Source organism: Theobroma cacao, chromosome 5 (assembly GCF_053813885.1).
Source record: "Theobroma cacao isolate CCN51 chromosome 5, ASM5381388v1, whole genome shotgun sequence".
Lineage (NCBI taxonomy): Eukaryota > Viridiplantae > Streptophyta > Magnoliopsida > Malvales > Malvaceae > Theobroma > Theobroma cacao.
In genome coordinates this window covers 7,374,984-7,447,072 of record NC_142643.1, presented here as the reverse complement: position 1 = coordinate 7,447,072, position 72,089 = coordinate 7,374,984, and the positions used below count along the sequence as shown (strand labels likewise).

Genomic DNA, 72,089 nt, shown 5'->3' with positions numbered 1-72,089 from the left:
TATTGGCTTCATTATCCAAATTATCTTCAATCATCCTTTGTTCTATTATTCTATACTAATGTGACATCATTCTCCTCGGACCAATCTGTAGTTTGTACTTGAAACTGCAAGGTTTGAAACAAAGTTTTTCTTAAGTACTTTTTAACGTCATCACAAATTTGACTTCCATCTTACTGCTTTCTCTTTATAGCCACATAACTTAATGCTAACTTTCACAAAATCCATAACAAAAATCCTCTTGAGCATCTCTTTGGGAATATCTATCTTAGACTTATGTCTCACAGCATGTGATTACTTAACTTGTGACTTAACCTTTAGGCTCCTCAGTAAGTTTTAAAAATCTCACATTTTATACTTGTCGTGTAAGATTAGAAATTTCTTCTCAAGGATGTTTGTGCATTCCTAAAACATTTAATCTTTTATTTGCTCCTTAAAATCTCGAGCGTATCGTTCTAAAGACGTGCACTTATTCTTAAAGGTATATAAATACATACTCATCCATTCAATTGCCAACTCATTTTCATAGGTTCCTAGGGTGTTACACAATTGGCCTCATGTTGTTACTAACTCTTGTCGTTTAACTGAGTCAAGACAGAAATTGTAAATTCTCATAATGATATTCTATATGAACTTGTTTCCTATACCATCCTTATAATCCTTTATTCACACTTTCATCACTTGGTATCTTATCTCAATATAGCCATCTCAAAAATCTTTCAATTTTTTTCTTTTAATTGTATGCCTATGCACAAGGTGATAAAGAAGCTTTTCAATCTGTTCAAGTAGACATTCTCCAAAATATTTAAAACTCTTAAATAACAAAGCTCAATAGCCAATAACCAAAATTTAATTTGTAAGCTCATTATCATGTCACTCCCATCTTACTCATGTATCATAGGCGTGAGGTATTCAAAACATTACGGCGCTGGACAGTCAGTGCTGCGGCATTGTGATTATTAAAAATTTCCTCATCAAAGCTATTTGTTTGCATTCAAAGTTACTATATCAATCATTCTCAACCATTGGGTTTCCCTTCTAGGCATATATCATGAGTTCCATAAATATAGATACCTTCTCTTTACTTGTCATATGCACTAAGCCAAGTTAATACTTTCATCTCATGTCATCTTTTAACTTTCATCAACATTCATAGAATCCTACCTCAAAACATCCTTTCTATATGGTGTAATAAATTCATAACACATATAGCACCTCACACATAAGTTGCTTAAATTACAATCATCAACTTAATCACGTTATCCATTTCGATGTCATTTATAACCTTATTGCTTCCTCCTATAACTTTTCTCAATAATTATATTACCAATTTATCCTTGTCATACTAAAAGATTCCTATACATATCCAATTATTTAAACAGCTATTTTACATTCCGTTCGAGTCATACAAAATAGAAGCCACTCCTAACTCCTTTGTACAAATAACTACTATCTTCTTTACACTATCTCTAACTAGAGTTAAAGTAGTACAAAATCCTACGAAAATATTACATATCATTGGGATCATTATCTTAATCTGATCTTATTGGAAGATTCTACTCCAAATCTTTCTTAAGATCCTCTTTTGGGTTCTCCTCCGCTTGAGATTTTCTCCTTTGTTCCTCAATCCAGGCTTGTTGTATTTTCCTACATTCCTCATCACTTATCGGTGCAGCATTTCTTCAACAATCGAGAGGAAAATGTCGTACAACTATCACGCCCTTCCTAATACGAATATCTCCCCTTGCAATTGCCTTCCTCGTCCATTCGCTATGGTATTCTTCAGATTGTTTTAAAAGAAAATCTCTTTCAGTTTTCGGAGTATCAGAGCTACTCTCACTTTAGAAATTTTTGCTACTCTCAAAGCTTTCCTTATTACGAGACCATTCTGCTAAGTTCGAAGGAATTCTATTAATAGGAATTTGGGATGGACCACTTTCGGAATTACCTGGATCAAGAAGCCATTGACTTCTAGCAGTGGAATGGAATCTAATGATCCCTCACTAGCATTATAAGGGGTATCGGGACTACTGCCTCTTCTAGACATGGTGTGTATGTCACCAGTGCACCTCAAAACCTATACGTAACCAAATAGTAATTACTTAATCATTCATGCATCACAAGAATAGGTAGGTTTCTACATGTAGGTGCATGCCTTCTATTCAAACTAACTTAACTTAACTTGGGACCATACTACCACTGTAAATTTTAAAACAACTTTAAAACCAAAACTCTGATCTTTAAAACCAAAAGCTCTGATACCACTTAAATTGTCACAACCCGGAACTCTCCTCGAGCCCGTGACAACCGTCGCGGTGCCCCGATAGGTACTCATCTCTCAAAATGCTAACCAAAACCCCGCAAGGCTTAATATCAGTTTCTCATTTCCCCTTGTGAGTAACCGTTGCCAAATATTATGTTCCAAAGGATTTTGAGCTATTTCCAATTTAAAACAGATAAAATAAAAGTTTTCATCCCATAGGGGCATTTTGGTCATTTTCCACTAAAAATTTCGAAACTAGTTAAAAATGTAGTAAGCAAGTACCAATCGCATAATTTACAATCAGAAATAAGTTTAAGCATCTAAAACCTTTATTTAAAATGAAATTATAATTATTTGAATATAATGAGAAGATAAAACAAAATGTTCAATAAAATATTTTATTTTCTTATAAATAGTAATTTTAGAGTTATACGTAAATACTTTTTGTAACGTAAAAGCAAAATAAATTCATTCATACTATAACGCAATAAACTAGAGTATTTAAATTAATTTAAATTTACAATATCAAGTGGGCCCATAATAACTAGAATTAAAGAAATTGTGAACCTACAGTTTGGATGACGTAATCTAATGGAAATCCCCGATGGAACTAGCTATCTACAGCCTAGTCTGAGCCTAAAATGGGTCGAAATGAGGGTGGTGAGATTATAAAATCTCAATGAGTAAACAAACATCATTTAAATCAGCTAAAGCCGAGTCAAAGGAGACAATTAAAATATCCAATCATATTACGTATTTCACCATTTTGAAATTTCATCCCAACCCATGCAAATGGTTGTATTTCTTTTAATTTCTCCTTAAGGCTTATGACTTTCATAAACATTCGGCTCATGCCATCAAATAGTACTCGATGACACCTTGATCAAAGGCGTACACTCGAACCCGCCAAGGCGGTTCAAAATTCACATTTCGCATAAATCACATTTTTATTTCGTTTTGAAAACACAGCCGTTCCTTGACGTTAGCGGAGTTCATCATCACAAGGTGGATCGGCGTGACGTGAATTCTATCCATGCCTAAGGAGATACCCTACGCGCCTCTCCGACTGAGGTACATATATATATATATCCGGATTCTGTGCCCCTCTAATAGGCTGGTTCATAGAACCCGCCCACTACAGCAAGCTAAACCCACCATACAGAAAATTCAACAATAGCATGACATGGCAATTATTTTATTCTACAGCCTCTCAAGGCAAATCAATAATTCTTGCATTTCCAACACATTTAGCAATTAAACCATTCATGCCAATATTGCCATAAGCCAATCAGTTAAAACCTTAAATTTACAATACATCAAGTGGTCTCCAATTACTCTATTTTCGAAATCGTTATTTAATTTCAAGACAATTTATAAAATCATTTTGTCTAAACTCATTTTGTTTGTAAACATAAAGATTTGCCATTAAAGCTCATTTTCATAAAATTTCACCAAAACCAAATAAAACATACTTTAAATAATTAAAATGATGGTAAGGTTACTCACCTCACAATAACAGGATTTCTACATCGTTATTGATTCGTATACGCATACAATTATTTCTAATTACTAATCATATACTTTGTTCGACACGCTTCCACCATAACTTTCCTAGTAATAATTTAAATCCACTATATTAGTGCATCAATTCCACTTCTCTCTCTCTCATTCTATTATAAATCCACTCACCTAATTTACATCTTCATATATTTTTACTATAATTAATTGCATTTTTTACTCACGTAATTCTTTAGATTATTAACACCGGTAACTTATTTATGGTATTAAGTGCCTATTTCTACCTTTTAAACAACTTAAATTTACTTCATATGACCAACTAACCAATGTATAATTAAATAAAATAAGCTAGTCTCCATATAGTCCAATTTCATAATAAGTCATGGAGAAGAGTAAAGAATTTGACCCAAGTAAGCTAGGTTGGCTCAAGTCTCCACTTTCCTTTTCTTTTTAACATTTCTTCCTTTCGTGTTTTTGGACTCTTTTATGATTTCTCCTTAACTTATTTCTATTGGGCCATGCCCATTTTCCTTTCTTGTTGGATCATGCCCATTTTCCTTGTTACTTTCTTTTCTTTTCCTTTATTTTCTTTTCTTCCTTTCTTTCTTCCACCGTCCAGCAGCCCTTGTTGTCTTTCTTTTTCTTTCCTTCACATGCACAAACCGTCCCAATTTTTTCCTCTCTCTCCCTTTCACCACCGGCCACACTTTCTTCTCTGTCTTCTTCATTTAACTCATTCAATTTTATATATATATATATATATATATATATATATTATGCCTTCATGAATCTTCCACATTGTTCCACATGACCGGCCCCTTCAATAATTTTTTTTCTTCCTTCACCTTTTTGGTCCACATGGCCGGCCCCCTTCAATTAACCAAGTAAAGAGTCTTTGACTTTTTTATTGACCACATGGGCGGCTGCCCATTTTGGTCTTCTAATATATTTTTTTTATATACTATTATTACTTTACTATATGTTCATTTTATTTCTCTCATTAATTCCACTATATATCCTTTAATCTTTATATTTCAATTTCGATCATTTTTGATGCGTCTAAAAATTTTAATTTTCATCTAACTTCCTTTCTCGGTGCGTGTACCACCGAAATATAAAAATTGCACCTAAACGCGATATTACTACAATATTTAAATATTTACTTATCCACGTTGGTTCGACTTAACAAAACACGTGTATTTCACTTTTCACTTATTTCTACAAAAATTCACTTGTATTTCTTCTCCCCCACTTGGATCAACCATATGATCCTTCTTCATGACTAATTTTGACATCTGGTTAAATATTAATATTTAAATATTATTTTATTCTAAAAATTTTATCTTGTCTCCTTGGTACCTAAAATACCTTATTATGCCTCAATTGACTTCTGAATAGTCATTTTATCTCACGAATTCTCCTCTGATAAAATATTATTATTTTATTATTATTTTCTTGCGTGTGAAATGTTTAATCATAAACTATTCCTTTCATCTTTTATTACTTTTAAACATTTTAATTAACCTCAATTTGCATCCGATCAACTTTATTTATCGCCATATCAAAGTATGGGGTATTTCATTCACCTTGTAAGTTAATTTACTAGCCATATGTAGCCAGATTAGAGCCTAAATTTAATGAGTCTATTTTAATTTCAATTCACATAGGGATATAGTGTTTTGGTTAAAATAGATATTTTTATAAGATGAGTTGGGAGACCCTTATAAATAATTTAAGACTCTAGGTTAGCAATTCAACTCATTGAAATAAGTTAAGGAAGAGAAGTATGATTTAGATGAAGTGTGAGGGATATTGTAATCCTAGGCTTGTTTAATTTGATATTTTTCTCAAGTTATTATTTTTTTTATTTTTCTTGTTGGTTTAAATTTGAGTTAATTAGTTTTAGTTAATCAATTAATTTTGAGTGTTTGGATAAGATTAATTTGTTCTAATTTTAGTACTTAGTAAAATCTTAGATCAATTCCCTATGGGATCGATACTTTGCTTGCTTATATACTGTATATTCGATACGTATACTTACGTAGTAAAATTTTAACTAATAAGTTTTTGGTGCCATTGCCAGGGACTTGTTTCTAGAATTTTTATTAATACTAATACTAACCAATTTAGTTTTACTTCAAATTTTATTTTTCTTGTTTTAATATTAGATTTTGTTTGTTTGCAGGTATCTTTGGTCATTGTATGCAAAGAAGAAACAACTTGAATCTTGTTCCTTTTGATCCTAAGATAGAAAGAACTTTCAGAAGACGTCGAAGGGAAAATTTGCAAGTTACAACTTTAAATCAGACAATGGCTAAAGATAACAATAACAATGGCAATAATGCCATCAATCTAGTTCCTAAAGCAAATATAACACTGCGGGATTATGTTGTTCCTCTTTTGCAAGGTTTGCACCAAAGCATTAGGAGACTTTCCAATCAATGCTAATAATTTTGAAATTAAACCAGCTTACATTCAGATGATTCGGTCTTCAGTCCAGTTTGGTGGGTTACCTAGTGATGATCCTAATTCTCATTTAGTAAATTTTCTGGAGATTTGCGATACCTTTAAATACAATGGAGTAACTAATGATGCTATTAGATTGAGACTGTTTCCGTTTTCTTTGAGAGATAAAGCAAAGAGCTGGCTTAATTCACTTCCCAATGGGTCTATCACTACATGGGAGGAATTGGCTCAAAAGTTTCTACCAAAATTTTTTCCACCTACCAAGACTGCAAAGATAAGAATGATATCACCTCATTCACACAATTTGATGGTGAGTCCTTGTACGAAGTCTAGGAGAGGTTTAAAGAACTATTAAGAAGATGTCCACATCATGGGATTCCTGATTGGTTGCAAGTTCGGACATTCTACAATGGGCTAATTGGGTCAATAAAAACCACAATTGATGTTGCTGCTAGTGGGGCATTAATGAGTAAGAATCCTGCAAATTCATATAATTTGTTGGAAGAGATGGCTTCAAATAATTATCAATGGCCTTTAGAAAGGTCGAGATCGAGAAATGCTGTAGGAGCTTATGAAATTGATGCACTTGGCAACTTAACTGCTCAAGTAGTTGTACAAGTGGTTGCACTATCCAACAAGTTTGACGCACTAGGAGTTCATGCAATTCAAAAGTCATTAGTAGTTTGTGAGATGTGTGGAGATAGCCATTCATATGATCAATGTCCATACAATTAGTCATCAGTCCAATTTATAGGGAACTTCAATAGGTAGCAGAATAACCCATATTCTAATACATACAATTCTGGTTGGAGAACCCACCCCAACTTTTCATGGAACAACAATGCAGGGCCATCCAATCCAAACCCCAACATGGCTCCTGGTTTTCAACAACAAGCTAGACCATCAATTTCTGAAAAGAAATCCCAATTGGAAAAACTTCTCTTGCAATATATATCAAAGAATGATGCTATAATTCAAAGCTATGGAGCATCCTTGAGGAATCTTGAGATCCAAGTGGAACAACTTGCAAATTCCATCGACAGTAGACCCCAAGGTGCCTTACCAAGTGATACTGAACCCAACCCAAGAAGAAAGGGTAAGGAACATTGTATGGCAATCACTCTCCGCAATGGAAAAGAGGTACGTAAAGAGGTAAGTAATCAACCATTAAATCTTGAGATTTCAATTCAATTTAATGAGAAAGAAATTGAAAAAGATATTGAAAGAGATATTATGGTTGAAAAATCTGCTAAAAATTCAAAAGAAAAATCACCATCTGCTCCCACACTTCCACCACCTTTTCCTCAACGTTTTCAAAAGCAAAAACTTGATAAACAATTCTAGAGATTTCTTGAGGTATTTAAAAAATTGCACATTAATATTCCTTTCGCTGAAGCTTTAGAACAAATGCCAAGTTATCTTAAATTCTTGAAAGACATCCTAACTAAAAAAAGAAAATTGGAAGAGTTTGAGACAGTTACACTTACTGAAGTGTGCAGTGCTATAATCCAGAATAAGCTTCCACCACAGCTTAAAGATCTAGGCAGTTTTTTTATTCCTTGCACTATTTGTAGTTTTAAAATTTCTAAAGCTTTCTGTGATTTGGGTGCTAGTGTTTCAATAATGCCTTTATCTATTGCCAGAAAACTTGAATTTCAGAGATACAACCCATTACAGTTACCTAGCAATTAGCGGACAGAATAATCAGGCACCCAATTGGGACTATAGAGGATTTTTTGCTCAAAGTTGGGCATTTATACATTCCAGTGGACTTCATTATGCTCAAGCTTGAAGATGATGTTGAAATTCCTCTTATTTTGGGAAGACTATTCTTAGCCATAGCTGGAGCAATTATTGATGTGAAGAATGGCAAAATAACTTTCAAAGTTGGAGAGGAAGAAATGATATTTAATTTATTCAATGTAACTCAGTATCCCTATACAGATAGTTGCTATAAAGTTTATTCAGTCAATGAGGGTAAAGTTAAGCTTATTTCACCACCTTCAACAATGCAAGCGCCAACTCTTGAGACAAAACCACCACCACTTTCTAACTATTTTGATTTTGTGGTTAGACGCGAGTAGTACTTTCTGATTCACAACTCCATCTTTTGCCATGGAATCTTAGACCATATTTGGGGAACAAGTTTAAGGTGGTAAAGATTCATCTTTATGATGTTATCGTGATTTATAGTGAACTTACCGGAGCAGTCAAGGTCAATAAAGAATTCTCGAGCTGTATAAATTAGTGTAAAAGGGGGTACCATAGTCAAGCTAGTGACTATAAAGAAATGCTTCTTGGGAGGCAACCCAAGCACTCTAACTCATTTTTTTTTAATTTTTATTTAATTATTAAATTATTAACACTCTATTTTATTTTTACAAGTACATATAGAAAAACAAATAAAACTAAAAACAAAAAAAAATGAAATTTCCAAAAAAAAATTTTGGGGAGAGGGGTAAGCCTCGGCTCCACAAAGGGAAGGCCGTGGCCTAACGAAGCCCCGCAATGTGGGCCGTGACAGCCTCTAAGTGAGGCCACAGCCTCGTAGCAATTACCCACGAAGGCCATGGCGCCCACAAAGGTGAGGTCGCCGCTCCAGTTTTAGGCTACAAAAAAAAAAAAAAGACCACTACCCACCAGCCTCCATTAGGCTGCCAACATTGGAAAGCCCACTAACCAAACCCAATTCCTTTTTCTTATTTGGACTACCCATTAACCAACAAAAATATCGTTTTCTTTGTTTATTTTCTTTTCAGTTATTTTTACTTATCAGTTATTTTATTTCTCTACATTAATTAATTATTTTTTTTTGGTAGTAAAAAGAACAAAAAAATTTTCCTACAAGTGGCAATGAAGATGATAACACTAAGGAGGAGGATTAGAGCTCTTCAAAAATTCATCCAATCATTAGGGGAGTATTTTTTTTACCTTTCTTTTATTTTTTCTAACATTGAGGACAATGTTTAGTTTAAGTTAGGGGGTTGAATTTATTTTTCTGATGGTGAATATTTTATGGCAGTTTTAGATTTAATGTCACGACCCAGAACTCCCATCGGGCCCATGACAACCGTCGCGACGTCCCGATAAGCACTCATTACCTCGAATGCTGATTGAAACCCCGTAAGGCTTAGCATCAACTTTCGCATCTCCCCAGTGAGCAACAGTTATTAAATCTCGCATTTCAAGAAATCATAAGTCATTTTTAAATCAAAATAATAAAATATTATTTTCTAACTCATAGGGGCATTTTGGTCATTTTTCTTCAAAAATACCGAAACTCACCAAAAATATGGTGTAAAAGCTAAATATATTCATATATACTTTAAATCAAATAACTGAAGAATAAAATTACTTTTATAGTGACACGTGGGCCCCCAACTAACCAAGAAGGTGTAAGGCTACGAACCCTTACTTTCTATGATGCAACTCCGAGATTAATTCTCGTCTTAATCAACTATCAACAAACTGTCCTGAGCCTGAAAAATGGATAGGAAGAGGGGTGAGATTATGATTACATAATCCTAGTGAGAAAACAATTACCATCAAAAGCATCTAAAGCCGAGTAGATGGAGACAATATAAAAACGTTATACCTCAATAATGTTCATAACACAAATTTCGTTTCAATCTATACCAAACAATTTCTTTTCATCAAAATTTCCTAGCTTATGAATTTCTTAAACTTGGCCCCTGCCAGAATTATTCTCGCAGGTACCTTCGTCAAGGTATCCCACTGAGACCGCCAAGGTTGTTCAATGACCCATACCCATAAACATGTTTTCACATCTGACACACAACCGTTCCTTGGCGTTGGCTGAGTCTCACTCTCACGTGGTGGTTCGAACGTGAGGCGCACTCAAATCTTACCTCAGGAGATACTTTATCCAACATCTCCCCTAGGAGGTAGTTATATAATTGGGTTACGGTGCCCCTCTCATAGGCAGTCCACGGAAACCCCAACCACTGTAGTGACCGTTTAATATACCACCAGACCCATAAAATTTCCAGTAGCATAATATGGCAATTAAAATTAATCCAGTCTACCGAGACCAATCCAAAGCTGTTCACATATTTCATGCCAACCCGAAAAATTTAGCCATCATGCTACCATAGTGTCATAAGCCACAATTTCAATAACATATAAAATCATAAATTTAACACAGTCTCCATACACTCAATTTTCCCAAAACAATATTTGATTTCAAAACCAGTATAAATCTCAGTTTTATTAAAAAACATTTTAATTGGAAAACATAATATTTTATCATTTAAACTCACCATTCAATAAAAGCATCAAACAAGTATAATTACTCTAGATATTTAAGACGATAAATTGTCCACTCACAGTATTAGGAGTAGAAATACTCATATTTTCAATCCGCGGGTACAATCCTTTACCCGTATCCAATGGCTCACCACCTAGCCATCCATGACACATATTCCAATTAAATTGTGTCTAACAGTCATAAGCTATTTCAGGCTTGATATATATGCATGATATGATGTGCAAAATATCTAAATTTTGCCTAAACGCGATGTTAGCCTATTTCTATCTTTTACCCGATAAATAGATATATCGTCCGTTTAAACTCCAAATTAATTTTTTTCAGTTTCTATACCTTAATTCCACCCAAATTGACTTAATGTCCCTCAGTGTGGTGCAAATTATCAGTCTCGACAACAAATTACAAAAATACCCCTAGTGGGTTAAAATTCACATTTTTGCTCTAAAAATTCCCATTATTTTTCTAGGCTCATAATTCATCATTATTCATCATAATTCCTCAAATAAACATCAAGATCAGCAGCCAATATTCCCCTAGAAAATTCAGCATAATGGGTTTCAATGGGAGAAAATTATTTCTCTAGCTTATTTTTGCTATATTTCAATATAACCTAACTAAAATCACTTAATTCAATTAAAATCAACCAAAACTCAAGCTCAAAACTCATCCATGGAGGTTTGGCCAGTATGGGTGTCCATACCCACTTTCTAATTTTGTATGGAAATGAGAAAAAATGCATGGGTAGTGAAAATCACAAGGAAAATCAATGAAATTTACCTTTTTAATGCTTGATTTCTTGATTTCTCTTGATTTTCCCCAAATTTTTCAGCTAGGTTTCTTATTTCTTTTCCCCCTTTTTTCTCCTGGTTTGGACAGCTTGAAGAAGATGAGAATTCTGGAAATTTTGGCCTTTTTAAAGGCTAAAATAATATAATATTATTTTATTCATTTTTTTTGTTTTATTAATTTCTTAAATTCTAGCCGTCCATTTGTTTCCACATTTTCACCATACACTTGTCCCACATAACCATAGCTTAGATAAAATTCTCAGACTTATCCAAAGTCTTAGTGGAGTAATTTTTTGAAATTTACACTTTTACCCCCCTAAAAGTAAAAAATTACATTTTTATCCCAAAAACTGAAAAATTGCCCATAGACATATTTTTCATCCCTTATACTCATACCATTCTCCAATTTGTCAAATATGATCTAAATTCTCTCAAAATTTCAAAATTTGTCTGCGAGTGAAAAAATTACGATTTTGCCCCTACACTCCAGAAATCATCGAAATTAAACTTTTTCACTGCCAAACCCTCAAATTATACTCCAATACTCAAATCATACTCCAATAAGTTAAATGGGGCCAAAAAAATATTTTTTAAAAATTTCCATTTTATCCCCAGGTGGCAAATGACCATTTTACCTTTGGATAGTGAAAATTTTGGTTTGACTCCAAATTGATCCTCGAACTCCAAATCACCATTTTAAATCATTTCTGGACTGTGAAACTCTTAATTTCACATTAAAATTCCTATTTGAACTAGTTCGAGGCTTAATCGACTCAATGGTACCATTAGGGGCAATATCATCTTTTAACGATTCTTCGAACTTTCTAAATATGCAAACATTCTATTGAGCATGTAAATGACGTCGTAATTATTTTATAGAACAGGGTTTGACATTTAATTTTATTTGCATGCGTATTTATAAATAATTTAGGATTAGTTGGTAAATGAATTTATTTTTTAAAATTTTGGAATCTAAAAGTAAAGTTGTGTCAATTATTTTCAATGATTTCTTTATCCAATGATGATAATTAGTTGTCTTGAATTTTTAGCCTTTGGTGAATAAGGTTTTTGTTTGGATTCATGCTAATTTTTTTTTATTATGTATCATTGTTATGATGTGATTTCCACAAGTTTGAAATTTATATCTTTTACTCTGAATTATTGTGAATATCTAGAGAATGTTTATATTGAATTCTAGAATTTGCTTGATTTTCTCTCGAGGTGAAATCCTAGGCACTACTTAGTTAGGGAGATGATTTAGGCCATCTTTGGACTGTTTGAGCTTAAAAAGTCAACCTTGCTAAATTTTTATCCTTAGTATACCCTTTTGAGCTTAATTTCCCTTTTCTTTGTTTAACTACATAATATTGAGCTTAGCCTTAAAATACAATTTCCAATTTTGCAACCCTTACTCCTAAGCATGTATATTGTTTTAGGAAATATAAATTGAGCTAAATGTTGAAAAAGGTGGAAAGTTGATGTTGATGTGAAAAAAAAAGTTCAAAATATGAAAAATAACCCCACTACCTACAATACAAAGAAAATATGTTTGGGGGTGTGAAATTGTGAAAAAAAAAAAGTGTTGAATGAAAGAAAAGTTCAAATATAGAAGAAAAGATGTACTAAGAGAAGGATAATAGAGCTCTATATATATAGGTCCCAGAATAATTATGTGCTTAGGGTGATTTGAGCCACATTAATAACTTTTATCATAACATGACCCTAGCCATACATTACAAGCTTTATAAAGTACTATTGATCCCTATCTTTGTATTGATCTACATTAGTGGAAAAAAGGGATGAAAAGTAAAACTATGGAAATCTAGTACTAATTTGAAATTTGTGTTGGCATAAACTCATCCGGATATAATGATATTTTTAGTGAAAGATTACACACACACGGAAATCCATTTGAGAATATGCTTGCATTAGAATTGAAACATGAATTTAAATACTGTCTATATTTTTCCTTAGGTTAATGATTGATAGATATACTTTTGAGGAAATTATAAAGGAGAATCATTGAGTTGGTGCACTTTATCTTTATCTACTACTACTAGTAGTAGTAGTAGTAACTATATTTATTTTATTTTTCATTAACTGAATTTGATTTTTGTAAGTTAGGTTCTTTTCTATGTTTTGCTCGAGGACTAGCAAAATCTTAAGTTTAGGGGTATGATAACTTTATAATATAGAGTTATTTGGGCTTAATTTTGATAATAATTTGGCTAATTCTTGTAGAAATGCATGAAAATTAGTATATTTTATTTAATTATTTTAAATTAGTTATTTTAGGTGAGTCAATCTAATCTTAGTTAATTTTATACTTAATTTGGTGTTAATGTGGTTAAAATAGGTTATTATTGATTTAATTGTGGTTTTGTAGGTGTTTGATGAAAAAAGAATTTTAATAAAAGAAGGAGAGCAATTTCGAGGTGCAAACTTCCAATGCATATACTTTGGTATTTTGGCCATAACTTTCTTTACAGAACTCCAAATGAAGTGATTCTTAGACCATTGGAAAAATAAGAGAAAAATATACAACTTTTATGTTTACCATTTTACCCATTTCTGTTGGTCCTTATAATATGTGCTAGAAGGGTGGTGAATAGGACAATTTGGCTCTTTCAAAAATTGTCTCTAAGTATAGACAAAGGCAAGACAAATGAAGGAATAAAAATACGACAAAAGCACAGTAAAGAAGACACAGTAATTTAGAATGGTTCAGTCTAAGACCTACATCCACTACCTTGATTATCCAACCAAGGATTTTCCCAACAAATCCACTAAGATTCGGTGAAATTCACAAACTTTCATCAAGCTTTACAATGACTTTTCAAAGCTCAGCCAAAACCTTTTGCACTAGTTTTTCACAGGCTAAACTAAAACCCAAAGTAGTTTTCAAAGGCTCAACCACAACCTACAACAATCAAGCTATCCCAAGCTTGAACAACCCCTTAAGTGACTTCCTCACTCTAAAAATACAAGGAAAGTAGTAAATAAAAGTACCTATGATCACTGGTTGATCTGATTGGGACAAGATTGAGTGCAAAATACAAATGCAAAGAGTAGGCATTTAAGTGCAGACAAGTGCAGTGAAGATTTCCTGGTTTTTCAACTCTCTATAGCTCAAATCTCATTCAAGGCTTCTAAAAAACTTGTTTCTAATTGTTAGAAGACCCTTTTATACTTGAAGATGCAACTCTAATGGCAGTTTGATAGTTTATGGCCATTGGAAACAGTTGAGGATGAGTTCTAGCCGTTAATCTATCTTGTAGTGCTCTGGTTCGAATTGCAGACTGAGAGCTCTTAGTCGACTGACTTGGTTCACTAAGTTGATTTTATTTATGGTTTGCAGATATTGGCAAAGAGCACTTAGTCGACTGACTTGATCGACTAAGTTGGTTATATTTCTCAAACTCTTCAGCCCGTCATTTTTTCAATTTTGAATCTTGGTCAACCAACGTTCTTCCTTGTTTCACCAATAAGCTTCCTCCTTGTTAGACACTTGCTTCTTGTTATTTTTATCCTTCTTTTTCTTTTGATATACTCTTTGAAGAGTTAAATTAATTAATTTCATATATTAATTTCCTACACTCTCAAGTAAAGGTATTAGACACAAATAAATGGGAATGTTTTATTATCATAAAAAACTAATGGAGCCAACAATCTCTCCCTTTTTGATGATGACAAAACATTTCTTGATTAACAGCATAATGTCTTTTTAACTTTTTTTAGTTTTTTGTAGAAAATGAGGATTGCTCTCCCTAAGTATATGCTCCCCCTAAGTATATGCATATTTTTCTTTCTTTATTCCATCAAATTTTATTTTTGTCATATAGAAATGGCATTGTACATATTTGCAGCAATATGGAGTGATTTGCAGCAACTATTAGCAAATCATCATTAAACTTTTAGCAGTAAGTGTTGACAGATTTTCATAAATGTTCCAGCAGCTGTCAACAGTTTATTGATTTCAGATTTTGTCTACATCATTCATGTTTCAATTGATATACTATACACCCCATCTATGTCACAACTAAAATCCCGGGCCATGACCAACGCAAGGGCCCAATGGACATAGCCCAAGCAAGCTTATCTATATTATCACGCTCATTATTCCATCAAAGTTACTAAAGTCACATTTCATAATTTCGAACCAAAATAATGTTAACCATTTCCAACTCTTAAGGGCACACCAATCGAAATATATACATACATTATCTAAAACATGTATCTTAATAATTTACATCAGGTTTGTTTATACATGTCAAAAAAAAGACTCGATTTCCAGCGGAAAGACTCAGACGAATGTACAGCTACTGAAGGTCGAGACACCTACCAAGGGTTGAATATACGAAAACACCTCGGCCAAGTTGAAAGTGGTGAGTTTAAACCCAGTGAGTGAACAAGGAAGGGAACAAGCAAAAAATATGGAAGGTTTAAAGAAAATCATGATGCATTTATCTTTAAAACAATGCAATTTAGTTTAGCTCTTATCAAAACCCCTCATGTAAACCCCAAATGAGTAAATCACTTGATGAAAAGGGTCCATGCTTAACAAAGGATTTGAAGAGTGAAAACTTTAATAGCATTCGTGCAATTCAAGCCAAGTAAACGACGGGTCCTCACTACAGCGGAAAGGCATTCTTGCTGCAGCGAGATTTCGACCAGCATTACCCCTCCAAATCCGATAGTTTCTCACTGTAGCGAGAATGAATCTCGCTGCAGCGAGAAACAGAGCACCATGAAAAAGTTTCCTTCTTTTCAAGAGAAAGCCATCCTGCTAAAATGACAAAAAATCAACATGAAACGCATAATAATTCCCAAAGTTCAACATGCAAGATTCACATGTGCAACAACATATACCATACTCATGAACTTTCTATAATGCACATATCTATATATGTGTATATATATATATATATCCATCACCATACACACCTTCCCATCAACATCAGCTCATATGCACTCCCACTAGCACATGGCTGGGTCAGCATTTGCTTATGCGCACTCCTACTCGCACATAGCTGGGTCAGCATCGGCTTACGTGTACTCCCCCTCGCACATAACCGAGTTAGCATCGGCTTACGCACACTCTCCCTTGCACATAGTCGGGGTTAGCATCGGCTTATGCACACTCCTACTTGTACAAAGCCGAGTTAATATCATTATACAACATTATTCGTATACATATGTATATATATATATATATAAATATATATCAACACAGTATAGGAGCACATAAGTCCGTCCTATTACACATTTCACATTTTCACAACATCAAAATATTTTATCAAAGGCTTGTTCCCAAGGCACACGTTTTTAAAGACAAGTTGGAATAAATCATTCAATGTTTCATACCAATACAATTATGTCTCCCAAAACGATTGTGAAATGCAAGTTCACTCACCGAAATTTGTTGAATCTTTACTCGACTTCAACCTCCACCAATGATCTAAATGGAACTGTGGGGCCTCGTTGGGACCTATCATCACAACAACATCACAACAAACCTGATTTGCATAATTATATTTCTAAAAGCTATCCACTAAATCATGTTATGCTAGTTGTTTTTAACTAGCTTCCATCGACCATCAAGTGATTATATATTTTCACTATTCTAGTCACACTACAATGAAAAACCCACCTCAACTACAAAACACTCACCGATCTAGCCACTAGCCATTCTCAACAACTTAAAAAAAATCTACTCAATTTCACTACTCACCTTGGTAGCTTTCTAATTGAATTTCTTTCCCAAAAGCTTTCAAACTATCATGAAAATCTCACTTTCTCTCTCTAGAACGTCCAACTAGTGAGAGAGTGTAATAAGGAAAGGTTTTTTAGGGTTTTTATGGTGAGAAAGTAGAAGAATACAAAGAAGTTTGGGAAAGGGTACACAAAAACATGAAAAATCGGGGTTAACTCAAGGAAATATATGGAAATTCAAGGCAAGCTTCCATAGGGGGGGTGAGAGAACGTGGGAAATGAAGAAGAAGAAGCAGAAGTGCTAGAAATTTGAAGAACATCCTAGAAACTTAGATTTTTATGGCTTAAGTTTATCCATTTCTAGGAAAATTACCAAAATGCCCTTAACTATGTCATTTTGTTTTTCCATTGCCTTTATACAATCTTTTACTTCTTTGACACTAAGACAAGGTCCATAAGGGTCTAGAAAAGCTCGGGTTCATTAAAACTTAAAAATTTTAACTTGAGATGCAAAATGACCGTTTTATCCTTTTTGTTTCCTTCCATTTTAATTTAGTCCTCTCAACACTCATTTAACTCCAATTTCCTTCTATTACCTTCTTCTACACATGTACAAACAAAGTATGAAGTTTGTACTCCAACGCGATGTCCCCATAATATTTAAAATATTTATTTGCCCGCGCTATCTTTACTTTATAAAGACACGAAGCCCCATTAATGTCATTTTTCTCCAAAATTCTCTCATTCTTCTTCTCCCCCACTTAGATTGACCATATACTCATTCTTCATGAAAAATTGACACTGAATAAAATATTAATATTTTAATATTATTTTATTCCAAAAATTTCCTCTTGCCTCATCTTGTCTCCTTGGCACCCAAAATACCTTATTATACCTCAATTGACTTCTGAATCACTTTTTATCCTGTAAATTCTTCTTCGATAAAAATATTATTATTTTATTATTATTTTCTCGCATGCAGAATATTTTATCCCAAACTATTCCTTAGGCTTACTTGGACCTTAATAACATTAGAAAACTACTTTTAAGGGCTCACCAAGAGAAATGATGAACTTACCCTTAGTTCGTGTTATTGCATCTACTGCTAATTATGGGTCAATAGGGGTCAAGGTCTCACAATCTATATCTATTTACAAACATAAATCATTCATAATGCCATAACAAAAATCATTTATTAGCATCAATATCAGCATAGAATCAGCAGATTTTGTACATGATAGTAAAAATACCAAGATAACAAAATATCAGCAGACTTCAATTTGTAGCAATTAAACAACATAGACATTTTAGCATTCACTTTTCACACACAACTATATAAACAACATAATTAAACTTAAGTGTTCAAGTGCCACCATGGCACAAATAGTAGTTAATAAAAAAATATTTCGAAATTACCCTTGGACAGTTTTGCTTCCTATCTCCTATTTTTCTAAGTTCCTGCTTCTGATTCTGCTTTCTTTTCTTTCATAGATTCTTGGTTCCTCCACCCTAACATTTTTTAAAAAAAATTTATTCTCTAGTTCCTGCACCCATTTTACTCCCCCTTTTTGTCAGCATCAAAGAAAGGGGCTTATACTCATATGATGTGTTAGAGGGTGAGGATTCAGTGTCATAGAAAGGGTTTAAAGGAAAAGGAAAGGGCTCTTAGAGAGGTGATGACTGTCTAGGGGAAGGTTCTTGTGAGGACTTGTCTGAGACAAGGATTGGACTCTGAGGAGAAGAGGCTGAAACTGGTTTGGATTTCTCTGCCAACCTAGAAGATTTTCTTCTCTTGAGAAAAGTTGTCTTGGTGGCCATAGTCTTCTTTCCCTTGGTTGGTAGTTTTGCCTCAATTGATAGTGTTGTAGTAGCTTTTTCTTTCCTAGATTTTGTCTTGACTTTGGAAGCTGATGCAAGTTTTTTTCCTTTTCTTGCATCTCTACCATCTTTTTGAGTTTCTATCCTGACAGTGTCTTTTTTAGCTTGTCCCTCCTTAACCATTTGGTGGAAGATATCCAAAATGGAACTTCCTCTGAATTTGGAGGAGAGGCTTGGTTTTTCTCTGTTTCTGAACCAACCACTTCAGTAACTTGTTTTGATTCATTTTTGCTTTGAAGTTCAGGAAAGAGTATCTTGGCTAGCTGATCATCCGCTTGGTGAAAGTCTTCAGACTATAGAATAGGACTGGCAGATTTGTAGGTAGAACCTTCAGCTTGAATGCCAGAACTTCCAACATGAGGAACAAATTTTTCTACTGACTTAGCTTAACTTCAGCACCTTGCTCTGCTAGTCCAGTGTTAGATGTTGTAGAGTTGTCTGCAGCCATAAGTTTAGATGGAATGTTTTCCTTCTCCTTCAGCTTGTTTTCCAACTCAGTGATTCTCTCTTCAATTTTTTGTAGCTTTTCTCCTTGGTCAGTCAGCTTTCCATCAATCCTCATGAGTGAGTTGAAAATTACTTCATTTGAGAACTTGGAAGAGGCTCATTCAAGTTGAGTAGGTAGGTTGTATTCTTTTCTTGGACCAATCTTGGGGTTTTTAACGAACCTTTCCCCATCGAGTATATATCCCATTTTAACCAAGCTCCCATAATAAATAGCTTGATCTCTGGTTTTTACCAAGTCCATATCATACCTCTTTGCCCATATTCCTTTCTTTTGTACAAGAGATGTAATGACATTCCCATATGCCATATTAATCTTGTCAAGTCTGCAGGCACTTCTCATTTTTTCAATCATATATCTTCCCAGGTTTAGAGCTACCCCGTTGAAGGCATGTTCCATCAGCCAAAGGTCTTGGAGGCTAATGTAGCTAAGACTTTCACTTCTACCCTGAATATTTGCTACTATAAAATAGTGTAAAATCCTAATCTGAGGACTGATTATCAATCCAGAATTATTCTTTGAGGAATATTTTTCCTTATTCCCAGTGATGATCTCCCACAATGAGGACGGATCATATTTTTCAGGCAGCTCAAATTCACCTTCTTTACATTCTATTTTCAACAAGTTTCCTAAATCTTCAGCAGTCATAATAAATTCTTTTCCATTCAAATATACATTCAAACCATCTTCATCATAATCATCAGAGTCTATTAATTCCTTTCTTTTCAAAGCAATGCCAGAATAGAATTCTTTAACCAGACTGGGACTATAAGACCTATTCTTAAAGGTGTTGTAACCTTTTAGTTTCAATTCATCAAAGTACTCAGATAAACTAGTTTGGATTTCTACATTTTCCTCAAAACTCCTCCAATCAATAACTTTACCACTAGAGATTGATGCATTCTCGATATTTTTGAACCTATATTCAAGCAACTTATTCCTAAACTTTGAAGAAAAACTGGTATCTTTGTGGAGTGAGGGTTCTGTTTCTTTCTTTTTGTCAGTTTTTTGCTTCTTTTCTTTTAGTTTCTCGGATATTTCTTTCACTGAAGCAGGCATCATTTTCTATTTCCTTTTCAGACTTTCTGTTCCTGTTCCTTCCTTCATTACCCTTTTCCCTTTCTTCTTTTCTAATATCTCTTTACTCTGAGATGTTCTAGCCATTTTGGTTTTAGAAAATTCTGAGAGTTTGAGTCAGTTTCAGAGGCAAACAAAAAGATTTAGATTTTTGTTTTTAGAGCAACAGGTTTCAGGGGAGAAAGAAGCAAAGGTAGTCAGCAATTATTGCTCAAAAAAACTGCTCACCTTCCCTTAAGTACTGCCCTACTTTTATTTCTTCATAATTTCAAAGTTCCCTCTAAAATTTGGTTATTTACCTTTAGCAGTTTTTCTTCAATCTTTTTGCACCTGGTAAACCCAATTTTTACCTCATTTTACTCTTCTTTCTCTAAACTCACTAAGTCTTATTATTTAATGCTGTCAGACCACTCTTAGTTGACTAAGATTTCCTTAGTCGACTAAATGCATTCTGTTTTCTATGTGTGAGCCAAAGGTTTCCTATAATTCCTTCACACTAATCATCCCTAAATTTCTTCTAATCTCACAAAATCTATCTTCACTTAGAGGTTTGGTAAAAATGTCTGCTAATTGATGTAAAGTATTCACAAATTCTATCTTAATATCATTTTTCACTACATGATCTCTAATAAAATGGTGTCTAATTTCAATGTGCTTTGTCCTAGAGTGTTGCACAGGGTTTTTTGATATATTGATTGCACTTGTGTTATCACAATATATTGATACATTATGCATAATTATTCCATAGTCTTTTAATTGTTGCTTAATCCAAAGGATTTGTGCACAACAACTACCTAATGATACATATTCAGCCTCTGCTGTAGATAATGCCACTGAGTTTTACTTTTTGCTAGACCAAGACACAAGCATCTTTCCTAAAAATTGGCATGTTCCACTAGTACTTTTTCTATCAGTTCTACTGCCAGCAAAGTCAACATCTTAATATCCAACTAAGCTAAAAGTTGAGTCTCTAGAGTACCATATTCCTAGTTCTTGAGTGTCTATGAGGTATCCGAAAATTCTCTTAATAGCTGTTAGTTGTGATTCTTTAGGCTGTGACTGAAATCTAGCACACAAGCCCACACTAAACTGAATATCTGGTCTACTTGTTGTTAAATAAAGAAGAGAGCCGATCATACCTCTATAGAGCTTTTGATCTACATCCTTACCTTTTTCATCTAAGTCGAGTTTGATGGATGGACTCATTGGTGTGCAAATTGATTTCAGCTTCAGCATATCAAATTTCTTGAGCATATCATGAGTGTATCTTTCTTGGTTGATGAAGATTCCTTCCTCAGTTTATTTAATTTGAAGACCAAGGAAGTACTTTAACTCTTCTATCATGCTCATTTCAAATTCACCCTGCATTTTCTTTGTAAAGTTCTTGCATAAAGCTTCATTAGTTAGACCAAACACAATATCATCCACATATATTTGCACAACAATTAAATCATTTATATATCTTTTTATGAACAATGTAGTATCGATGCTGCCTTTATCATACCCTTTTTCAACTAGAAATTTTGAAAGCCTCTCATACCAAGCTCTAGGAGCTTGTTTCAATCCATACAAGGCTTTATGAAGTTTGAAAACATGATCAGATTTTTCAAAGTCTTCAAAACCAGGTGTTTATTCTACATATACTTCCTCTTGAATTCACGAAACATGCAAAAGCTAGCAACAACCTTATGGCTTCAATCCTAGCAATGAGAGTAAAGGTTTCATCATAATCTATTCCTTTCTCTTGGTTGTATCCTTTTGCTACCAGCCTACCTTTATTTCTAACTACATTTCCTTGCTTATCTACCTTATTTCTAAGTACCCATTTTGTACCAACAATAGGGTGATTTGAAGGTCTAGGTACCAATAACCATACACAATTCCTTGTGAATTGATCAAGTTCTTCTTGCATGGCCATTATCCAACTTTCCTCTTTTTCAGCTTTTTCAAAGTTTTTAGGTTCAATTTGAGGTATAAAAGCTGAAAACTCACAAGTTTCTCTTGTTGCTTTTCTATTTCTAACTCCTTGTTAAATGTCACCTATTATATGGTCTTGTGGGTGGTATCTTACAAATCTCCAACTCCTTGGAAGATCATCATGCTGATTTTTTACTTTTTGCAGATTTTCTAGAGGTGGAGTTTCATTTTCTCTTCTAGGTGAGCTTTCTTCATTATTTTTGTTGTTCTCTAAGCTCATTTCCTCTATGTGTTTTTCTAGGATTTCTACATCATCATCATCATCATGAACTTCTTTTTGTAAAGCATTTGACTCATCAAAAAACTACATGAACTGATTCTTCAACTGTTAAAGTCCTTTTGTTAAAAACCCTATAGGCCTTTGAGTTTAATGCATATCCTAAAAATATTACTTCATCACTCTTTGCATCAAACTTTCCTAAGGGCTGTTTTCCATTGTTCAATACAAAGCATTTACAGCCAAAACTCCTAAAGTGAGAAATATTTGGCTTCCTACCATTATAAAATTCATATGGAGTCTTTGAAATCAAGGGTCTTATTGAGACTCTACTAAGAATATAAGTTGCTATATTTACTGCCTCAGCCCAAAGACATTTAGGTAGGTTATTCTCACATAGCATGGTCCTAGCCATTTCTTTTAAGGTTCGATTTTTCCTCTCTACAACTCCATTTTGCTGGGGTGTTTTAGGTGCAAAAAAATTGTGATCCAACCCCTTTTCATTGCAGAACTTTTCAAACTTATCATTTTCAAATTCTCCTACATGATCACTACTTATGCTAACTATGGCTAGTCCTTTTCCATTTTCTACTTTCTTACAATGACTTAAGAATGCTTGTAGAGCATCATTATTATGAGCAAGAAAATGCACCCAAGTATATCTAGAATAGTCATCAATTATTACAAAGCCATAAGATTTTCCTCCTAAGCTAGTTGTGCTTATTGGACCAAATAGATCAATGTGTAACAATTCAAGAGGTCTAGATGTTGACATTATCTTCTTAGTCTTAAAGGATGTCTTAAGTTGTTTTCTTAGTTGGCAAGCATCACATATCCTACCATTTTCAAATTTTAACTCCGGCAGTCCAACAACAAGATTTTTCTTAAGTAATTTTGACATAGTATGCAAACTTACATGTCTTAATCTTTTATGCCATAACCAGCTATCATTTTCAGCATTTGCAACAAGGCATACTTCACTATTTTCTTCAAGATCTTCAAGAAAAATTACATACATATTCTTCAATCTATTTCCTATAAATGAGATTTTAGTTGTACTTATATCTATCACTTCACACTTAGTTGAATCAAAACATACTTTAAATCCTTTATCACATAATTAACTAATACTTAGTAAATTGTGCTTTAATTCTTTAACCAACAACACATGACTGATTTGAGTTTGGGAATTCTTACCAACCATACCTATACCATGGATTTTTCCTTTTGAATCATCTCCAAAAGATACGGTTCCTCATTTTCTCTTATCCAGCTGAGCAAACAACATTTCATATCCTGTCATGTGCCGTGAACAGCCACTGTCCAAGTACCAAGGCTGTTTCTTCTTGAGTTGAGCTCTTTAACATGTCTCTTTTAAGTCTAGCTCAACCAACAAAACAGAATTTCGGTTTTCTTTACAGGTACCCATACTTTGATGGGTCCTTGAGTGTTAGTTGCAACAAAGGATCCCTAGGGAATCTAGATTTTCTTAACTTTTTGCACTTTTCTTTTCTTAAAACAATCATATGATAAATGACCATGTTTACCACAATTATAACATCTAGGTAATGCTTTAGCTGAATTTTTATTGTGGTATACATCTCTTTTTGAAGATTCATTTTTCAAACATTTAAAAGCTGTGTTTTCATCAAGAATTATTTGTAAAGCTTCAAACATGTTTTCTAGCACTTGTTTTAAAACCTCAAAGTCTGTTTTTGAGTGTTCTAACTCAACTTGTAAAATATTTCTTTGCTAAAAAACATAAGTAAATTCTTGTTTGATTTGTTCCAAATCATTTTCAAGTAATGCAACATTTTTCTCTAATGATTTGTATTTTAAAAAAAGTTTTTCAAATTCATCATAAAGACACACATACTCATCTTGTAAATCATCATAAGAATTAATGCAGGCGGATAAAGATACCTCTGTTTCATCCTCTTATGCCATTAAACAGATGTTTGTTCTTTCCTCAGATTTTTCATCACCTGTTTCAAAGCTTGAAGTGTCACTATTCGGCCATGCAGTAGCCACAATTACTTTCTTGGATTTCTTATTTCTCTTGGGTGTTTCATCTTTCAGTAATAGGCATTCAGACTTGAAGTGACCAGGTTTCTTACACTCATAGCAAATGAGCTCTTCTTTTTTGTTGGAGTCAGTTTTTTTTCTATTTTTCCATGAGGCACCTTGGTCTTTCTTGAAACATCTTCTAGCTAGCCTTCAGTTTCTTTTGCCCATTAGCTTTCTGAATTTTCTTGCAATCAGAGCTAATTCTTCATCATCATCATAGAAAAGCTCTTCCAACTCTTCTTCAAGGATGCTGGCTTTAAGTGCAATACTTTTTTTCTTTTCCTTTGCTTCCCTTTGGTCTTCTTCTTCTTCTTCTTCCTTAAGCTCTATCTCATGAGTAAGAAGAGAACCACAAATCCCATTAAGTGTGATGATGTTCAGATCTTTAGCCTCTCTAATGGCAGTCACTTTTGGCTTCCAAGATTTTGGTAGGCTTCTAAGCAGTCTTTTTACTAATTCATGTTCAGGAATAGGCTTTCCTAGCTGAGTCAATTTATTTGTGATGTTTGTAAACCTATCAAACATGCTGGTGATGTCTTCACCATACTCCATTTTGAACATTTCATAATTATGTGTTAACAGAGCAATTTTGGACTCCTTTACTTGATAAGTCTCTTCATGAATTGTTCTAAGTTTTTTCCACACTTGCTTAGCTGTTGTACCGCTTGAGATTTTGTTAAATTCAGTGGGGGTTAATGTACAATGCAATGTGTTGATGGCCTTAAAGTTTATTTGAACTTTCTTAGTTTCAGCCTCAATCCATTCAGACCTTGGCTTGGGCATCAACTCATTTGTCACCACATTCACGGTTGAAGGCATAAAGGTTCCATCAGTTATGACGTCCCACATTTCATAGTTTATAGCTCTAATGTAAATTGACATTCTAGTGCTCCAATAAGGGTAATTAGAGTCATCAAACAGAGGTGGTCTGTTTGTTGATTGTCCCTCAGCCACTATTGATTTTTGGAGAGCCATATGGATCATCCCTAAGGATGTTAAGCCTTAATAACAGGGAATTAGCTTTGATACCAATTGTTGGTCCCTATAATATGTGCTAGAGGGGGGTGAATAGTATAATTTGGCTCTTTCAAAAATTATCTCTAAGTATAGACAAAGGCGAGACAAATGAAGGAATAAAAATACAACAAAAACAGAGTTAACGAGACATAGCAATTTAGAGTGGTTCGGTCCAAGACTTACATCCATTACCTTGATTATCCAACCAAGGATTTTCCCAACAAATACACTAAGATTCGGTGAAATTCACAATCTTTCACCAAGCTTTACAATGTCTTTTCAAGGCTCAGCCAAAACCTTTTACACTTGTTTTTCACGGGCTAAACTAAAAACCAAAGTGGTTTTCCAAGGCTCAACCACAATCTACAACAATCAAGCTATCCCAAGGTTGAACAACCCCTTAGAGTGACTTCCTCACTCTAAGAATACAAGGAAAGTAGTAAAAGAAAGTACCTATGATCACTAGTTGATCTGATTGGTACAAGATTGAGTGTAAAATACAAATGCAAAGAGTAGGCATTTAAGTGTAGACAAGTGCAGTGAAGATTTTCTGGTTTTTCAACTCTCTATAGCTCAAATCTCATTCAAGGCTTCTAAAAAACTTGTTTCTAATTGTTGAAAAACCTTTTTATACTTGAAAATGCAACTTTGATGGAAGTTTGACAGTTTATGGCTGCTGGAAACAGTTAAGGATGAGTTCTAGCCGTTAATCTGTGTTGTAGTGCTCTAGTTCAAATTACAGACAGATAGCTCTTAGTCGACTAACTTGGTTGACTAAGTTGATTCTGTTTCTGGTTTGCAGATCTTGGCAGAGAGCACTTAGTCGATGGACTTGATCGACTAAGTTGGTTCTGTTTTTCAAACTCTTCAGCCCACCATTTCTCCAATTTTGAATCTTGGTCAACCAACGTTCTTCCTTATTTCACCAATAAGCTTCCTCCTTGTTAGACACTTGCTTCTTGTTATTTTTATCCCTCTTTTTCTTTTGATATACTCTTTGAAGAGTTAAATTAATTAATTTCATATATTAATTTCCTGCACACTCAAGTAAAGGTATTAGACACAAATAAATGGGAATGTTTTGTTATCATCAAAAACTAATGGAGCCAATAATTTCGGTTTGGAATATGGTTAAAAATCTTGTCAAAGTTGATGCACTGCAATAGTCCTACAGTAATTACGATTTTTGTTAATTAATTGGGGAAGGCTGTGACTCGCATAGTCTAGTGGGTCAATTTCAGTTGAAATTGACTTCTTTCTTTACCCAACTTGGCCTAACTTCAAATCCTATAAAAACAACCTTTCGGAGGACTTAAGAGACAACTTTTTGGAGACTCAAGAAGCTAGAATTTTCGGCTGAAATTTTAGAGATCAGGGTGGCAAATATTTGTTTTGTTTTCTTCCTTAGCTTTTATTTTTCTTATTACTCTAAATGGTTGAATTTATTATAATGATATTTGTTTTTGCAATCATAAGTGGCTAATTTTCTTTTTCTAGGATTGCAATTGAACTCACATGTAATCTAAATTTTTAATCTATTTCTTACTTATCTTTAATGGGATTTGAATTGTTTATTCCAATTTGTTCTTAATGCTTTTAATTGCCTAATCACCAATTAAATTGATTTAGGAACCTAAACAAACTTGGGAAAGGGAGTTTAGTGTAGACTAAAATTGGGATAGCATATGATCATATTAATTGATTTGCATATAGGATTGGAATATACCTATAAGCCATATGCAACAAGATTAGAGCCTGAACCTAATGAGTCTATTTTAATTTCAATTCACATAGGGATATAGTGTTTTGGTTAAAATAAATATTTTTATAAGATAAGTTGGGAGACCCTTATAAATAATTTAGGACTTTAGGTTAGTAATTCAACCTATTGAAATAAATTAAGGAAGAGAGGTAACATTTAGATGAAGTGTGAGAGATATTGTAATCTTAGGCTTGTTTGATTTGATATTTTTCTCAAGTTATTATTATTTTCATTTTTCTTGTTGGTTTAAATTTGAGTTAATTATTTTTAGTGAATCAATTAATTTTGAGTATTTAGATAAGATTAATTTGTTCTAATTTTAGTACTTAGTAAAATTTTATATCAATTCCCAATAGGATCGATACTCTCCTTGCTTATACACTGTCTATTCGATACGTATACTTGCATAGTAGAATTTTAACTGACAAGTTTTTACAAAATTATTTACAAGTCTCTGTTGACTTTTTCATAAAAATACCTTTTCCAATTAATTTACTATATATCTATGTAAATTATATTGAAGAACGATTCATTAAGTTCATGCTCTAATTTTGGCTACGTATGGCTTATAGATGCATTCCTATCCTATACGCAAATCAATTAATATGATCATATGCTATCCTAATTTTAGTTTACACTAAACTCCCTTTCCCAAGTTTGTTTAGGTTCCTAAATAAATTTAATTGGTGATCAAGTAATTAAAAGCATTAAGAACAAATTGGAATAAACAATTCAAATCCCATTAAAGATAAGTAAGAAAGAGATTAAAAATTTAGATTACATGTGAGTTCAATTGCAATCCTAGAAAAGAAAATTAGCCACTCATGATTGCAAAAGCAAATATCATTATAATAAATTCAACCATTCAGAGTAACAAGAAAAATAAAAGCCAAGGAAGAAAACAAAACAAATGTTTGTCGCCTTGATCTCCAAATTTTCAGCCTAAACTTCTGGCTTCTTAAGTCTCCCAAAAGTTGTCTCTTAAGTCCTCCGAAAGGTTGTTTTTATAGGCTTTGAAGTTAGGCCAAGTTAGGTAAAGAAAGATGTCAATTTTAGTTGGAATTTCCTCACTATACTATGCGAGTCGCAGCCTTGCCCAATTAATTAACAGAAATCGCAATTGCTCTAGGACTATTGTAGTGTATCAACTTCAACAAGAATTTTTACCATCTTCCTGGCTGAACTGGATGAAGTGGTAAACATAAAAGTTGTAGATTTTTCTCTTACCTTTCCAATGGTCCAAGATCACTTCATTTAGAGCTCTATAAAGAAAGTTATGGCCAAAATACCAAAGTATATGCATTGAAAGTCTACACCTCGAAATTGCTCTCCTTCTTCCAGTAAAATTCTTCTTTCATCAAACACCTACAAAACCATAATTAAATCAATAACAACCTATCTTAACCACATTAACACCAAGTTAAGCATAAAATTAACTAAGATTAGATTAACTCACATAAAATAACTAATTTAAAATAATTAAATAAAATCTATTAATTTTCATGCATTACTACAAGAACTAAGCCAAATTATTATCAAAATTAAGCCCAAATAACTTTATATCATAGAGTTATCACCCATTCACCTTGAATGTTCTGTTTGAGCTTTCTTCAATTATTTCAATAGCTTTATGAGGGAATACCTTCATGATGATGAAAGGTCTCAACCACCTAAACTTGAGCTTTCCTGGAATAGTTTCAATCGAGACTTGTAAAGTAAGACTTGTTGCCCTTACTCAAAATGGTGCTCAATGATCTTCTTTTCATGCCATCTTTTAGTCCTCTCTTTGTAAAGCTTGGCATTCTCATAAGCTTGAAAATGGAATTCATCTAACTCAATAAATTGCAAAAGACACTTCTCTCCTGTTACATGGAGATCAAATTTCAATTTCTTGATAACACAATATGCATTGTGCTTTAATTCAACTGGAAAATGGCATGCTTTCTCAAAAACCAATTTGTAAGGAGACATCTCTATTAGAGTTTTGTAAACAGTCCTATATGCCCACAATGCAATCATCCAACCTCTTGGACTAGTATTTTCTTCATGGACACACAATCTTCTCCAAAATTCTCTTGATTTCTCTGTTGGATACTTTAGCTTGACTATTAGTCTATGGGTGATAGGCAAGTGCAACCTTATAGGTGACTCCATATTTTGCAAGAAGTACTTCAAAGTGCTTGTTACAAAAGTAATAACCTTCATCACTAATAACAGCTCTAAGAGTGTCGAAACGGGTAAAGATATTCTTTTTCAAAAAATTCAACACCACCTTGGAGTCATTTGTAGGCCAAGTTGCTGTCTTAGCCCATTTTTATACTTAATCAACAACAACAAGAATATAAAGATTATTTTATGAAGGTATAAAAGGCCCCATAAAATCAATTCTTCATACATCAAAAATCTCCACCTCAAGAATGTTGTTGAAAGGCATCTCGTGCCTCCTAGTTATGATGCCTACTCGCTGACACCTATCACAATTTGAAGCAAAATAATGAGCATCTTTGAAGATTGTTGGCCAATAAAAACCTTATTGGAGCACCTTTGCTATAGTTCTCTCTCCTCCAAAGTGCCCTCCATTAATCTAAAGAGTGACAATGCTAAAGTATATCTTCAATTTCCCCCTCTAGAACATGCCTTTTAAGATTTTGATTTTTTTAATCACTTGAACAAAAAAAGTTCATCCCAAAATAATACTTGACATCATGTAAAAATTTCTCTTTTTGTTGGGAGTTCAATTCAGGAGGGATAACATTACTTACAATGTAGTTCCCATAATCAACATACCATGGTGGTCTCTTTTGGTCAACAAGAAACAACTATTCATCTAAAAAAGTCTCATTTATCAAGGTTGTACTTTCAACTTGTGTTCCATTTTGTAGCCTTGATAGATGATCTGCCACTTGATTCTTTTTGCCTTTTTTGTCTCGAATCTTTAAATCAAACTTTTGCAATAAAAGTATCCATCTTATCCAGTGTGGCTTGGCATCCCTATTGTCAATTAAATATTTGATTGTAGAATGATTAGTATAAATAATGACTTTAGTGCCAACAAGGTAAGAGTGGAATTTATCAAAGGCATACACCATTATTTATCAAAGACATAAGAGCGGAAGCTTATCAATTGTCTCAACCTTTGCTTTGTCCATTTCTATACCTTTGCTAGAAACTTGATGCTCAAGAACAATACCTTCTTATACCATGAAATGACATTTTTTCTAGTTCAACACCAAGTTGGTTTTTTCATTCTTTTAAAAGCATTAGCTAGATTATGGAGACAATCATCAAATGAATCACCAAAAACTGAAAAGTCATCCATGAATACCTCTAGACATTTCTCCACCATGTCGAAAGAAATGGCCATCATGTATATCTGAAATGTAATTAGAGCATTACAAAGTCTGAATGGCATTATCTAAAAAGCAAAAGTCCCATAAGGGCAAGTGAAAATAGTCTTCTCTTAATCTTCAACAGCTATGGCAATTTGGTTGTACCCAAAATAACCATCCAAAAAGTAGTAAAACTCTTTACCAACTAAACTGTCAAGCACCTTATCGATGAATGGTAGAAGAAAATGATCCTTTTAAGTGGCCTTGTTAAGCTTCGTATCATCCATACATACCCGCCAACGAGTCACAATTCTAGTGGGAATGAGCTCATTATTAGCATTGAAGACTATAGTCATTCGTCCTTTCTTTTGCACACATTGGATTGAACTCACCCATGAACTATCTGAGATAAGATAAATAATGCCAAGATTTAACCACTTAATAATCTCCTTCTTAGCCACCTCTTTCATGATTCGGTTTAACTAAAGTTGGTGCTTTATGGTTATTCTTAAGAAGAATCTTATGCATACAAATAGTTGGACTAATTCCATTAATGTCTATAATAGTCCAACTAGTGCCTTGTTATACTCTCTTAGCACACAAAGGAGCTTGTCTTCTTGCACGTTAGCAAGAAATGAAGAAATAATAACTGATAATATATATGAGTTACCTAGAAAAGCATACCTAAGATGAATTAGCAATGGCTTGCATTCCAGTATGGGTGGTTCTTCAATAGAAAGCTTGGTATGTGTAGAAAAAGTTGGAATTTCCAATGACTCAAACTGAGGATTAGATCTAATGACATGTGGTGGAGCATCTAACAAATTCAACCATTCAAGAAATTCATTATCATCCTTTTCAGAAGTAGAAATTAAAAAAGCCTTAAGTCGATCATTGGGATAGCTCTCTATTAACACTTCATTGGTAATGCTATTCACCACATTGATTGCATAGCATTATCAAACTCTTTGAAAAACTTGATAGCTCTGGAAATATTGAAAGGTACTTTTTGGTATGGAACCCTTAAGGTAATTTCTCCTTTTTCTATATCAATGAGAGCTCTAGCTGTAGCTAAAATGGTTTCCCAAGAATAATAGGTATTTCATGATCTTTCTCTATGTCAAGAACAATGAAGCCTATTGGAAAAACAAATTTATCAACTTTAACTAGCACATCTTCAACAATACCTTTTAGATAGGTGAAAGATCGATCAGCAAATTGCAGAGTCACAAACGTATGACTGATTTCCCCCAAACCAAGTTTTTGATAAATAGATAGTGGCATCAAATTGATACTTGCTCCCAAATCACTCTAAGCTTGTAAAAAGAGTAAAGTACCAATAATGCAAGGAATGGTGAAACTACCTAAATTCTTGAGCTTTGGTGGAAGCTTATTATGGTTGATAACATTGCACTTTTCAATAAGTGCAACTGTTGTAAACTCTCCAAATCTCCTCTTCTTAATCAAAATGTCTTTTACAAACTTAACATAACTAGGCAACTATTCTAAAGCTTCAGCAAAAGGGATATTAATATGGAACTTTTTGAATACCTCTAAGAATCTCTGGAACTGTTTGTCAAGCTTCTGTTTGTGAAAGCATTGAGGAAAAGACGGTGGTGGATTAGACTAAGTCATTTCTTCTTGAACTTTTCATCCTTCTTTTCACCCATTTTTTTTTTATTTGCACAAACCTACTTGGAGAATCTAATTGCATACTATTCCTCACTACCTTTTTTCCACTTCTGAGTGTGATTGCTTTACAATGCTCTTTTCCTTTTCTTTTAGGATTTGTTTCAGTGTCACTCGGTAAAGTTCCCTAAGGTTGATTGGTGATGGCATTGGCAAGTTGACTGATTCATGCCTCAAGATTTCAAAGTGATCCAATTTGACTCTGAATGATGGCATCATTCTTTGCCATGTATTGCATGAACATCTATTCCATAGATGGTTTCTTCTCAAGTACAAGAACTTTAACTCATGGTGGAAATCTAGGAGGAGAAATTGGTTTTCATGAAGATAAAGGTCCCTGGTTGTTGCTCTATGAGAAATTAGGGTAAATCCTCCAACCAAGATTGAAGTTGTCAGAATAAGGATTATTCTACTACTTATTGTAATTTCCAACATACTATATTGACTCTGCATTAGTAGAACATTAATCATTGGCATGCCCTTCCCTACACAATTCACATGTCACAAAAGGGCTTTGAATGGACTGAATACATAAATTGTTAAATTTCTAAGACAAAGCGGCTACTTGTGCAGTTAAAGCAGTAATTGCATCCAACTCATGAACACCTACAACCTTCCTCGACATCAATCTCTCAGACGGCCATTGATAACTATTAAAAGTCATTTCCTCTAACAAATAATATGCCTTATCAATAGATTTTCCCATCAGTGCTCCACTGGATGCAGCATCAATAGTGGTTCTGATTGGACCTAAAAATCTATTATAAAAAGTTTGCACCTATAGCCATTTCGGTAACCCATGGTGAAGGCATCTTTTACACAAATCCTTGTATCTCTCCCAAGCTTCATATAGTGATTCTGAATCAAATCGCACAAAAGATATGATGTCATTCTGTATCTTCTTTGTTTTAACTAGTGCAAATTTGCTTAGCTAAAAATTTATGGGCCAAATCATCCCAAGTAGAGATAGAACCAGCCGGGAGTGAATCCAATCAATTCTTTACCTTATCTTGCAGTGAAAAAGGAAAAAGCCTTAATCTGATAGCATCCCCAACAAATTCACAATATGAGCATTCAGATCATCACTCGGTAACCCACCAAATTACATTGAAATTTGAATCATCTGAATGATAATAGGCTTGATCTCGAAGTTATTGGCTTGAATAGCTAGTCTTTAGATGCTAGAGTGAAGGCCTTGCACAAGAGGAACAACACATTCCCGTAAAGACTTGATTTTTTTCTTTTTCATCCATTTTCTAGTTGTGTGTTGAAGCTATTAAATTCTCCCTTTAAAGTCTTCGAAAAGTTTTCCTAATTTTTGAATCAAAAGGAACAATTTCAAAATTTCTAACTCTTTGCATACAAATACCAAGATTACCTAAAAGTAAAGAATAAGAAAGTTTGAATGAAGACTAAAATTGATTGGTATGAATATTAACAAAAATAGTAAAATAATCCCCAACAATGACGCAAAAAAATTATTTCTGAATTTATCATGCAAATGCATGTATCACAACAAGTAATATAATGAATAGTATAATATCGTTCCCATAAGGATTTATTACCAAAGTTTTGCTAAGTACTAAAATTAACACAATTTAATCTTATCCAAACATACAGCTTAAATTTAAGGAATAATATAAAGAAACTAAAACTAGTAAACAAAATGGCAATTCAAACTTAAGAAATCAATCAAGAAAAGCCTAGAATTACAATCTCCCCTCAACACTTCATTTGAATCTCTTCCACTCTCTCTAACTTACTAGATTGGCTGAGTTGTTAACCTAAAGTTTCAATTTATCCAAAAGTCTCTTCCGATGTTCTTATAAAAATATCTTTCTCAACCAATTCACTATATTTCTATGTCAATTGAATTAAAGAAAGGCTCATTAAGCTTAAATTTTAATTGGGCTACATATGATAGGTAAGTATATTCCTTTCTTACATGCGAAACAAATCAATCAATCAACTAATTGAATTTGAACATATGTTATTCCATCCATGGCATACACTAAACTCTATTTTTTTAGTTTCATTTAGGTTACCATTTTGATGCCTTTCGATCATGCACCTTCAAAAACAAACAAAACCACGTTACTCGCATAAGAAAATGAACTCAATCAACCTAAAACTTAACCAAAATGACCAAAATCAAACTACTTAAAACATTAAACCAAACTTGAAATAAATAAGTAAAAAGTTAAAATTTTAAATCTAAACTCAAGCATTTAGCTAATTTTTACTCTTAAAATGTGAAAAAATAACTCTATGAAATATAATTATCTGGTGGTAGCGTGGGTTCAGTTTTCGAGTATGCCTTTGCACCTCTACCCTAAATTGATGCTAAGGAAAATAGCATCTCTATTGGGACGTCATTTGAAAATAGATTATAAAACTGATGATGATAAAAAAGGAAATTTTACATGAATTATAGTGGAATTGAATCTCTCCAATCCATTATTGCCCAAGTTTTTCATTAATGGGAAAGTTTAGGCAGTGGAGTATGAGGCCTCCCACGTGTGTGTTTTTCTTGTGGAATCTATGGACATACTAAGGATACCTACAATAAAATAGTGGTTGTGAATGTGTGTGCTACACAAGATGAAGAGAATGTTGAAGCTTCTTAACTCGAGACATCCCCGTTTAGTCCATGAATGTTTATTTCATGTAGGAATAATTAAGCTTGAGAGATGAAAAAGGACTCTTTGTAGAATATTAATCATAGAAGACAACGTCAATGTCAACATGGATCCCGATTCTTGATTTTGAGAAACCACATGCATGATGTCGATCCCTCCACTGATAAGGATGAGATGGATGGTCAAAAGTGTACCATAAAGGAGTTTTTAATCCAAGTAGAGGGTAAGCAATTACACTTAAGCCAACACAAAAAATCAAAAAGCCTAATACCATGATTAATACGATATAATTCTACCAATTCTAAGGAGCCGTCGAGTAGGGTTTTAAAGGTTTTTGGGAGAGATAATGTGTTGTTAAAAGTAGTTGAATTGAATGACATATCTAATTATGAGAAGATCAAGGGGTCAAATGATATCAATTACTCTATTGTCAAGAATAGTGAAAATGCTTCATATTGAAATTTTAGAAAAGAAATAGAAAATTATTCTGAGAAGCCCTTAAATGTCATGCAATGTGATAGAGTTGCTCCATAAGCCGTTACTTTAGATAACTTGAAGCACTTTACAGTTAGAGTGGTTGATGACCTTATTCCTCTCCCTAAACCTCTTACAAAGGCTAGACCGTTTACTGTAAGAATTGAAAAAAAAAAAGGCTTGTTATCCATGGGAGGGAAGAAAAGCCTTCTAATAAGAAAAGTGGGGTTAAAGTAGCTCTAGTTCCACTTAAGAAGAAGGCTCGACATAAAATTAAACTTTAACTAACAATAATTTTTCTTTATCTCAGTTATTGATTGATGGAGACTTGAAAGCGAATAAAACAATAAACCAAGTGGAAACTTTAGTAGAGATGAGTTTGAATGTCACAAGTGATAAAGAGACTTCTATGTTGGTTGACAATGAACGAGACACCTTGTAAGTCTCTACCTCTTTTTTATCTTTTTTTTTTACTATTAGATCTTCAAATCTTTGTTTCGCATTTTCCATGGTGCTAATAAAAGAAACTTGGTTAGAATTCTTAGAGATTTTGGACTACAGTATGAGTTTTTAATTACTGTTTTAGTTGAACCTCGAGTTAGCAATATTCAAGAATATCTAATAATTGGGAATATGGTTATGACAGATCCCATCAGGCTAAAGCTTTGGGTTTCTTGGGTGGCATTTGGGTGTTATGGAAAGTGGGTATCCAATTCTCAGTTGTTCACAACTATTATTAGTGCTTGAATTTTGTAGTTGAATTTCTTATTGGTATAGTTTGGAATTTCTTAGCAATTTATGGGCATCCAAATGCGATGGTGAGACGTAGAATATGGGAGGAGTTATCTACTTTCATAGCATATATTGATAAACCATTACTATTAATGGGGGATTTCAATACTTTTGAATTCTCTCATAAGCTGTTGGGTGGTGCACCATTTGGTAGTAGACCATCTGCATTGTTCAAAATTTTATCATTGAGTTTGGTTCGTTAGATTTAGGGTTTCAAGGACCACGTTTCACTTGGAAGAAAGGTTTGGTTTTCGAAAGACTCGATAGGGCAATTTGTAATGTTGATTAGAGATTAATGTTTCATGAAGCTATGGTTCTACATCTTCCAAGAATTGGCTTAGATCACATGCCATTATTAATTAAGGTATGTAATAAAGGTACTTCAAATGGTAATACAACCTTTCAATTCTAGGCTACTTGGTTAACACATAATGATTTTAAAAATCTTATGCAACAATCCTGCGATGAATCTTTTAAGTATGCATGAGTCTCCATCAAATTTTGCTAGTAAAGCGAAACTGTGGAATAAGGCAGTATTTGGAAATATATTTTTTAGGAAGAGAAGACTTTTGGTTCGGCTTGGAGGCATTGATAGGGCTCTTAAATCTAGACTTTCTCCAAGATTAAGGGAACTCAGATTTTATTTGTGGCTTGAGTATGAAACAATTCTACATTAAGAGGAAATGTTTTGGATGTAGAAATTGAAGGCATAATGGTTACGATTTGGAGATTATATGTGAGACCCTGTCAAGCTCGATTAAAAGACGGTATTGTACAGAATGGTACAACTAAGTTAAATCGAACCTTGAACTAGTTCAAATAGAAATTCTAAGTGAAATTTGAAAATTCTAAAACCCACAGAATGGCTTAGAATAATGATATGGAGTTCAAGGTCCAGTTTGGAGTCCATCAGGAAAATTGACCGATTAGGGACAAAACAGTCATTTTACCATTTGATGATAAAATGAAGATTTTTAGCCAAGATTTGATCACATTTGACCAAGAATAATTATATGAAATATAATTATGATTATTGGAGTATAAAATGATGTTTAGTAGTGAAAAATTGTGATTCTCGATTTTTTTGGAGCACAAGAACAAAATGGTAATTTTGCCACTAGAGGACTAAATGAGAATTTTTATAAAATGATTTTTTGGCCCCATTTGGTTAATATTGATCAATATTAGTGTTATTTGAGGTTGAAAAGTAGAAATAACGTGATTCCGGTACATTTCGAAGTATAGGGGTAAAATCGTAATTTTTCTACCTCAAGGGCAAATCGGTAAATTTTTTGCCCCGGCACTTGTCAAGACCAAGGGATTTTAATTGTGGTAGGATTGGATAAATACCAGAATATTTGTGGTGAAAATTAAGAAGAAAAAGTCAAAAAGTTAAAAAAATTGAGCCAATAAGCATCTGACACGTGTCATGCTTGATTATTTTATTATTTTCTACAGAAATCAGCCCATTAAATCCCCAATTCTCTCACCATATTCGGCCTAGGCAACCAGCAATAAGAACAAAGAAAGAACAAAGGAAAAAAACAAGAAAACCTAGGTGGAAATTCAAAGAAAAAGTGAAGAAATCAAGGAAACAAGCTAGGTAAGTTAGAATTTCTTTAATTCTCCTTGATACCTATAGCCATGCTTTTGTTCTTGATTTTCGTGGTTGAATATTGAGTTATCATGATGAATTCAATTCTGAAAAATGGGTATGGAAGAGGAATTGTTGTTGGAATAATTTGATTTTAGACTATGTTAGTGTTTAGGGATAGTTAAGCATGGTTATGAACAAAAACACAAAAGAAATATTCAATTTCTCTAGGGTTCCTTGTTGGTCGAACCATGAGGGCTGAATATCAATGGGGGATTGTTTTTATTTCAAGAAAAAGGAATTGCGCTTTAGGACTATTAGTCTGAGTGCCCCCGAAATCCGAATTTTCGACACCTGTGAGTGGACTGCCTTCAAAACTTGTTTTGGGAAATATAATGTAATTGCCACCCATTTGAATGAATTATCAAGTTTTTCATGAAAATAAGTGCCTTGGGAACAAGCTTTTGAAAAATGGTTTTATGTTGTAATATGTGATTGCTATGGATTCATGCACTATTGTATTATGATGATATATATATATATATGTGTGTGTGTTGTGCATGATGAATGATATTGTGTATAATGACTATAGCCGTGTGTGTACATGATGTGGGGAATGCACATGCCGGTGATGATGGTGGCGTGAGAGATAAATGATGATAGTGCCCGTATGCACGATGTGGGGGGATGTACACGATGGCACGGATTGTGCACGATGTGGGGGATGCACGTGATGGTGCCGGCTATGTGTACGATGTGGGGGGATGTACATGAGCCGGGAGTGATTATGATGATATTGATGTTTGTCTATGTAATTATGCATATTTAGATTTATGAAATGAAAACTCATGAATGTGATATATGATTGACATATATGTGAAATTTGACACATTGTACTTTGAGAATTTTCATGAGTTTTATGTTGATTTTGTTAGTTTAGCAGGATGGCTTTTTGTTGAGTGAGGGAAAATGTTTCTCTTGTTGCTCTGTTTTCACTACAGCGAAATTCATGCTCGCTGCAGCGAGAAACTCTCAGGTTTGGAGGGGTAGATTGGCCAAAAACTCACTGCAGGGAAATTCATTCTCGCTGCAGTGAAAAAACTTTCTGTTTTTAGGTAACAATTTCACTGCAGCGAAATTCATTCTCGTTGCAGCAAAAAACTTTCTGTTTTGTCTCCTATCTTGTCCAATTGCTGCCCTATTTTTCACTTCTTTGCTACCATATCTGAGCATGGACTTCCAACATTTAGGACAAAATGAGTTAAGTTTAAAATGAGGGGTTTTTACTATGAATGGAACTAAATTGCATTGTTTTGAAACAAGTGCATCATGATTTTAAATTCTCCCTTGTTGTTGTTGCTTGTTCCCTTCCTTGTTCACTCATTGGGTTTATACTCACCATTTTCAAATTCATGTTTTCAGATCACGAGGCAGCCAGTAACTAGGACGAGATGTCCTCTAGACCTGTGTCCATCTTTTGGTAGGTGTCTCAGTATTCGGTAGCTGTATATTCATCCGAGTCACTCCGTTGGAAGTCGAGTGTTATTTTGTTTTATATAGACAAACTTAATGTAAATTATTAGAATACATGTTGTAGGCATTATATGTAAATATTTAAGGAGTAATGCCAGTACGAGTTGGCAATGTATATCACTATTTTGATTCAAAGTTATGAAATATGACTTAGTGATATTAGATGGAATTATAAGTAAGATAAATAATAGGCTTGCTTGGGTTTAGAGGATTACGTCCATTGGACCCTTGTACCGGTCATGGCCCGAAATTTGGGTCGTGACGTTATAATACTTATTTTTTCCATATTAGAGCGACTCGTTGAAGACACAAAGCAAAAATTGATCATTTTCGATCTAATGACTGTGAGTGATGTCATAATCAAATGGTTTTAAAATTACTAGTCATAAGCTTTTTTAGAGAATTATATTCTTCAAAATAGAATGTACTCTCGAGATTTTGTCATGACCCAAATTTCAGGCCATGACCGGCGCAAAGGCCCAATAGACATAGTCCATTAAGCCCAAGCAAGCATATCTATTTATCCTACTCATCATTCCATCAAATATTGCTAAGTCACAAATTATAACTTTAAAGAAAAATAGTAATAGACATTGCCAACTCGTATTGGCATTACTCATTTAAAATATACATACATTGTCTACAACATGTATCTTAATAATTTACATCAAGTTTGTCTATATATCTAAAAAAGAAGACTCGATTTCCAGCGAAGGGACTCGGACGAATGTACAGCTACTGAATGTCGAGACACCTACCAAAAGATGGATACAAGTCTACAAGGACACCTCGTCCTAGTTATCGGCTGCCTCGTGATCTAAAAACATGAAGTTGAAAACGGTGAGTATAAACCCAGTGAGTGAACAAGAAAGGGAACAAGCAACAACAAGGGAGAATTTAAAATCATGATGCACTTGTTTCAAAACAATACAATTTAGTTCCATTTATATAAAAAAAAACCCCTCATCAAGTCTTTAAATGATTAATCATTTGAAAATCATAAACCATACATAACAAACCATTTGAAGAATAAAAGCTTCAATGATACACAAGCAAGTCAAATACGACAACAAATCTTCGTTGCAGCGTTGGGATTAAGTTATTAGTTGAACGAGTGTTTCTCAACTGGCCAAGGGTTTCTCACTAAACCTCCTCATTTTAAACTTAACTCATTTAGTCCTTAATGTTGGAAGACCATGCTCGGATATGGTAGCAAAGAAGTGAAAAAAGGGCAGCAATTGGACAAGATAGAAGACAAAATAGAAGGTGTTTTGCTGCCAGATTTTGGTCATAAAACAGAAAGCTTTTCGCTACAGCAAAATTGTGACCCAGAAACAAAAAGTTTCTCGCTGCAGCGAGAATGAATTTCGTTGCAACGAGAAGCTACAGTGTCATTCTTGCTGCAGCAAAAATGCTTTCTCACTGTAGCGAGTTTCTGGCCAGTCTACTCTTCCAAAACCTGAGAGTTTTTTGCTGCAGCGAGAATCAGAACATCAAGAAAAAAATCTCCTTTTTCCCTTAAAACAAAACCATCCTGCTAAATAACAAAAGCAACATATATCACATGCAAACTCCCAAATTGCAACAAATCAAATGTTCACATTTTTGCATTTACAACCATATACCATATATGTATATATATATATATATATAAATATATATATCAATCATCATATACACCCTCCCATCATCATCATCTCATTTGCAATGGCTTATGCGCACTCCCACTCGCACATAGCCGGGTTAGTAACGGCTTATGTTCACTCTTACTCTCACATAGCCGGGTCCACATCAATATACAAATAAGCACCCAATGCATATCATGCATATTATCATATTTTGATAACACATAATCCATTGTATATCACAATTTCACAATATAAAATCACTTTACCAAAGGCTTGTTCCCAAGATTCATGTTAAGAACAAGTTGGATAAAATCATTCATATTCCCCAAACAAGTTTTAAATGCAAGTCCACTCACCGATTGATTGTAGAGGCTTTAGATGACTCCAAATTGTCCAAATGAGATGATGGGGCTTCCTTAGAACCTAGGATCACATTAGCATAAGCAATAGGCCAATTTACACACTATGAACCCTAAAAGCTATCTCTTAGCTAGTTTTCAATTGCCACATTAAATGGGTATCTATGTTCACTATCTTAATCACTAAAATGTAATGACCATACTCATGAATAAAACAACTCTTAATCTAAATTACTAACCATTATTTACAGCTGAAAATCAAACTTAGTTTATTACTCACCATAGGGTTCCTTTGTAGTTGAATTCTCTTCCAAAAGCTTCCAAACCAAATGATGTAATTCTCTTTTTCTCTCTCTAAAATGCCCAACTAGTGAGAGAAAGTATGAAAATAAGATTTACCAAGGGTTTTGAAGTGAGAGAATGAAAGAATACTAGGGTTTTAGTGAAAAGGGCACAAAAGTATGAAATTTAGGGCTAGAGAGAGAAAATCATGCAAGCTAAATATCAAGCTTGCATGGAGGTTTTGAAGAAATGTGAGAGAGAAGAAGAAGAAGAAGACAAGCTGCTGGAAAATGGGAGAAGAAGCTGCTAGAAGAAAGTATTTATAGGCCAAACTTATCCATTCCCTTAAAATTACGAAAATGCCCTTTACCAGTTAGCTTGTTCTCATGCAACCCTTTGTGCAATCTTTTTACTCCTTTGACACTAGAACAATATCCATAATGGTCTAGACATGCTCGGGTTCATGAAAACTTAAAATTTTAACTCAAGGTGAAAAATGACCATTTTGCCCCTACTGTGAAAATTATTGTCATTTCTAGTTTTCTTTGTGTTTTCATCATTACATGTCATTTATGCAATCTTATGCCTATTTAAACCTTAAAATATCATAAAACTTTCTTTTGGGAGCTTATTAGAGAAAATGACGAAACTACCCTTAGCAAGTATTATTACATCTATGCTTAGTTACAAGCCTATAGAAGTTAGGGTCTCATAGATTTTCTATCAGAGATTCCTTTCTTACTCTTGATCAGATGGTACTGGATAGTTTAATTAAGTCAATAGAGGATAAGGAGGTCCATGAGGCTTTGTTGGAGATGAAACCACTCAAGGCTCCAAGGATAGACAATTTTCCTACTTTGTTCTTTCAATCTCAGTGGAACATAATTGAAAAGTTTGTTATTAATTATGTACGCAGAGTCTTTGAAGGGGCAGATGTTGATGTTGAGTTATACAGATTTGTAATTACTTTGATACCAAAGAATAATGCTTTAAAAACTTTTTCTCATTTTTGGCTGGTTAGCTTACTCCTAGTGGTTTTTAAAATTCTGATGAAAGTAATTACAAATGGGTTGAAACCTTACATGAGTCACTTTGTGGTAGATACACAATCTAGCTTCATCCTTAGAAGACACATCACTGATAATATAATTATTATGTAGAAGGTGGTTCATTCATTCCGTAAAAAGCAAGGGAACTTAGATTGGATGATGGTAAAGATTGATCTTAAGAAGGCTTATGACCATCTTTGTTGGGAGTTTATGCTTGATACCTTGATAGAAGCATATATTCCTAAACCTTTGATTGACATAATTATACATAGTTGGAATTGCTATAGTTCCTAAATTTTATGGAATGGGACTCTCTTGGATAGCTTTTCTCCATCTAAAAGTGTGTGACAGGGTGACGCATTGTCACCTTATATTTTTGTGTTATGTATAGAAAGACTTGTATAAAGTATTTGTGTAGTAGTGGAGAATGGGATATGGAAGCCTATTAACTTGGGCAAATGTGGACCTCCTCTCACACATCTTTTCTTCGTAGATGATTTCATTCTATTTACGAAGGCTTTTAGTGCTCAAATGGAGGTGAATAAAGGAATCGTGGATGACTTTTGTGCTTGTTATGGTGAGAAAATAAGTATTGCAAAGTCTTCATTTTATTGCTTAAATAATGTATCTAGTGACCTTGTTAATTAATTAGAATCAATCTCAAGACTTTCTTATTCAACATATCTTGGAAAATACCTAGGAGTTCCTTATTGCATAGACACAAGGGGGTAGTTCTTTCCACTATGTGGAAAAGAAAGTCCAAAGTCGCTTAAGTTCTTAGAAGGCTTCAAGTTTGGCCTTTGCAAGAAGACTCACATTATTTAAAGTTGTGTTGGCCAACATCCCTTATTATTCAATGCAAACAGTGTCCATTCATGTGGAAATGTGTAAGAGAATTGAAGCTTTATCTTGAAGATTTTTATGGGAAGGGGATTCTAATAATAGGAAGGTGCATTTAATGAGTTGGAAAGATGCATACAAGCCTAAGAATGAAGGAGGTTTAGGCATTAGGTGTTTATGAACAATGAATGATGCATTCATACATAAAATTTGCTAGTACTTGGTTACTAAACTGGAGGCTTTATGGGTGAAATTTTTGAGAGCTAAGTATAACTTGTACTCAAGTTTCATACCAAGTTGTGTAAGTCGAGTTGAGGCCTCTTCTTTTTGGTTATCTATTAACAGACTTTCAAAACCCATATATATTGGTCAGTTGGGGATGGATGCTTGGTAAGGTTCTACCATGATGTTTGTCTTGGAGAATGTCCCTTAAAAGAGGTGGCCAATTTGATGGGAATAGACTTAGTGGACAACAGTTGTGTCAAGGAATTTGTGCTGCAGAATGGAGTTTGTAACGACCCTCTTCCCGATTGTTACTAATGTCTAAGACTTGTGGGAAAACCCGCTAAGTCCCGAACCACCCTTAATTGAAACTCTTATTATTACCCTATATTCATTCCACAAACTTAACTAATTCCTTTGAACCGTACAACTCTTTGTAACGTAATTTGAACAAACGTCATTATAAATTGTTCAACCATTATTCCACATAATTGTAAAACTACATCCAAATGTATAATCTCTAACTGTACAATCACATTGAGACTAGTGTCTATTTACAAAAAATAAATACATTACAAATGAGTTGACCTTTAGCAGCAGAGTTGAAACCTTGACCTTCATAGATACATAACTACAAGTAAATGCGATAACACGGACTTGGGGTAATGTTGTCATTTTCCTTGGTGAGCTCTTAGTAGTGAGTTTTCTGATATTATTAAGGCCTAAGTGGGCCTAAGGAATAAATAAGTGATGCACACAATAATTAAATAAGTGAAGAAAATATAAATAACGATAATTTCCATGGTAGGGGCAAAATGGTCATTTTGGGTCTCAAGTCTAAAATTTTAAGTTTCATGAACCCGAGTACCTCTAATCTATTATGGACCTTTTTTTAGTGTCAAAAAAGTAAAAAGTTTGAACCAAGTGGAAGAAGAAGGCAAAGTCAACTATTGAATGGCATTTTTGTAAATAAAAAGAACTTTAGTCAACTATAGAATAAATATAAAAAATTTCTAGCAACTTCTTCTTCTTCCCATCTCTTCTCTCCATTCCATGTTCTTTATCTTCCATGGAAGCCTCCTTAAAAACTTCCACGACTTTCTCAAGTTAAACCCCAATTTTCATGCTTTTGTGCACCTTTTCACAAAGTCCTTTTTGCTCTTTTACTCTTCCACCTTAAAACCCTCAAAGTCTTACCTTAACACTTTCTCTCACTAGCTAGGTGTTTTAAAGAGAGAAGGAGAGACTTTCTACAATAGCTTGAGAAATTTTGAAAAGGAATTCAATTACAAATCTACTAAGGTGAGTAATGAAATTGAGTTGATTTTTGAGTTGTTGAGAATGGCTAGTGGCTAGATTTGTGAGTGTTTTGTAGTTGAGGTTGTTTATTCACCTTTGGTGTGACTATAATAGTGAAAATAAATAGCCACTTAATGGTAATTGGAAGCTAGCTAGGAATAACTAGTAGAACATGATTTAGGAGATAGCCTTTAGAATTTATAGTTATGTGAATTGAGTTTTTTGTGATGCTATTATGTCTGATAGGTTCCAACGAGGCCTCACACCTTCACACAGAGCATTTGTCAAAGTTGGAGTCGAACCACAAGCATTAACAATGACATGTGAGTGAACTTGCATTAAAAATGTTTTGGAATAAATGATTATGTGCTTTATTGAACCACTTGAAATATTTTATTGGTTTTTCTTTAAAATTGCATGGGAACAAGCCCTTGATGAAACGTTGTATCTTGTGAATGTGTAATATGATGAATCCTTGTGCTCTTATATTATGTGGATATATATATGTTGTGTATGGATAGTCAATATTGTGTAATAATTATAACCGTGCATGTGCATGATGTGGGGGAGCTCACAATGGCATTAGCTGTGTGCGATGTGGGGAAGCACACGATGGCATTAGTTGTGCGTGATGTGGGGGTGCACACGATGACTTCAGCTGTGTGCAGTGTGGGAGTGCACATGAGCTGGGTGAGGCAGTGGTGGTATTTGTGTTTATATATGTATATATATATTTGCTATATAAAGAGGTTTGGAATTAATATGTATTTACATTGAATAGTGAATGTTGAAATTGTTAAATGCTTCTAAATTGAATTGCATTGTAGCAAAACTGGATTTTTATTGTGACAAAATTTCTTCTAACTTAATTGCCCTATTTCTAGTTGCAGCAAAATTCATTCTCGCTGCAGCGAGAAACTTTTAGGTGCTGGGGAATTTCATGGCTCAGGTTTTTACTGCAACCAAAATGCATTCTCGCTGCAGCGAGAAACTCTCGAGTGGTTGGGTAAAAAATACTGCTCGGATTTTCACTGCAGCGAAAATGCATTTTCGCTGCAGTGAGAAACTCTCGGGTTGTTGGTTCAAAATTTTGCCTTGAAGTTCGTTGCAGCGAGAATGCCTTTTCGCTGCATCGAGATTCGTTCTGCTATGCTTGCCTTGTTTGAACTCTACTGTACTTTCACTCTTTAACTTTTTTATTGATCATGGATTTTTCCAATGCTAAGGCACTAAATGATCAAGAGTTGAATTAAGGGGTTTTAATAAGAAATTGAGCTAAATTGCAGTGTTTTCAACGTAAGTGCATCATATTTTCTAAAACTTCCCTATTAATGCTGGTTCCCTTCTTATGTTCTCTTACTGAGTTTATACTCACCCTTTTTCAACTTCATGTTTTTCAGATCCGAAGATAGTTGGAACCTAGAGTGAAGGGTCCATGTATATTCACCCTTTTGGTATATACCGCGGGATTTAATAGCTGCATCTTCACCTAAGGTCAGTCCGCTGGAAGTCGAGAGTCTTTCGCTTGTGTAAATGAACACGTGATGTAAATCACTAAGATACGTGATACAAACAGTGTGTGTGCATTCTAATTAATGTTGCCATTATGAGTTGGCAATAGTTGACATCATTTTGGGTTAATACAAATGCAAGTATTTGGTTGTCATAGCACATTACTAAAATACTTATAGTTGATAATTAAGAAATGTAACTTTAGAAATTGTCTGATGGAATGATGAACAAGTTGCATAAGAGGCTTGCTTGGGTTTGGTGGGCTGTGCCCATTTAACCCATGCCCTAGTCATGGCCCAGAAATTGGGTTGTGACAAGAGCGATTCGGAATAAAATGCTATGAGAAGCCTTTTCCTATCTATAATGGATCACAAGTGTCGATTGCACGCTAAGCCAATCACTATATGCAAAGGGGAGATAAGGGGGGTGAGTCTCACAGACTCAATGATTATCGGCTCCTTGAGCAGGGCGTAGATGGGAAATAAGCCAAGGATAGATAATTTGAATATTAAAAACATATGAATATGTATAAACAATTTAAAATCAAATGGGGTATTTGTGCCTTACTTTTAAACCCAAAAGTTCTTATGCAAAATAATCATTTCAAGTAATATATTAAAACCAATGTAAGTAAAAGATTTCTACCATCAAAATCATTTAACATCTTATTGAAATCAAATCAATATAATCACACACGCTCCCATGAAATCAAACATTGTCAAGCTTATTCACAAGCTCATTAACCATCTCATCCTCAAGGTATTAAACACAAATCATCATATAAATAAGGGAGCTGCAGAAAAACTTGTATTTCTCACCATGCGAAAGAATTCGTGTTTGAAAACCCAAAGAGATATCACTCTCGTGTGGTAATCGTAAATAATCAACTCGTGGACCCACTTCCACATAATAACAATCCGGGAGCCCCGCTCCACTGGATTCCCACAGCCATGGCAGTCTTGACGATGTTGGCCGACATTGGAGAAATCATGTGGTCGCAATTATGTATATCAACTTGTGGCCTAGCCACATATATCAACCCATGGCCTTGCCACGTATATATATCATAGACCGTGGCCCCATCCACATCTAACAGCCCGTCGGTGACCCAAAGGTTCTCTAGCTAGAGCTCACTTGTGCACAAGGGTCACATTTTTCCTATGTGACATCCGGCCTAATCTTGAATCTCCCTGTTTGACAAATCCCTTTAAAAGCAAATTGGCTTTTCCAAAGCTTATTTTGAATTGATTTCAAAAATACTGATCATAATGACATGATAAAACCCTTTTTTGTAAGACTTTATAATGTAAAAACCTTTGCATGAGCTTTAAATATCAAATAAGCATGGTGAACATGTAATTTATTCATGAATGCACATCACACAAACAATAAGGCACATTTTGACGTAAACTGTGTTAAAAGCTTGTTTCCTAATTTTTAAAACTCTTTACATATATAGCTTATATATGTACTTTCAAAACAATTTCAAAAGTCATAACATCCATAATTGCCTAGCATTTCTACTGGCTCATGCTTTCCATAATAACATTTTATAAACCTTTCACAAATAGATATTTAAAACCACCTATCTTTTTTTAACAACTCATACTTTCCACAATGACATTGAATAATTCATAATCAAATAGTAGTATATGAAACATCATTCTTTAATAAACAATATATATAGTATAGATCTTTTGAAATAAACACCCCCTACTCACCTCATAATAGCGAGACACTATGTTGCTATCGATTTCGGTGCGTATCTAGCTAATTCTACTTGCCCGTCATCTGTTACCTCCTCCGACATGCCACCACAGCACACTTTCCTTACTTATACACTTCCTAGCAACCATTCAAACCCAATACATTTCATTATACTCAAATACGGGCAGCACATCAATTAATAAATCCTTAACCTAATTTCATAGTTTTCATCAACATTATTCACAATCATTTAACATACAATCCACATACTTTCAACCAACCAAAGCCAACACAACACAATGTAGACACATTGCATACTTACCTCTCAGTTTTAGCTTGAATTCCACATATAGTTCACCATTTCCTTGCATCCTCAGTCACCATTACTGCCACAAGCATAGACAATTAATACACATATCATTTCTCTTGTCTACTTGTGATTTCAAGACTAAAACACTTACCCATTGCTTATCTAGCTTAAAATCACCATGCATTCTAAGATCCACCTACATGCATGCATCCGATTCTTAAATCCTTGAAGATTCTTGCTATGTGAGACCTTGACCTTTATAGAATCATAGTTAGTAAAATACGCGATATCCCTGATCAGGGGTAATTTCGTCATTTCTTTAGTAAGCTCATAAAAGTAAGATTTCAAACAATATTATGGCCTAAGTAGGCCTAAGGCATAAATGAATGATGAAATTAGGGGTAAAATAACAAGGAAACAAAAAATTTGATTCTTTTCACGATAAGGGCAAAATGGTTATTTTTCACCTCGGGTTAGAATTTTGAGTTTTCCCAAACCCGAGCATTTTTAGACCATTATGGACCTTGTCCTAGTGTCAAAAAAGCAAAAAGATTGCATAAAAGATTGGAGGAGAATAAACTAATATTGTGGAGGGGAATTTTGGTAATTTAATGAGAGTGGATAAGCTTGGGCTATAAATATCTTCTCCTTCCAGCAGCTTTTTGAATTTCTAGCAGCTTCTTCTCTTCTCCTCTTCCCATCTTACGTTGCTTCCATCCTCCATGGAAGCTTGATATGGAGCTTGCATAATTTTCTCTCTCTAGCTCTAGTTTTCATACCGTTGTACCCTTTTGACTAGAATCCTTGTATTCTTTCACTCTTTCACTTCAAAACCCTTGATAAATCTTATTTCCATACTTTCTCTCACTAGTTGAGCGTTCTAGAGAGAGAAAGAGAGAATTACACCATTTGTTTGGAAGCTATTGGAAAAGAATTCAACTACAAAAAAACCCTAGGGTGAGTGATGAACTAAGCTTGATTTTTAGCTGTGGATAATGGCTAGTAATTGAGATTATGAGCTGTTTTATTGTTGAGGATGTTCATTCATTTTATAGTGATTAAGATAGTGAACATAGATAGCCGTTTAACATGGCAATTGAAAGCTAGCTAAGAGATAGCTTTTAGGGTTTATAGTATATGAATTGACCTCTTGCTGATGCTAATGTAATTTTAGGTTATAACGAAGCCCCATCACCCCAATTGGATCATTAAGAGAATTAAAGTCAACTAAAGGCTCAACAATAAATCAGTGAGTGGACTTGCATTTCAAACTTGTTTTGGGAAATGTGAATGATTTTATTTAACTTGTCTTTGAAAATGTACCTTGGGAACAAGCCTTTGGTGAAGTGATTTTATATTGTGAAAATGTGATATACAATGGATTATGTGTTATCAAAATATGATAATATGCATGATATGCATTAGGTACTTCTTTGTATGTTGATATGGACCCGACTATGTGTGAGTAGGAGTGCACATAAGCCGTTGCTGACCCAACTATGTGCGAGTGGGAGTGCACATAAACCGTTGCTAACTTGGCTATGTGCGAGTGGGAGTGCACAAAAGCCTTTGCATATGAGATGATGATGAAGGGAGGGTGTACATGATGATTGCTATATATATATATATATACACATATATGGTATATGGTTGTAAATGCAAAAATGTGAGCATTTAAATTGTTGAAATTTGGGAGTTTGTATGTGCTACATGTTGCTTATGTTATTTTAGCAGGGTGGCTTTGATTTAAGGGAAAAAAAACATTTTTCATGATGTTCTGATTCTAGCTGCAGCGAGATTCATTATCGTTGCAACAAGAAACTCTCAGGTTTGGAGGGTTGGTGCTAGCCGGGAATCTCGCTGTAGCAAGATTGTTACTGTAGCATCTCGTTGCAACGAGAAACTTTCTGTTTTGAAACCCAGAATTTCGCTGCAGCGAAAAACTTTCTCTTTTTCTCCTCATTTGGCTCGGTTGCTACCCTATTTTCCATTTCTTTGGTACCATAGTTAAGCATGGACTTATAATATTAAGGAATAAATGAATTAAGTTTAAAATGAGGAGGTTTGGTGAGAAACCCTCGACCAGTTAAGAAACCCTTGGCTAGATGATAATTTAAGTCAAGTGTCGCTGCAGCGAGAATGCCTTTCTGCTACAGCGAGGATTCGTCATTTATTTGACTTGATTCGCATGAATGCTATTAAAGTTTTCACTCTCCGAAACCTTTGTCGAGCATGGACTCTTTTCAATAAGTGATTTTTCTCATGTGGGGTTTACATGAGGGATTTAATAAGAACTCAAATAAATTGCATTGTTTTGAAAAAATTAATGCATAAAGATTTTGTTAAAGATTCCTTATAGTATGCTTGTTCCCTTCTTGTTCACTCACTGGGTTTATACTCACCGTTTTCAACTTCATGTTTTTAGATCACGAGGTAGCCGGTAATTAGGACGAGGTGTCCTTGTAGACTTGTATCCATTTTTTGGTAGGTGTCTCGGCATTCAGTAGTTGTACATTCGTTCGAGTCCCTCCGTTGGAAATCGAGTCTTCTTTTTGAGATGTATAGACAAACTTGATGTAAATTATTAAGATACATGTTGTAGACAATGTACACTTGATTGGTATGCCACTATGAGATGGCAATGTTTAATATTATTTTGATTCTAAGTTATGAAATGTGACTTAGCAGTTTATGATGGAATGATGAACATGTCAGATTGATAGGCTTGCTTGGGCTTAGTGGACTACGTCCATTTGGCCCATGCACCGGTGATGGCCCGGAATTTGGGTCGTGACATGCTACCACAAGCAAAATCTCACATTACAATCGGTTCAAAAGGCATGCATTCAAACAAAAATGATAATTTTTGTCTTTCTTACCTTAGAATTACTAAACCGAACCACCAATGTCTTCTTTATGCTCCAAAAGTGGCATGTGGGAGGAAAACCTCTCCATTTTTCTCTAGTTCCTCCAAAGCCGAACCTTCCTTTCTCTTTTTCTTCTTTCTCCTTTCTTCCTTTCTTTCTTTTTTTCGACCTCCTTTCCTTCCTTTCTTTTTTCACTTTGTTATGGGAGGATCTCTCAAGGCAAAAGCCTTGAAATGGCTTTCATTTTTCCATTTTTCTTATACATGGGTGGATTGCCCAAGGTCACTTCCTTGTTCTATTTTTTTTTCTCTTTACACGTTATGCCATTCAATTCCTATTCAATTCCTTACTTTGTTATTAACGTCATTTTCCATTGATGGCTTGTGCATGCAAGGTTTCCTTATCCATTCCTTTATCCTTTGGTTAAATTACCTTACCCATGTAATGATTCACATGGTATTCTTTTTGGTTTATTACATTTGCATTTCATTTCATGCATCACCTCATTTCTCTAATCACATTTCATGCATCACCTTATTTCTCTAATCACATTTCATGCATAACCTTTATTTTGTATTTTATTTGGTCACCTAACAAACCATTCAAGTCACATGCATCCCACATTTTTCTTTCCTCATTTGGCCACGTAATGCACCAATATCATTACATGAAAATAAACTTAGTCTTGTTATTCCTTTTACTTCACATGGTGGGGGTCCCACATGTTTCCCACTAAGTCTCTCCTTTTTGCATGCTATAATTTGCTTGTAATAGTGAATTCACATACACATCTCTTTATCCCTCATAATCTAAGTTTCCTTGATTAGTTAATTTCCTTTTCAACTTCAAATGTTGAAATTACACACAAGTCCTCAAACTTTTTCTTATTTACCATTTGACCTTCCAACTTTTCATCCTTTACAATTTAGTCCTCCCAACATTTCTTTAATTCCAATTTCCTTCTATTTTCCTTCCTTTACACTTGCTCAAATAAAATATAAAATTTGCACCTCATCAAGGTGTCACCACAATATTTAAATATATACTTACCCACTCTCACTTCATTTAATAAAGACACGCGGGCCCCATTAATATCGTTTTTCTTTAAAATTCTTTCTTACTTCTTCTCCCCCACTTAGGCTAGTCATATAGTCCTCCTTCATGACTAATTTCAACAATAGATAAATTATTAATATTTTAATATTATTTTATTAATAAAATATATTTTATTTCAAAATTCTCCACTTGTCTCCTCGGGTGCCAAAATTCTCGTTTCCAAATCACCTTTTAACTTGTCAATTCATCCTTGATAAAATATTATTATTATATTATTATTTTCTCACGTGTAGAATTTTTTTTCTCAAAATATTCCTCTCACCTGTCACCACTCTTTGGCACTTAAATTTACGTTAATTAACCCTTCGTCTTGTCGATAAGGTCTTATTGACTTCTATACGAGGGCACGGGGTGTTACATGGAAAATGAGATTTGAGTCAATTAACAAGATTATTGCCTACAAGGGAATTGGATTTATTATTGAACTCTCTTCCACCTATTTCTTTGATGAGGCCAGATGAATGTATTGGGCTATGTCTCCTTCTAGGAAATTCATGGTAGCGTCTGCATATGAGATGTTAAGAGGAGTTTTACCTCTTGATGGGCGGATAAATAGTGGGTTATGGAAATTGGCATGGCAGTGGAACGACCCTTAGAGAAATAGGACATTCCTCCTTCAATGTTTACAAGAATGTTTGCTGACTAACAAGTAAAAGGCTCGAAAACATATGGTGAGTGTGATGACTTGCCCTCAATGTTGAGTTGAAGAAGAATCGGTTTTGCATGTTTTGCGTAGTTACCCTATAGCAAAACTGGTTTGGCTTAGAGTGTTGTCTCAGAGTGAATTTGGTCAGATCTTTATACCTAATACTTTTGATTGGATGATTCAATTTGAGTAGCAGGAAGTTAACGGGTTAACAATATTCCTTGAAACTTTTTTTTTTGGAGTTGTCCGCTAGTTTTTATGGAAATGGAGGAATGCTTTGTTTTTAAATACAGTTTTATCTATAGAGGGACACATGAACCTGTTAAATAGCTTCTCTATGAATATACATCATTCCTCATTAATATCTTAGGGTGGTACTAGTTCAATTATCTTTAGACGAGACGAAGTGCTTATTGGATAGTCTTCCTTTCCAGAAGGTTGGATTACACTGAATTCTGATGGTGCATATAGATGTTCTATTGGTCAAGCTACTGCTAGTGCTGTCTTACAAGACTCATAGGGTGAATGGCATGGTGGTTATGCTACTCCCTTAGGTGTTTGTACAGCATATCAAGCTGAGCTATGGGAGTTTATAAGGGACTAAATTTGGCATGGGAGCTAGGCTTTCATAAAATTATTATTCAAGTGGATATTCAACTTGTGTCTCGGGCCATAACTTCATACAATTTCCATCCGTCCTCTAACTCCGATTTGATTAGTGTAATACATAGTTTACTTACTCGTCAATGGGAGGTTAAGATTTGCCATTTTTATAGAAAAGGCAACAGGTTAGCAAATTTCATGGCTAGTAAGGGCATTGAGTTAGAGGAAGTCTGTTTGGTTTTTCATTCTCCACCTATTGGAGCTAGTGAAATTCTGATGTATGACATGTTGGGGATCTGCTTTCCTCAGATGATTCGAATATAAATTTTATTCTCTAAAAACTGATTTATCAATTTACAAATTAGAATTCTAATTGCATTAAATGACTTTCATTAATAATATTTTTCTTATAAATATTCATAAGATTTATCTAATCATTGAATGAAAATTCTAATTGCCTTAGATAACTTCCATTAAAAAGTATTTTTTAAAATTTATAGATTAATTTTATAAAATTTTAATGATTTAAACGTCAAACTTTACATTTAGAAACATTTATAATTATATATAATTATTATTTAAAAGTAATAAAACAACTAATTATTTGCGAACACAAATGACAACAACAATAATAAAAGAATATTTAAATTTGCAATTTAGAAATATAATGAATAAATATGATCATTTTCATCAATCAAATTTTTTTTTCAACATTTTTAGTTTTATGTATGCTGGTATTTGTTGATATGTGCGCCACACATGAATACTCAATTTTTTATTTATTTTTAAATAATAATTATATATAAATACAACTGCTAAAGTGTAAAGTTTGAAATATAAATAATTGAAATTTTGTGATATTAATATATAAATTATTCAACATTAGTATTAGAATTTAAAATTTTTTTAAAGAAAGTCATTTGAATTGTTATTTAAAATTTGGATAAAGTTTATTAAATTGAAGAAAGAAATTTAAAATGGCAATTTGGAAATATATGAGTAAAATTGTCTATTTTCATCAACCAAAAAGTGTTCCAACGATGACATTTTTATATATTACAAATAACATTATTGAAATACTTTAATTTAAATATTTTACACACTCTAATTTTCGCGTGCCATGTAAATAAAGTAGCAAGGATATTCAACAGGACTAAAATTTTAACCGTATGAGACAGGAAAAAAAGCACCCTCCACATCCAGATTTTTCATTTTATGGAACAAGTTTAAAAGCCTTCATCATGGTAGGATTAACGATGCTGAACCCTCCATCGAGCACTACGTTGAGCCCGCTCGCATAATTTGCATCATCGCTAGCCAAAAAAAGCACAGCTTGTGCCACTCCCTCTGCCTTCAACAATTCCCCTTTGAGATTTCCCGTTGCACTGGAAATTGCTTCTACTTTTGGAATGTCACCTTCGGTAGGTGCAGACATGGGAGTCGCAACAATAAAAGGCGACACACAATTTACCCTTATACCGTATTGGCCTAGCTCAGCTGCCAAGTTCTTAGCTAGACCCACTATTCCATATTTTGATGCTGTATAAGCATAGCTTGCCATCCCTGCAATTGCTGTTGTAGCGCTAGCAGTGAAAAGTATGCAACCTTTTCGCTGAGGGATCATGACTCTGGCAGCATGTTTGGCTCCTAGAAAAGCTCCCGCTAAGTTTACACCAACAACGAGATCCAAGTCCCATTTTGTAGTTTCCAAGATGCTGCTGAACGGACGATCCAAAACGCCTGCATTGTTGTACATTATATCGAGCTTTCCATGTTTGACGATGGCGGTGTCAACGAGGTTGCTAATATCATCTTCATTTGAAACGTCACAGTGGATGTAGGAAGCATTTTCACCAAGCTCGTCGGCAAGGGCTTGTCCTAGGCTATCTTGGATATCGGCAATTACAACCTTGGCACCATTTTCATGGAAAAGTCGAGCTGTGCTAGCTCCAATGCCGCTAGCGCCACCGGTTATGACTGCCACTTTGCCTTGTAACCTTGAAAGTTTTGACAAGAGAGAACCGAGATGTTACAACATATCATTGAAAACAGAGATAGTAGACCCCAAATGATCTATTGGTAATTAACTTGATAGATATTAATCATTCATGCAAGGTTATGAATTCACTGTAAATGTCGAAATTTTGTACAAATATAATAAATTAAATTGAACCGATGGACATGCTGATAATTTCTCAAATACTAATTTTTTCGTCCAAAAATTTTGACGATGATACCATTTCAGAGTTGGAAAATGGTAAAATTCTTTTTAACAGAAGACGATTTTTGCTTTTGAATAGAAAATGACTACATAAATAAGTTCATCGGCGTAACGTTTTGAGTTTGAAAGTAACAAACAGAGAGAGTATTGATAATTACCTTCCACCGGGTGATGCCAAAGCGGAAATTCCAGGAGAAGTCATTTTGGTTTTTTTTTTTTTTTTTGCTTAGAAATGCGAAATTCAGCAAGGAGACAAGAGGAGAATATGAAACATGGGCCCGACTTGTGCCTTAGCGGTGAAGGGGTTTATATATATGTTAATGGGAAAAGACGTGAAAGATATTATATGGATATAAGGTCTAAAATATTTAATCCTATAAGTCAAAATGCATGCATCTGTGGAATTTTCAAAGTTTGAAATTTGTTCAACATAGCCACCGTTGTATCTGTCCCTAAAAAGATTAGATGCAACAACTTGCCTTCATCATTTGGTAACTAATTTGAAGTTAGTTATACCCTAACCTTTTCAATATTATTGAAAACTGAAATTTTAATCTTAAGGATCATCATCATAAATAAATTAATGCTAATGTCAGTCGTTTGCATTTGCAGTGGGGTTCGTTTTTAGCATCACAGAAATATCTGAATAGCCAAATATTGACTGTAAAAATGAAATAAAAAATGAATAAAACAAATATGCGTCACTTCCAATATTGAAACAAATACATTTGAACATTTAAATAATTTATAATAACATGAAGATGAGGTATAGATACACCTCAAGGTGACACCAAGAATGTTTTTTTTTTTTTGGTTAAACAATTGTAATTTTATCGTCATTCTTTTTTATTTGGTTAAAAACTAATTAAAAGTTAAAATATTCTATATTTAATTTTAGAATATTTTGTACCAGTAACTTTTTATTAATTTTTAATCAAATTAAAAGGTATGATGCTAAAATTACACTTTTATTTAAAGATAAAGCGTTGATGTTTGATTAATTTATCACTTTAAATTAAGGGGTAAATTTAGACTAGACTTCATCATAGCATCTATTGATAAATATTGTGAAGAATTCATAAAGTCCGCCTTCACGAAAGTGGTCGTCCCTCCTTAATTAGTTTTCATGGAGGTGGTTTTCCCTCCTTAAATTCTAGCTACTATTTGGTTTTTAGGAAGTATCTTTTGGCAATGAAGAGAAAATTAAACTCACAGTTCCCAAAATTTAGATGGCATATTATTTTAACTTTTTAGGTTTAAAAATTTCTTTGTTGATTCTTTTATTTTCAATATTATAAAAAGTTATTTTTCGGTTAATATTTTTGTAAAAGTTAAGGAATGTCTAACTACATGTGTCAAACACATGTTAGATGATGTGTGCAAAATTGACTTGTTAAATTTGTTTATTTAGTTTCAATATTTTTAAACCCATGTTCTATTCAAAACCAATTTTTATATTACATTTTAAATTAATTAATTTTAGAAAATATTTCACATTTTTTTCCTCCTCTTTTTTGTTTCTTTTCTTCCCTCTCGCGTCTCCCTCTTTGCTCCCATCTAGACCTAGCAATTTTGAACACAACACATTAACACGACACGAGAAGATACGGGTTAAACAGGTTTTGAGTTTAGTCTTAACATATTTTGTAAAACCTAACACTATAAACACATGTCATAACATACATGCACTGAGTAGCATGTTATTATGCTAGGAAAAGTACCTAAGAATAGACGAAACCCGATATTGTACTTAACGATACACTTAAATTGATTTAACCTCGAACTAGTTCAAATAGGAATTGTAGGATGAAATTTAATATTTTATAGTCAAGGAATGACTAAAAATGATTGTTCGGAGTTCGAGGGTTCATTTGGGGTAAAATCGAAAATTTTGATGTTTAGGGGCAAAAATCGTCATTTTACCAGCTAAGATAATAATTTGATCATGGAGTGAAATTTTTTACCAAGATTAACTATTTAGAGTATAATTTAATGATAGGAAGTCAAAAAGTTTAATTCTGGTGATTTTTGGAGTGTAAGGGCAAAAATCGTAATTTTGCCACCCGAGAATAAAATTTGAGATTTTGAGAGAATTTAGATCAAATTTGACAAATTGGAGAATGGTATAAGTATAAGGGATGAAAAATATGTCTATGGGTAGTTTTTCAGTTTTTTGGGTAAAAATGTAATTTTTCACTTTTATAGGGGCAAAAGTATAAATTTCAAAAATTACTCCACCGAGACTTTGGATAAGTCTGAGAATTTTATCTAAGCTATAAATATATGGGACAAGTGTATGGTGAAAATTTGGAAACAAATGGATGAAATTTTAAAAATGGGCCAATGGGAAAGTGACATGTGGCATTTTTTTAATGATATAATATTATTTTAATGAAAAGGCAGCCCATTTAAACCTCATTTTAAGTGCTGGCCAGCCATAAGGAAGAACAAGAGAGGAAATAGAGAGAAAAGGAAGAAAAAAAGAAAAACCAAAGAGAAACAAGAAAATTCAAAGGGGAAATCGCGAATTTCGTCCGTTTACGCGTCTAACGGTAAGATTTTTCGATTTTAGCTTGATTTCTACCTTTCCTATGCCTTTATTTCCATTGGGCATGCTTGAGGAGAGAGATCAAAGAGTGACACCGTGTGCTGGCCGAAATTCAAGGGGGAGAATTTTGGAATTTTTAGGTTTTAATTTTTAGTTGAATTGATAGTTTTAGTTAGTTAAATATGTATAGAAATTAAATTGGGCAAGAAAGCATGAAATTTTCACAATACCCATTCTTGGTTGGATGCTCAATGCTGTACAATGATGATGAATTGATTTTATTCTAAGGAAAATGAAGAGAAAATGATGAAAAACGATTAAACATGATAGAAAAACAAAGTAGAAAATTAACAGAGTTAATGTCCCATTTTTGGCAGAATTTTCGAAGAAAGAGAGTGAGCTGATTTTGGTGATTTTAGAGGGATATTGGCTGATAATTAATGGTTAGAAATGTTGGAGAGAAAATGGGACAATTTAGAGCTACAAATGGAGCACGTTAGCAATTTATCTGGTAAAGTGCCAAAAATAGGTTAATACCGCGTTTAAACCATTTTTGGCTATTGCATTTCATACCATGCATTAGTATAGGATTTAAGTCAAATACATAGTGATTTAGCATTAATGTGATGAATTGTGTAAATTTTTGCAATGTGTCTAGGAGGAGAGCCTTCTGGAAAAAGCAAGGAAATCGTACCCGACGAGTAATGATCGGGGTGTTTAGAAAGCTTTTAGTTTGTACAAACTGTGAGTAAACTTATTATTATTGTAAATTATCTAGAGTTTATTTTTAAATGCTCTTTATGTATTTTATGAGATGAGAACGAGATTAAAACGGGATTTTTGATGTTTTAGGAATAAATGTGACAAATAAAAATATATTGTATTGATTATGAAATTGAGTAATTTGAGGCTGTAAATTGACTTGAAAAATATATATTTTCCTAGGAATGGCTTATGAGAAATAAGTATATGTGGCTATATTTTGTGAGTGCATTGGGAAATTTATGTAAGGTGTTTTTACTATGCAGGCTGGATAAATAAATAAAAGCCACGTTATACTGTCGAAATTTTATTAAAATTAGTGGGTTAGTCACTGCAGTGACGGGTTTCCCTGGACTGCCTATTAGAGGGGCACGGTAAACCCAGTTATATAGTTATTCCAGTTCTAGAAGCGAGGAGGGTAACTCCCGGGGTAGTATTAGAGCTCGCTTCACGTCGAACCCCCACGTGAATGTGTAACTCGGCCAACGCCAAGGAACGGCTTGTTTTAAAAATAAAAATGTGTTTCACGTGTGAATATTTTGACACCCTTGGCGGACTCGGTTAGATGCCTCGGCCAAGGTATCCCCAAGGATTAGTTTTGGCTTGAGCCTTGTTTTAATAAAAGACATAAGCTTAAACAATTGTTTTGGTAAATTACAAATATTTTATGGTTTAAGAAATAAATCGAAAACATTATGAAATGGGTTGAAATTTGTTGTTTAAACTTACCTCCATTTTACTCGCCTTTAGATATTTATGATAATGTCTGTTTACTCATTGGGATTTTATAATCTCACCACCCTCCTTTCCACCCATTTCAGGTTCAGTATAGACTGTAGATAGCTGATCTCATCGAGGACTACCATTGCATCTGCATTTTCCAAACCGTAGGTTCACAGTCCTTTTTACTTTTGTTTATTCGGGGGCCCTCTTGTTATTGTAAATTAAATTAAATATTTTGGCTTACTGTATTTCTGTATGTATAAATTTATTTAGCTTTTACGCTATAAAAATTATTCACGTATAACTCTATAAATATTGTTTTATAAGAAAATAGAATATTTCCCTTAATATTTCTTTTATTTTCTTATTGTATTCAAATAACCGTAATTTCGTTTTAAATGAAGATTTTAGACTTGTAAACTCATTTTGAATATGAATTATGTGTTTTGTACTTGTATATTACGTTTTAGCCAGTTTCGAAATTTTTGAGAAAAAAATAACCAAAATACCCTGTGTGGTGAAAATTTTATTTTGATTGTTTTTTTATCTAAAATACTATATATTCTCTAAAAACTCGATATTTAACAATGATTGCTCACAGGAAAGGAAAGAAACTGATATGTAAGCCTTACGGGGTTTCGGTTGGCATTTCGGATAATGAGTGTCAATCGGGACGTCTCGACGATTGTCATGGGCCTGAGGGAGATTCCGAGTCGTTACAATTCTATTGGTATCAGAGCTTTTGGTTTTAAAGATAAGAGTTTTTGGTTTTAAAGTGGTTTTAAAAATTTAAAATATCAATGTGGCTCTAGATTAAGTTAGATTAGGTTGAATAGAATGCATGCATTTTCATATAGAGCCTAAGGTTCCCTAAGCTTGCTCGTTTTCTCTTATAGATTATTATGCCTACTCGACGTGGACGCCCACCTCTCACTAGATCGGTTGGGAGGGGAAGAGGTCGTTCCCAACGTCGTCAACTAGATGCAGTAGGGGAAGAATCGGCTGCGTCTACCATTCAGGTAGCACTTGCTGCTGAGCAGGCCGATAGTCCTCCACATCCTCCACCTCCTCCGCCACCTACTGGTATTCCCGCCATGCCTACTGAGGCAGCACAGGCATTGTCAGCTTTCTTTACCGCAATGGTTGGTGGAGCTCTGACTGGTCAAGTTCCACCTATAGTACCACCAGTTACTCCTTTAGTTCCACCACCGGTATAGGATGTATCCATTTTCAAGAAGCTAAATGAGGCTAGTCAGCTCGGTTGTGTGTCTTTCACGGGTGAGTTGGATGCCACTGTGGTAAAGGACTGGATTAATCAAGTTTCAGAGACTCTTTCTGATATGAGATTAGACGACGACATGAAGCTGATGGTGGCTACGAGATTATTAGAGAAGAGGGCTCGTTCTTGGTGGAATTCAGTAAAGTCCCGTTCCACTACTCCTCAGACGTGGTCCGATTTTCTCAAGGAATTCGATGGTCAGTATTTCACTTATTTTCATCAGAAAGAAAAGAAGAGAGAATTTCTGAGTTTGAAACAGGGGAATCTAACTGTAGAGGAGTACGATACTCGTTTTGACGAGTTGATGTTATATGTGCCGGATCTGGTGAAATCTGAGCAGGATCAGGCCAGTTATTTCGAGGAAGGGCTCCACAATGAGATTAGAGAGCGGATGACAGTGACTGGTAGGGAGCCACATAAGGAGGTGGTACAGATGGCTTTACGGGCTAAGAAGCTCGCGATTGAGGATAGGAGGATTCAGACTGAGTTTGCAAAAAGGAGGAATCTTGGTATGTCTTTTAGTCAGCTAGTAAAAAGAGGCAAGGACTCAGCGATTTCAGGGAGTACTACTTCTGTTTTCGTGACATCTCCTCGACTTCCATTTCCACCATCACAACGGAGACCTTCGAGGTTTAGCATATCTACTATGACTGGTTTTGGGAAGAGTTTCGGAGGTTTTGACCGATGCAAAAATTGTGGGAATTATCATAGTGGGCTATGTAGAGGGCCAACAAGATGTTTCCAATGTGGACAGACGGGTCATATTAGGAGTAATTGCCCACGGTTAGGACGAGCCACGGTAGTTGCATCATCTTCACCAGCTCGCACTAATATGCAGAGGAGAGATTCTTCTGGGTTGCCACTGAGACAAGGAGTGGCCATACGTTCCGGTGTGGAGAGTAATACCCCGGCACATCCACCTTCGAGACCACAGACTCGTACCTCAATAGAGTTTTTGCTGTGACAGAAGATAAGGCACGGGTCCGACTTGGAGCAGTGATAGGTACTATGTCTTTATTTGATAAAGATGCTTATGTTTTCATAGATTCTGGCTCAGATAAGTCTTATGTGAGCACCACATTTGCATCAGTTGCTAATAAAAACCTGTCACCATTAGAGGAAGAAATTGTAATTCACACCCTTTTAGGAGAAAAGCTAGTTAGAAACAGTTGTTATAGAGACTGTGGGGTAAGCGTGGGCGAGGAAGAATTTAGGGGTGACTTAATTCCTCTAGCGATCTTGGATTTTGATCTAATATTGGGTATGGACTGATTAACTGCACATCAGGCGAACGTGGATTGTTTTCGAAAGGAAGTTGTTATTTGAAATTTAGAGGGAGCAGAGACTGTGTTTGTAGGGGAACGTCGAGTATTACCGTCCTGTGTAATCTAGGCCATCAAAGCATCGAAATTAGTGCAGAAAGGGTATCCGGGTTATTTGGCATACGTGATTAATACTTCAAAAGGGGAACCTAAGTTAAAGCATGTCCCAATAGTGAGTTTCCTGATGTATTTCTTGATGATTTACCGAGACTGCCTCCTGATCGAGAGCTTGAGTTCCCTATTGATTTACTTTCGGGTACCGCACCTATTTCTATCCCTCCATATAGAATGGCTCCGGCAGAGTTGAAAGAACTGAAAGTCCAGTTGCAAGATTTAGTGGATAAAGGTTTCATTCGCCCTAGCATTTCTCCTTGGGGAGCATCAATCCTATTTGTCAAGAAGAAGGATGGCACTCTTCGATTGTGTATTGATTATCGTCAGCTGAGCCGAGTGACCATCAAGAATAAATATCCTTTACCTCGGATAGATGATCTTTTTGATCAATTACGAGGCGCTATGGTATTCTTTAAGATTGATTTGAGATTTGAGTACTATCAGTTGAGGATTAAGGAGTAGGATGTACCCAAGACTGCTTTCAGGACGCGTTATGGGCATTATGAGTTTCTGGTGATGCCATTTGGTTTGACTAATGCCCCGACAGTTTTTATGGATCTTATGAACAGGGTGTTCCATCCACACTTGGATAAGTTTGTGATAGTATTCATAGATGACATCCTAGTTTATTCGAAGAATGATGATGAACATGCTGTCCATTTGTGCATTGTGTTGCAAACTTTGCGTGAGAGACAACTCTATGTTAAGTTCTCTAAATGTGAATTCTGGTTGAAGGAAGTGGTTTTCTTAGGACAAATGGTGTCTGGAGCTGGAATTTATGTCGATCCCAAGAAGATTGAGGCAATCTTACAATGGGCGCCAAGAACGGTAACTGAGATTCGTAGTTTCCTTGGCTTAGCTGGTTATTATCGGAGATTTGTTCAAGGATTTTCTTTGATAGCAGCTCCTCTGACTCGTTTGACTTGTAAAGGAGTTAAGTATGAGTGGGATGATGTTTGTGAAAATCGATTTTAGGAGCTAAAGAACCGATTAACCTCCGCTCCCGTCTTAACACTTCCTATTAATGGAAAAGAATTTGTGGTATACAGTGGTGCATCTAAGTTGGGATTAGGGTGCATATTGATGCAAGATGAAAAAGTAATAGCTTATGCTTCCTGACAGTTGAAGAAGCACGAGACGAATTACCCTACTCATGACTTGGAGTTAGCAACAGTAGTCTTCGCATTGAAGATTTGGAGACATTATTTTTATGGTGAGCGTTGTCTGATTTTTACTGATCATAAAAGCTTGAACTATTTGCTCACCCAGAAAGAGCTTAATTTGAGACAGAGACGATGGTTGGAGTTGATTAAGGATTACGACTTGGTGATTGATTATCATCCGAGAAAGGCAAATGTGATAGCGGATGCCTTAAGTCGTAAATCCTCATCGTCGTTAGCAACACTTCGGAGTTCTTATTTTTTGATGTTACTTGAGATGAAATCTCTAGGGATGCAGTTGAATAACGGTGAGGATGGAACCCTACTTGCTAGTTTCGTTGTGAGACCTTCATTGTTGAATCAGATCAGAGAATTACAGAAATCTGATGATTGGTTGAAACAAGAAGTTCAAAAGCTGCAAGATGGAGAAACTAGTGAGTTTAGACTCAGCGATGATGGTACTTTGATGCTTAGAGACCAAATTTGTGTCCCTAAGGATGATCAGTTGAGATGAGCTATTTTGGAGGAAGCTCATTCTTCTGCCTATGCTTTACATCCCGGAAGCACCCAGATGTATCGGAATATTAAAGAAATTTATTGGTGGCCGGGTATGAAACGAGACATAGCAGAGTTTGTAGCGAAATGTCTCACATGCCAACAGATCAAGGCAGAGCATCAAAAATCGTCAGGTACTCTTCAACCTTTACCGATTCCTGAATGGAAGTGGGAACACTTGACTATGGACTTTGTATTGGGTTTGTTGTGGACACAAAGTGGAAAGGATGCTATTTGGGTGATTGTAGACAGACTGACTAAGTCCGCTCATTTCCTGGCTATCCATAGCACGTATTTTATTGAGAAGCTGGCGAAACTTTATATAGATGAGATTGTGAGATTACACGGAGATCCAGTTTCTATTGTGTCAGATCAAGACCCTCGATTTACTTCTCGATTTTGGCCAAAATTTCAGGAAGCTCTTGGAACTAAGTTGAGATTAAGTACTGCTTTTCACCCACAGACGGATGGTCAATCCGAAAAGACCATTCAGACCTTGGAGAATATGTTACGAGCTTGTGTCAATGACTTTATTGGGAGTTGGGACAGACATTTGCCATTGGTGGAGTTCGCGTATAATAACAGTTTTTAGTCTAGTATTGGGATGGCACCATACGAGGCTTTGTATGGAAGAAAGTGTCGAACTCCGCTCTGTTGGGATGAAGTAGGTGAAAGGAAGTTAGTGAGTGTGGAATTGATCGATCTAACTAATGACAAGATCAAGGTTATACGAGAGAGGCTAAAGGTAGCCCAGGATAGGCAAAAGAGCTATGCAGATAAACGGAGAAAAGACTTGGAGTTTGAGATCGATGATAAAGTTTTTCTTAAGGTTTCTCCTTGGAAAGGTAATAATTTGAATACTTTGAAGTATTAAATCTTATTGATTATACTATCATGATAAATTATGGTGTTTTATTGGATAATGAAAGGTGTGATTCGATTTGCGAAGAGGGGAAAGCTCAACCCGAGATATATTGGACCATTCTGAATCATTGAAAGGATTGGACCAGTGGCTTATGGTTAGAATTACCTCCGGAGTTAGATCAGATCCACAACGTTTTCCATGTCCCCATGCTTATGAAATATGTACCAGATCCCTCTCACATCCTCGAAGCACCTTCGATCGAGTTGCATGACGATTTGAAGTTCGAGGTGCAACCTGTGAGTATCTTGGATCGAAAGGATCGAGTACTGAGGAACAAGAGTATTTCAATGGTAAAAGTGTTGTGAAAAAGTGCTCGAATGGAGGAAATGACATGGGAAGTAGAGCATCAGATGAGGAACCAATACCCGTATCTACTTATCGAATCTGGTAAGTGAAATTTTGAGGTCAAAATTTTTTTTTTTAGAGGGTAGAGTTGTAAAACCTGACACTATAAACACATGTCATGACATACATGCACTAAGTAGCATGTTATTGTGCTAGGAAAAGCACCTAAGGATAGACGAAACTCGATATTGTACCTAACGATACACTTAAATTGATTTAACCTCGAACTAATTCAAATAGGAATTGTACGATGAAATTTAATATTTATAGCCAATGAATGACTAAAAATGATTGTTCGGAGTTCGAGGGTTCATTTGGGGTAAAATCGAAAATTTTGATGTTCAGGGGCAAAAATCGTCATTTTGCCAGCTAAGATAATATTTGATCATGGAGTGAAATTTTTGACCAAGATTAACTATTTAGAGTATAATTTAATGATAGGAAGTGAAAAAGTTTAATTCTGGTATTTTTGGAGTGCAAGGGCAAAAATCGTAATTTTGCCACCCGAGGATAAAATTTAAGATTTTGAGAGAATTTAGATCAAAATTGACAAATTGGAGAATGGAATAAGTATAAGGGATGAAAAATATGTCTATGGGCAATTTTTCAGTTTTTTGGGCAAAAATGTAATTTTTCACTTTTATAGGGGCAAAAGTGTAAATTTCAAAACTTACTCCACCGAGACTTTGGATAAGTCTGAGAATTTTATCTAAGCTATAAATATATGGGACAAGTGTATGGTGGAAATTTGGAAACAAATGGATGAAATTTTAAAAATGAGCCAATGGGAAAATGACACGTGGTATTTTTTTAATGATATAATATTATTTTAATGAAAAGGCAGCCCATTTAAACCCCATTTTAAGTGCTGGCCGGCCATAAGAAAGAACAAGAGAGGAAATAGAGAGAAAAGGAAGAAAAAAAGAAAAACCAACAAGAAACAAGAAAATTCAAAGGGAAAATCGTGAATTTCGTTCGTTTACGCGTCTAACGGTAAGATTTTTCGATTTTAGCTTGATTTCTACCTTTCCTATGCCTTTATTTCCATTGGGCATGCTTGAGGAGAGTGATCAAAGAGTGACACCCTGTGCTGGCCGAAATTCAAGGGGGAAAATTTTGGAATTTTTAGGTTTTGATTTTTAGTTAAATTGATAGTTTTAGTTAGTTAAATGTGTATAGAAATTAAATTGGGCAAGAAAGCATGAAATTTTCACAATACCCACTCTTGGCTGGATGCTCAATGTTGTACAATGATGATGAATTGATTTTATTCTAAGGGAAATGAAGAGAAAATGATGAAAAACGATTAAACGTGATAGAAAAACAAAGTAGAAAATTAACAGAGTTAATGTCCCATTTTTGGCCGAATTTTCGAAGAAAGAGAGTGAGCTGATTTTGGTGATTTTAGAGGGATATTGGCTGATAATTAATGGTTAGAAATGTTGGAGAGAAAATGGGACAATTTAGAGCTAAAAATGGAGCGTGTTAGCAATTTATCAGGTAAAGTGCCAAAAATAGGTTAATACTGCGTTTAAGCCATTTTTGGCTATTGCATTTCATACCATGCATTAGTATAGGATTTAAGTCAAATATATAGTGATTTAGCATTAATGTGATGAATTGTGTAAATTTTTGCAATGTGTCTAGGAGGAGAGCCTTCCGGAAAAAGCAAGGAAGTCGTACCCGACGAGTAGTGATCGGGGCGCTTAGAAAGCTTTTAGTTTGTACAAACTGTGAGTAAACTTATTATTATTGTAAATTATCTAGAGTTTATTTTTAAATGCTCTTTATATATTTTATGAGATGAGAACGAGATTAAAACGAGATTTTTGATGTTTTAGGAATAAATGTGACAAATAAAAATATATTGTATTGATTATGAAATTGAGTAATTTGAGGCTGTAAATTGACTTGAAAAATATATATTTTCCTAGGAATGACTTATGAGAAATGAGTATATGTGGCTATATTTTGTGAGTGCATTGGAAAATTTATGTAAGGTGTTTTTACTATGCAGGCTGGATAAATAAATAAAAGCCACGTTATACTGTCGAAATTTTATTAAAATTGGTGGGTTAGTCACTGCAGTGACGGGTTTCCGTGGACTGCCTATTAAAGGGGCACGGTAAACCTAGTTATATAGTTATTTCGGTTCTAGAGGCGAGGAGGGTAACTCCCGGGGTAGTATTAGAGCTCACTTCACGTCGAACCCCCACGTGAATGTGTAACTCGGCCAACGCCAAGGAACGACTTGTTTTAAAAATAAAAATGTGTTTCACGTGTGAATATTTTGACACCCTTGGTGGACTCGGTTAGATGCCTCGGCCAAGATATCCCCGAGGATTAGTTTTGGCTTGAGCGTTGTTTTAATAAAAGACATAAGCCTTAACAACTGTTTTGGTAAATTACAAATATTTTATGGTTTAAGAAATAAATGGAAAACATTATGAAATGGGTTGAAATTTATTGTTTAAACTTACCTCCATTTTACTCGCCTTCAGATATTTATGATAATGTCTGTTTACTCATTGGGATTTTATAATCTCACCACCCTCATTTCCACCCATTTCAGGTACAGTATAGACTGTAGATAGCTGATCTCATCGAGGACTGCCATTGCATCTGCATTTTCCAAACCGTAGGTTCACAGTCCTCTTTACTTTTGTTTATTCGGGGGCCCTCTTGTTATTGTAAATTAAATTAAATATTTTGGCTTACTGTATTTCTGTATGTATAAATTTATTTAGCTTTTACGCTATAAAAATTATTCACGTATAACTCTATAAATATTGTTTTATAAGAAAATAGAATATTTCCCTTAATATTTCTTTTATTTTCTTATTGTATTCAAATAACCGTAATTTCGTTTTAAATGAAGATTTTAGACTTTTAAACTCATTTTGAATATGAATTATGTGTTTTGTACTTGTATATTACGTTTTAGCCAGTTTCGAAATTTTTGAGAAAAAAATTTCTAAAATACCCCTGTGTGGCAAAAATTTTATTTTGATTGTTTTTTTATCTAAAATAGTGTATATTCTCTAAAAACTTGATATTTAACAACGATTGGTCACAGGAAAGGAAAGAAACTGATATGTAAGCCTTGCGGGGTTCCGGTTGGCATTCTGGATAATGAGTGTCAATTGGGACGTCGCGGCGATTGTCATGGGCCTGAGGGAGGTTCCGGGTCGTGACAATTTTATTGGTATCAGAGCTTTTGGTTTTAAAGATAAGAGTTTTTGGTTTGAAAGTGGTTTTAAAATTTTACAGTATTAGTGTGGCCCCGGATTAAGTTAGATTAGGTTGAATAGAATGCATGCGTTTTCATATAGAGCCTAAGGTTCCCTAAGCTTGCTCGTTTTCTCTTATAGATTATTATGTCTCCTCGACGCGGATGCCCACCTCTCACTAGATTGGTTGGGAGGGGAAGAGGTCGTTCTCAACGTCGTCAACTAGATGCAATAGGAGAAGAATCGGCTGCGTCTACCATTCGGGCAGCACCTGCTGCTGAGCAGGCCGATAGTCCTCCACATCCTCCACCTCCTTCGCCACCTACTGGTGTTCCCGCCATGCCTACTGAGGCAGCACAGGCATTGGCAGCTTTCTTTACCGCAATAGTTGGTGGAGCTCAGACTGGTCAAGTTCCACCTATAGTACTACCAGTTACTTCTTTAGTTCCACCACCGGTACAGGATGTATCCATTTGCAAGCTAAATGAGGCTAGACAGCTCGGTTGTCTGTCTTTCGCGGGTGAGTTGGATGCCACTGTGGCAAAGGATTGGATTAATCAAGTTTCAGAGACTCTCTCTGATATGAGATTAGACGACGACATGAAGCTGATGGTGGGTACAAGATTATTAGAGAAGAGGGCTCGTACTTGGTGGAATTCAGTGAAGTCCCGTTCCACTACTCCTCAGACGTGGTCCGATTTTCTCAGGGAATTCGATGGTCAGTATTTCACTTATTTTCATCAAAAAGAAAAGAAGAGAGAATTTCTGAGTTTGAAACAGGGGAATCTAACTATAAAGGAGTACGAGACTCGTTTTAACGAGTTGATGTTATATGTGCCGGATCTGGTGAAATCTGAGCAGGGTCAAGCCAGTTATTTCGAGGAAGGGCTCCATAATGAGATTAGAGAGCGGATGACAGTGACTGGTAGGGAGCCACATAAGGAGGTGGTACAGATGGCTTTACGGGCTGAGAAGCTCACGACTGAGAATATGAGAATTCAAACTGAGTCTGCAAAAAGGAGGAATCTTGGTATGTCTTCTAGTCAGCTAGTAAAAAGAGGTAAGGACTCAGCGATTTCAGGGAGTACTACTTCTGTTTCCGTGACATCTCCTCGACCTCCATTTCCACCATCACAATAGAGACCTTCGAGGTTTAGCATATCTGCTATGACTGGTTCTGGGAAGAGTTTCGAAGATTCTGACCGATGCAAAAATTGTGGGAATTATCATAGTGGGCTATGTAGAGGGCCAACAAGATGTTTCCAATGTGGACAGACGGGTCATATTAGGAGTAATTGCCCACGGTTAGGACCAGCCACGGTAGTTGCATCATCTTCACCAACTCGCACTGATATGCAGAGGAGAGATTCTTCTGGGTTGCCACCGAGACAGGAAGTGGCCATACGGTCTGATGTGGAGAGTAATACCCCGGTACATCCACCTTTGAGACTATAGACTCGTACCTCGATAAGATTTTTCGCTGTGACGGAAGATGAGGCGCGAGTCCGACTTGGAGCAGTGACAGGTACTATGTCTTTATTTGATAAAGATGCTTATGTTTTGATAGATTCTGGCTCAGATAAGTCTTATGTGAGCACCACATTTGCATCAATTGCTGATAAAAACCTGTCACCATTAGAGGAAGAAATTGTAATTCACACCCCTTTAGGAGAAAAGCTAGTTAGAAACAGTTGTTATAGAGACTGTGGGGTAAGGGTAGGTGAGGAAGAATTTAGGGGTGACTTAATTCCTCTGGAGATCTTGGATTTTGATCTAATATTGGGTATGGACTGGTTAACTGCACATAGGGCGAACGTGGATTGTTTTCGAAAGGAAGTTGTTATTCGAAATTCAGAGCGAGCTGACACTGTGTTTGTAGGGGAACGTCGAGTATTACCGTCTTGTGTAATCTCGGCCATCAAAGCTTCGAAATTAGTGCAGAAAGGGTATCTAACTTATTTGGCATACATGATTGATACTTCAAAGGGGGAACATAAGTTAGAGGATGTCCCAATAGTAAGTGAGTTTCCTGATGTATTTCTTGATGATTTACCGAGATTGCCTCCTGATCGAGAGCTTGAGTTCCCTATTGATTTACTTCCGGGTACCACACCTATTTCTATCCCTCCATACAGAATGGCTCCGGCAGAGTTAAAGGAACTGAAAGTCCAATTACAAGATTTAGTGGATAAAGGTTTCATTCGCCCTAGCATTTCTCCTTGGGGAGCACCGGTCCTATTTGTCAAGAAGAAAGATGGCACTCTTCGATTGTGTATTGATTACCGTTAGCTGAACCGAGTGACCATCAAGAATAAATATCCTTTACCCCAGATAGATGATCTTTTTGATCAATTACGAGGCGCTATGGTATTCCCTAAGATTGATTTGAGATCTGGGTACTATCAGTTGAGGATTAAGGAGTAGGATGTACCCAAGACTGCTTTCAGGACGCATTATGGGCATTATGAGTTTCCGGTGATGCCGTTTGGTTTGACTAATGCCCCGACAGTTTTTATAGATCTTATGAACAAGGTGTTCCATCCACACTTGGATAAGTTTGTGATAGTATTCATAGATGATATCCTGGTTTATTCGAAGAATGATGATGAACATGCTGTCCATTTGTGCATTGTGTTGCAAACTTTGTGTGAGAGACAACTCTATGCCAAGTTCTCTAAATGTAAATTCTAGTTGAAGGAAGTGGTTTTCTTGAGACAAGTGGTGTTTGGAGCTGGAATTTATGTCAATCCCAAGAAGATTGAGGCAATCTTACAATGGGAGCAACCGAGAACGGTAACTGAGATTCGTAGTTTCCTTGGCTTAGCTGGTTATTATCGGAGATTTGGTCAGGGATTTTCTTTGATAGCAGCTCCTCTGACTTGT

General features: G+C 34.8%; 1 protein-coding gene and 2 non-coding genes across 3 annotated transcripts; 1 reads left to right on the top strand and 2 right to left on the bottom strand.

The window, feature by feature from the left end:
• Positions 1 to 6,514: 6,514 nt before the first annotated feature.
• On the bottom strand, positions 6,515 to 6,621 carry LOC148762402 (small nucleolar RNA R71). The gene has a single exon (XR_016026811.1). It is a non-coding gene; the product is annotated as a small nucleolar RNA R71 (small nucleolar RNA).
• Positions 6,622 to 33,344: 26,723 nt separating this feature from the next.
• On the top strand, positions 33,345 to 33,450 carry LOC148762401 (small nucleolar RNA R71). The gene has a single exon (XR_016026836.1). It is a non-coding gene; the product is annotated as a small nucleolar RNA R71 (small nucleolar RNA).
• A 21,618-nt stretch (positions 33,451 to 55,068) lies between these two features.
• LOC18598328 ((21S)-21-acetoxyl-apo-melianone synthase SDR-like) lies at positions 55,069 to 56,545 on the bottom strand. The gene is made up of 2 exons (XM_088806720.1): positions 56,402 to 56,545; positions 55,069 to 56,019 (listed from the first exon to the last, which is right to left on the bottom strand). The coding sequence occupies exons 1-2, from the start codon at positions 56,443 to 56,445 to the stop codon at positions 55,236 to 55,238; spliced, it is 828 nt and encodes a 275-aa protein (XP_088662846.1). The 5' UTR covers positions 56,446 to 56,545; the 3' UTR covers positions 55,069 to 55,235.
• Positions 56,546 to 72,089: the final 15,544 nt, after the last annotated feature.

Excerpts from the sequence above, each read along its gene's own strand:
- LOC18598328 (XM_088806720.1), bottom strand. The coding sequence starts at position 56,445 with ATGACTTCTCCTGGAATTTCCGCTTTGGCATCACCCGGTGGAAG. Across the intron at positions 56,020-56,401 it reads TTGGCATCACCCGGTGGAAG|GTTACAAGGCAAAGTGGCAG; the intron begins GTAATTATCAAT and ends AAAACTTTCAAG.